Source organism: Lathyrus oleraceus, chromosome 2, assembly GCF_024323335.1.
Source record: "Lathyrus oleraceus cultivar Zhongwan6 chromosome 2, CAAS_Psat_ZW6_1.0, whole genome shotgun sequence".
NCBI lineage: Eukaryota > Viridiplantae > Streptophyta > Magnoliopsida > Fabales > Fabaceae > Lathyrus > Lathyrus oleraceus.
The window spans coordinates 29,156,627-29,215,133 of record NC_066580.1 but is presented as its reverse complement, the minus strand read 5'-3'; the positions used below and the strand labels follow the sequence as shown (position 1 = coordinate 29,215,133).

At 37.5% G+C, this 58,507-nt stretch overlaps 1 pseudogene; it reads right to left on the bottom strand.

Annotated features, from left to right (window-relative positions):
• Positions 1–45,136: 45,136 nt before the first annotated feature.
• On the bottom strand, positions 45,137–46,253 carry LOC127117846 (albumin-2-like; annotated as a pseudogene).
• Positions 46,254–58,507: the final 12,254 nt, after the last annotated feature.

The following is a 58,507-nucleotide window of genomic DNA, read 5'->3' as shown; positions in this document are numbered from 1 at the left end:
GGTGCTCAGATCTTTGGAATGTTCTATTGCTACCACAATGTAATCAAATTGAGAGGTAAGGGATCTCAATACCTTCTCCATGATTGTTTCTTCAGAAAGAGTTTCTCCACACGCTTTCATCTCATTAGTGATCAGAATCACTCTGGAGATGTATTCAGAAACTTTCTCATTATTCTTCATGTTGAGATTCTCATATTGCTTTCTCAAGGACTGAAGCTTCACCTTCTTCACTGATGCGTCACCACCATAACATCTAACCAGTGTGTCCCACGCAGTCTTTGCTGTCGTTGAATCTGCAATCTTCTCAAACACATTTACATCAACACATTGATGAATGAAGAACAATCACTACGCCAAATAAGGGAAAAGAGGGCGCTTATTTTGGCCTATAACAGTGCTTTTAAGCGCCCTCTAAAGTGGCGCTGGCATAGGTAAAGACAGCGCTTTGTTTTCCTGGAGAAAGCGCTGTCTAAAGTGGCCACATTATAGTGCGCTTTCAGAAAAAAGCGCCCTCTGGAGTGGTCCATAAAGGGACACCTTAGAGGGCGCTTTCTGGAAAAAGCGCCCTCTAAAGTTGTCAATGTAAAGTGTTTGGAGGGCGCTTTCAGGAAAAAGCGCCCTCTAAAGTTGTCAATGTAAAGTGTTTAGAGGGTGCTTTCAGGAAAAAGCGCCCTCTAAAGTTGTCAATGTAAAGTGTTTAGAGGGCACTTTCTGGACAAAGCGCCCTCTAAAAGTGTTAGTTATTTTAAAAAAATTTGTTTGAAAAACAGTGGATATTTAATTGGTAACCTGTTCGCATGCTGTAAAAGTGTAAAATTCATATTGATTTCATCCTTTAATCCAATGTTATACACCATTAATCCATTGATATATACAACATGAATCCATTTATATACAACATTAATCCTCCATATATACAACATTAATATATGATTCTTTGATCAACAATATACAACAACATATTCATGATTTAGTAAAAGTACAACAACAATATACAACATATATACAACAACAGCATACAACAACAACATTCCATACATATATGTACAACAATATACAACCTAGCTATATGATTCTTTGATCAACAATGAATTGACACAATTCATCCTTTATTTCATCCAAATGAGCTCTTGAGTAAGATTTGTATTCCTCAAAGTACTACAATTAAGAGAATAAAACATATTCATGATTTAGTAACAAATTAGATGAAATATCCGATAATATTAAAATAAATCCTAAGTTATTATTCCATACCATTTTTGGGATGTCTATACGATTCAACGCAATGATATCTCTCATAAATCTCAATACAAAAAATCCGCAATCGACCGAATTATTTTGCTGAGGACACTACACAGAAAAACAAACAATATATATATAGTTAATTTCTTACAAACACTATTATAAGCAAAAAAACAAACACTATTATAAGCAAAAATAAGATACTTAATATATACCTGAACTCTGACCCAGGTAATGTCCTTCCTATTACGATAATTCTTTTTCGATCTAAATTTTATTATTGCCCTAACAAAATAAAAACGTATATTGAGATCAATCTGACAGACATAATTAAATATACAAATACACACGAATATTTAGGGGAATTTCACTTACGCGTCAACCGTCTTCTTCATACTCGGATATTTACTCCAATCACCCGATAACGAATCGAGATAATACACTATTAGTCTCGAAAGATCCATAGCAACCAATACCCAGTGACCACTATAAAATAAAACAAAAATTTAGATGAATGAAAATTTTCTACGTAAAAGATATACATAGATTAGAATGAAATTATTAGAAATTAAGAAAATCTAACCCGTTGCCAGAATTAAACGGTAAAAAATACAAACTGGGTGTAGTATTATCGCCGGCCGCCATGAATCTATCGACTAGATCATTCTTTACGGATGTTGGATTTTTCGTTATTAACGTTGCGTTGATAAGGGAAGCAGCAATAAAATTGAAACGGTTACACAATTCAGTTCCCCGCATCAATGTTACATACATATACCTTAAATAGAAACATAATAAACATTAGACTACTCATTGAAATGTGTAAATAAATTGTTCAACTAAGTAAATTATAGATTGATCGGAGTACCATATGTATGTATGAATGACAGCGATGCCCAATTCGCCGTGTTCAAAAAGTTGTTGCATGTCCTCCTTTGCAATTATTTCGAAATGAGCAGCTCCGAAAACACCTTCATCAAAATCTATACTACGAATGGCCACGTGCATAATATCGGACTCATCCACCATTTTCTCAAGACGCATCATAATTTGAGATTTTGTCCCGGACGTCGTTGGAATATCCTTAGCAGCGCTTTTCAACTTTCGACCGGGAACCTAAAAATTCATATAAAATAAATCATGACTTTTTGTGATGCAACAGAATCGTTGCGTATATAATTCAATGGGTATATATATTTGTACCTCTTTTTGAGATGCAACCGACTCGATGCGTCTTGAAATCCCTTTACCAACTTTATGTGTGGGTCTTGTAGGAGTCTAACATTACCATGTAATAAGGATTGATTAAATATCATAATTGTAGCTGAATTGAAATGTGAATACTAAATATTCATAATCATTTAGAACATATATACCTCGGCATCAGGGAAAATTAGATCTGACGGCCAACCAACAAAGGATCTGACTGCATCTCGCATCAACGTTGTCTCTGAAACAACGTCAGGTAATGGTAGAAGGGCGTTCGTATCTAATACAAGGTCAACCGAAACTTTCATATATCCCACCGAGAGGGGATTATGGTGAAGTAATTCACCCGAAGTATTGTGCACTTTTCCCTTGCCAACTATGCGATAAGTTGGTGATGATAGATACAGCTGACAAGGTGAAATGCCCTAAACCAATAATAAATGTTATTGTTAACGTGTATATGTGTCAAGTAAAAAAGTGCTATTTTAATTTCATAATAACATATATAATTACCTCGGGAAATTTCGGTTGACAATTGATACTAGCTCGGTCACTAGTATCTTTTGCCTCGGGAGCGCACCTTTCCTCTCTATACCTTGCATTCTCGTTTTGCAGTTGGAGTACTTGTGCCCTTAACTCCGCCAAGGTCTCCATCACCTCTTTGTTGGTAGGATTTTTTGTTTTTGGTTTTTTATAAAATGACGACGGAGTCACACCAAAACCCTTACCCCTCACACGACCGGAATACTCAGGAACATTTAGTACTCGACTAAGTACGCTCCTGCAATCCTGGACCTCGGTTGAAGGTAAGGTTTGGGATAAAGTCTCCTGAAATATTATTAGAGGAGATTAAAAATTAATTATATGTCTAACAAAATTTTCGATATAATTAAAGAAATAATGTTACATATACTTACACATTCGTCATAAACATTTTGGACCGCTTCAACGACAACCCCATCCTTCCCAACCCGAGCAGCCTTCCATAATACGTGCTCCGGAAGAGATGTTGCGTCACTTTTCTCCTCGGTTAGCTACACATTGAATTAGATTATAAGATCATCAATTATAACATATTGTGATAATGTATAAGCTCATAGCATTTGAATATACTCAAAATTCTTTGTTGTAACCGTGCATATCCCGTACGCCCTTTTTTGTGCGGATACGCGGGTTTTGATGCCCTTTTCCGATTTTTGTCGCTTACTTCCTGGATAAAAAAGTTTAAGGCATATTAGAACCAAGTAACTTAACAATTGTATAATACCATAATTAATAGACATTACATGGAATTTTTCGTTTCTTCGTTTGGCGACAAAGTTATCCCATTCATCGGCTGAAATAATCTCGGCATACTTCATTGGCCGTTCTGCTTCAACAAATTTTCCTTCCTCATCCTTGAGAAATTTGTTGGACAAAAAGGATCGAAATCCTCGGAGTCTTTTTCCGGCCAATTGAATACAATATTTTTGCCGGCTTTCATCGATGTGAAAGGATCTCTAAAAAACATACACATGGAGTGTGTTATTATAAAGTAATATTATAACAATATATGGTCAACAAATAGTAAAAAAAAACATATAACAATATATGGTAAGTACCTGTATCTCCGACCATATTTTTTCTTTGCCAACCTTCAAGTCCGGACTTCTCCAATTATCACATGTAATCGGAATATGTTGTCGAACAAGGAAACCAATGTAACTTGCCAACATTGAACCGTTAGGCTCAATTAGTTGGTCTTCAGCACTCCAATGTACTTCAAATTTTACACCCTTGTCTCTTGCACGAATGATTGACTTCATAACAGTCAATCCTCGTTTGATTTCTTTTTCAACATTGTTACGTGATCCATTCGCGTCATGGGTATCGTCTTGGTTAGCCATTTTATCTGTAATATAGAAATGATTCAATAAGACCCAAGTAAGACAATGATTCAATACGTGAACACATTCATATACCTTCCATTTCTCTCATGTTACAACAATCTAAACTTTTTTTTTTAATCATTATTGAATACAAACTCACACACACCTACTGCATGCAAAAGACCAATGCAAACTTATGGTGTTTGGAACATGAATAAACTTGCATCCATAATCATCAAACTTCCAAGCAAAGCTCAAACACACTTCAAATGATATCAGTTTTCAATCAGAAATAAAAAACTCAGTTTGCCCTAAACAACATTAATCAACATAATGCACAAAATGTAAAACTAAGTTTAGAAAATGCCCTAATCAAACACATGAAGAAAGTGAACGGTAACGATGGAGAAGAGAAATACCTTCAAGGTGACGGTAACGATGGAGAAGAAAGTGAACACTGACGGTGGACGTGAACGTGAACGCAGCAGCAGAAAAAGGCGACGACGACGATGACGGTGAGGGAGGGAGAACGAACGGAGGATGAGAGTAATCGGAGTAGAGAGTAATCGCAGTAGAGAGAAAACCCAGTTACGTAAACAAAATAGCTTATAGAGAGGGAAAATAAAGAGACATGCAGTATATGTTATAATTTTAATGTTTACTAAAGGGGACCTTAGAGGGCGCTTTTGTAAAAAAAGCGCCCTCTAAAGGGGGCCTAAGAGGGCGCTTCTGAAAGCGCTCTCTAAGGCTTTCCAAAAGCGCCTTCTAAACTGGAAATGTACATGGACTTAGAGAGCGCTTTTTTAAAAGCGCCCTCTAAGGGTAACCTTAGAGGGCGCTTTCACTAAAGCGCCCTCTATTGTTGTCCCTCCATTTCCTCATTATTTTTTTTTGGCTTCACTTTAGAGGGCGCTTTGTTACAAAAGCGCCCTCTAAAGGGGGCCTAAGAGGGCGCTTCTAAAAGCACTCTCTAAGGCTTTCCAAAAGCGCCTTATAAACTGGAAATGTACATGTACATAGAGAGCGCTTTTTAAAAAGCGCCCTCTAAGGTTACCCTTAGAGGGCGCTTTCAATAAAGCGTCCTCTATTGGTGTCCCTCCATTTCCTCATTATTTTTTCGCTTCACTTTAGAGTGCGCTTTGTTACAAAAACGCCCTCTAAAGTGCGCTGTCTATTCCAATAGTATGCTCCTTATTTTTTCTCTTCACTTTAGAGTGCGCTTTTGTAATAAAGTGCCCTCTAAGGGGCGCTGTCTATTCCAGTTTTTGGCGTAGTGAATGCTTTCTGATCCTTCTTCCTTACTTCCTTCTGCGCGTTTTTCTGCTCATCTGTCGCATCTGCTGCTACCGGAACATAACCATCAGTGACAAGATCTAGAACATCTTGAGCACCGAACAGTACACGCATTTGGATCATCTAACGATTCCAGTTTTTACCGTCAAATACTGGAAGTTTGGTGTTCATGTTGCCGTTTCCGTTCATCTTTCTACCTTGCACAGTACACTTAGATTTCTCACACAGTGTTTCCTAACCCACAGAATTAAAATTCTGATCAGATTTTGTTCAAGATTCAACACGAATCTAAGAATCAAAATCAAACACACAAGACCTCACGTTCACTCGTGTTTCCCGTGTTTCCTAATGAATCCAAACCGGAGCTCTAGATACCAATTGTTGGTGCAAAGGTAGAATGAATGATAAACGGAAATATTCTATTAAGAGAATGACGGCTACAAAACATGATAAAAGTTACAATGATTGCCACCCTATTTATAACCTAAAACTAGGGTTACTAGAATAGGATAAAATACTAAAATACCCTCTAACAAACTTAGGGGATAAGAAAATAGTATAATTAATAAATATGAATTACTTCTAATAAAAATAATATTTGTTTTTCTTGGTAATCAAAAAGTCTAAAGTCTAAAGATAATATAGCATAACTTTTTTTTTCAAAATTTCTCTTTCTTTGCAACCATTTTTTTAGGATATTTTTTGGATTCATTTTTATTTTATATGCTCGGCTATTAATTTGTAATTAATTTTTCATCAATGTTTTTCTTTTTTTTTATTACGCCGTTATTACTTGAATTTTTGTTCTCAAAACATTTCCTTTTGTTTTCAACTTCTATTTTGACATCCCTTAATTTTAAGTATAAAAAGATAAGAGGGTGAACATTATTTTTTATGAAATATGGTGCTTTTTATAATAAAGTAATTCAAATATAAAACTATACAATATTTAATAAAAAAAGACAAATAAATACTACAAATTTCATAAAGTGATTTAATCTATATTTTTCGTTGCACATGGCAGTAGTGCTAAATATTAAATTTCCGTGCTATATCCCTTACTTTTATATTGAATCTCCATTCTATATCCCATAATTTTAACTGCACATGGAAGTAATGCTAAATATTTAATTTCCGCTAAAGGATTGACATGAAAAATTAAGTAAAATAATTAACAAAATTCAATATCCCACATTTTAAACTAGGTCTGTTGCAGTGGTTATATTAAACTAGGTCTCCTACAGATAAAGGATAGACATCAAGAAATAGGGATTTAATAATTCTATTTGAAACCATGGCACTGATAGAACTAATAAACCAAAAGATTTGTTTTAAAATTAGGTGAAAAAATTGAATACGGTATGATATAAATATAATTTAGAATAAAAGTTTTTTATCATGGAAATTTTTATTTTTTAAATTTAATTAGTATACACTGATAATGTAAAATAATTTTACACTGTCATTCAATAGAAATTCATCGATCTATCTAATTATATTATTAACTCAAAAATAAATCTACTGTAACAAGATACATAATGATTATTAATTTTCTATCAACATTTAATCCAATTACTCTTTTGTTTTAGAGATCACTTTAAATGTTTCTTCACATGCAGTTGAATGATTATGCAAATATTTAATAGTTGTCGATGTCTTATCACATGTACATATCATATAGTTAGTTATCTAGCATTTAAATTCTCCAATATGTCCGATTTCCAAATTATGAGAGGATGATACTAAAAGCTGAATACGCACAAGATGAAAAAAATTCGAACATAATCATTACTTGTCACTGCATCATATAAGATATAAAATTACACGTATAATGTGTCATCACTACTAAATAAAATTACACGTATAATGTGTCATCACATGGGGTAACATAGGATAGAGTGTTATCGTAAATATGTCACTTTTTCTATCGGTTAATTGGTTGAGTTGAAAAATTAGTAAGTACGTCATGTTTCCCTTCATTTGAGAGATTAAACAAGTGAAAATCGCACACATTTCACATCGATTGAAACTTTAAATCGAGATGAAGTTTCTCACTTTTCCTTCCGTTAGGACTGTTAATCGATGGGATAGAGATTAAGGAACAACTTTTCATATTGTTTGAAATTGTTAACTGATGTGAAATCTCTTGTATTTTTAAAATATATTTATTTTAATTTTTTTAATTATAACCTGTATTTTTATGAAACAGAAACTAATTGAGAATTTCCGTAGCTTATATTTAATGATTATAAGGCCAAAACAAAAATTAAAAATATTTATATCAAGCCTAAAATGATACTTAATAAATGGTTCGATCAACAAGGAAATAACCAATGGATCAAATCAGTGTGACTCATAAAACTTAAGTAAACAAATTGTCCAACGTGAGCTAGCATCATATATGTCTTCTTCTATGAATGGATTTTGATCGTTTAACACTTATAAGTTGAATGAAATATAAAAACACTTAGAATAGTAAAAACTTGTTACTCAGAAAAAATGATGTATATCTAATTATAAATATATATTATCCGCTTCCTTGAATCAACAATGTCGTCGTAGACAATATTTAACATGTGTTTCATCACATAATATCCACACTAGTTATTTCCTCCTCTACAATTTTTTTTTATACAGAGAGTGATAATACAAAAAAAGTACAAGGTATTATAAATATAAATGAATGTCACAATTAATACCACTCATTTTAGGATTAATTAGGTTTTGTATTTCTAAAATGTTGCAACATATGATATCCTTCCACAACTTTATATGTTGATTTTTTTTTACCTATATTAATGCTAAGAGCAAGCATATTTGTAATTTTGTTTCATGATACTTGAAATTATGTTTTTGTAATCCATAAAAATTATATATATATATCTTCAGCCATGAAAATTTTATTTTTTTTGGAATCCAAAAATCAAAAGATAAAAGAACACAAAAATTTTCTTTTTGTCATACCCCGATTTTGACCCTGAATTTTTTTTCCATCTATCACTCGTTTGCATTATTTCTTCATTCACATTCATATCCTTCATTCATGTTCATATTTACTATTTCATATTTTTAAGTTTTTCACATTTTCAAAATTTGCATTCATATTTTCTCCACTTCACATTGGAAATTTTTTCATTTATATTCAAGAATTTCCACATACTCATTCATAGTTCGATTACTTCATTCATTCATTCAATCATTATCATCCATGCACATGGCATATGAATAACTTATAATAAAAAAAAATATTTCATCACACACTCAGGCGTGGTCATGGTTCTGCTCAAGTCTTGGTGGTTCATACTAATTTCATTGCAGTTGGAATGACAAAAGGGCTCATTGTTTTAGTTGCCTAGTAAATATTCCATTCATCACGCGGATAATACAGACGGAAAGATGTTGATGCTTGGCATACAAGGTGATCGATCACACGCTCCAGCGACGTCCATGTTTTTCAATCAACAAGGAGATCTTCTTTTAGCCGGTTATGGTGATGGTCATGTTAGACTTTGGGATACATGGAAAGGAGTTATATTTTCCACCCATTAAACTGCTCTGGTTGTGCGGTCCCACATCAGTAGCAGGTGTCAGAGGAACACTCAAAGCCACCGAGACTAGAAATAGAAGAAGTAATTGGGCATGATACCCACACATTTTCTCTCTCTTTCCATTTGAAACTTCAAGCAACAAAAGCTTAGTTTCTGAGGCTCTTGTGTCCAATCCAATTCTCCATACATGGACAACGCCTTTGCTAAATCTATTCCCGAGATCCTTGACTTCTTTCGAGTGGACCCAACAAAGGGTTTATCCGACACTCAGGTTGTACAACATGGCAGACTTTATGGTACAAACGTGCTGCATGAAGATCAAAGAGCTCCGTTTTGGAAATTGGTTTTGAAACAGTTTGATGATTTGCTTGTGAAGATACTAATTGCAGCTGCTCTTATATCATTTATTCTGGCATTAATTAATGGTGAAACAGGATTGATGGCGTTTCTGGAACCTTCTGTTATTCTGATGATATTGGCTGCAAAAGCAGCTGTGGGAATGATCACAGAAACAAATGCCGAAAAAGTTCTTGTGCGTGTAGCATTTAGTGAAGCCCAACAAAAGTCAGACTATGTGCTAATCAGAGTTGGTGCCCATGTATACCCTCGAAATCCAGTTCTTCATATTGGAAGTCCTCTTAACTTGAGCATAAAAGGATTGAATGATAAAGTTTCTGGAAAATGGTCTACAACTAATGGAAGTGTAATATCAGTGGATATGTTGTCTGGAGTGGCCAAGGCTGTTGGAGAAGGTTCAGCCCAAGTATATTTCTATTATGCAAGATCGAAGTTGCAAACGACAATTACAGTGTTGAAAGGCCACAGTATTTCTGTGGATGCTCCAAAAGGAATGTTGACTATTGTTCCATACCCTACAAAAGGATACAACTTCTCTGTGAAGTGCAGTACCACATATGGTGAAAGCCTTGATCCACCAGGACGAAACAAGATAATTTCATTTGACTGTAGAGTAGATCCTCCATATGTCAGGTACGTCAAGCCATGGCTGGATATAGGGAACTTAGAAGATGCTGGCAGGATGTTAAGTTGTGATTTAACTTTTGGAATGGAGAGTCTCAATAATGAAGAGAAGTTCTGCTGGTTTTCTTCTTCGCATGGCGCTGAAGGTTTCAATGACGCATTAATGTCTGACTTAAAGCTTCATTGTGCATACGTGAGTCCATTAAAAAAAATACATATCAGGATACTCCAAGGAAAATATTGAAGTTCTTCCGATCAATGGTTCGAATAGAAAGTCATCCCACGATGATAAGAAGATAAGATCTCAAATGGATGTGGATGTCAACGGTGCCGCTGCTTCATTATCAATGTTCAGTGAATCAGACACAAAATCCGGTCATAAAGATGCATTGGTGCCCGAAGAAAAGAAGAAGCTTCCAAAGTCGCCATCAGCAGGAAAGCGAAAAATTGGAAATTTTGTTCATCTTTATACTCCTCATGAGCAGTATGGAGATATAAATCAGCAACTTGGAGCCTCTTCTAGTGGAGTTACTTCTCTTGATAGTAATCAGAAGCAAAAGCAGAACATAGATTATGATTCTTTAGGCTGCATACGGCACTACCGAGCTCGTTTGTGACAGCAGAGTTTGATGACTGCAGGATATTTCAATATTTAATATCAAGTTTCCAGTTCTGTTATAGGGTGTTAACGCATGACCTGCTTGTTGGATGGAAATGGATTGTGTTGGCTAGGCTGCAGACTAAGATTGGCTTTTGCAGGTGGATGTTATCTTGTCACGTATATTGCAGGCTGAATGTTTTGGTCCTGTCGTAACCGCTATGATGACCTTAAGACTGCACAGGACAATATTGATTTACATAAGACTATAGCTATCATATCATAAAAGTCCATGCATTAGCGAGTGCAACGAGGGATGAGAATAAGACTATCACTTCCAAAGAAGAAAATTGGCTGAAGAGGTACTTAAAGTATTGTCGAACTGAGTGCCACCCCCGTCTGTCGGAAACTGCAGCAAAGTTACTGCAAAATAATTATGTGAAAATCAGACAGGATATGAGGCAACAAGCAAATGAAACTAGAGCAGCTGCTGCAATACCAGTTACTGTAAGGCAGCATGCAACAGCTTGTCCCGACAATGAAGTTGCAGCATAAAAAGAAAAGAAAATACAAAAGATGAAAATAATGTGAATTCCAATAAGTGTAATTGTACCTTCAGTATTGAACAAGCATCACATTGGGGGATATGTTTGGTAGATTACCTGGTAGTGTGAGCAATAAAATTGAAAGAACGATGAGTAAGAAGATTACAAGTGATCCTTGTGTTTCGATTTCAGTTTCAAATGTTGTGACTGGAAGGTTCTTTGTCATTAGCAACGGTGCAAATCCAGCTTGGACTCAACATTTCTATGTTCCGGTCGCGCATAATGCTGCTGAAGTGCACTTCGTGGTTACAGAAAATAATGTAGCTATTAGTGGAATTCACACGCATGCTGGTCCCGGGGGTTACCTCCAGTATATTGTGTATATCGTAACATCTCTTGGATTCGTTCGCCAGTCATTTGATGTTCTTGTCTATAGCATTGAGAAAAGCGGCCCTTTCTTCTAGGTGTTAATGTCCTAGCTCTGCATCGGAGTTCATCGTGATCTCACAATCCTCTTCTCTATCAATTCCATTACAGATTTTGTTGTTGTTTGCAGCGTTTAAAATTCATCCAAGATCTGAATTCTGCTCCACCTGTTTGTGATTTCGTGATGCACTGAAGTTGTAGGTTGAGTTTGATTCACGCGATTCAATGGAGTGGAGTACGTTGCAGCATCTAGATCTACACCATAACGGGCGTGGCGTTAGGCCTTTGCAGCCTCACACTGCTACCTTTTACATCCTTCAAGATCATTTTATCCTTTGGTAAGAATTGGTCAAAATAGTTCATAGAAAGATAAAGAGTAAATGTATCAGGATCAATACTCTTTGAGTGCTCGGCGATTATTAAAACGGATATCATGCGGAGAAGAATGTTCAGATTGTTCGTAAAGAAGTTTCACCTAGTCAAAATTGATTTCTCCATTTTCACATAGCTATGCTCATTACACTTGCAAAAACAGGCATTCAAGGTGTCGTAACTGTCCCGAATGAAGAACTCTTGGCAATTGGTCAATCGAATGTTTCGGCTGCCATTTGAGTTTCTTGTAACGTGGTAGCACATTATCCGGCCGCCAATATCACTGCCATAGTGGTAACAGAATCAGGATGGCCTTCAAAAGGTGCCTCGGACGAGTCCGACACAACAATAGACAACGCCAATAATTACAACAGCAATTATGGTCAAGATTCAGCCGCAGTTGATGCTTTTATACAACGTTGTAATTTGGATCCTGATTCACTCATCACCGTGAGTCCAAGAGAAATGGATGATTGCAATGGACATGGCTCTAGAATGCCTGTAAAATTAAGAGCTTTTGTGGAATTGACTATGGATGTAGCTTCTGCTTCCTCTCGGCGGTATTTCTTCGAGGTTATGAGTTTTTTTGCAACAACTGAACATGAGAAAGAAAGACTTAAGGATTTTGCTTCGCCACAAGGAAGAAGTCAGGGTGCTCGCAGTGTACAACAAGTTAGATCTACTTCGCCTCCATCCAGTGAATCGGACTCTGTAAAATATGCTTGTGTGGTTGATGATTTTCGAAATCATGTTGCACACTCACCGCCTCTTGATAGTGATCAGTTTTATCGGGCTGGTATTGCGGTTGTCAATTTCATTTCTGATTTAGTTCATAGTAAGCTTCCTTTATCAGATGGGATGGGGATACTAAGCTACTATAAAAGGATGAATAAAAAAATTGAAAGCCTTTTGAGCAGCTTAGAAGTTAGATATCAGCAAGTACCTATGCCTACTCCAGTTCCTTCTTTTAATAATGGTGGGGGGACTTTAGACAAACTATGCCAACTCATGCTAGAAGATGAACCTATTGTCTATCCAACAACAGATAAAAGTTCTTCAAAAATGGGATTTGATAATTTGGACTCAGATGAGTCAAGTACAGAAGATGAGTTCTCTTTGCTAGAAGATATGTATGGTTCGTCTGAAACTTCATCCTTAAACAGCACTGAGGAGCAATTGGAGTCCGATCAGCTTAGTCTTTGGCCTTACCCAATAGCAGGGCAATAAAGTCATCTATCTGCTTTAAAATTCTTGAAGATTAGTACCTTAAGTAGTTCAATACAAAATTCCCGTCATCATGAAAAGTCAGGCAGTGATTCACATGGAATATGTGATAAAATGGATGCCAGCGATCATTTGGTGAAGTCCTCGAATGAGGGAATAATATCAAGTGTGTTTGATACTCTAAATCCTGAGAATTCAAGGTGCTCAAGTAAGTTCAGTATTCTACAGAGAGATAGCTGCATTGATAGTTATTCATCAATGGTTCACTTGCTGAAAAAAATCATTTGACGATGATAGAACTGTGTAGCACCTCAAATTTGCACCCTACCATTTTGTACATTCATTTCACATTAGGTCATAGCATTAACAATGTCCACTGCATAACATTGCATGGTCCATTTGCCCAAGTGCAAGCTCAGTTGATGAATCAGGTCTAACTGACCAGGAGAATCAGTCAGTCAAGCAAGCAAGTGCTATTTTCATTGAGACAAAGCCCTAGGGTTGATTTTTCAAGCTCATATGGTCCAAGGATCATTTTGAAGTGGTTTGGCCAAAGATTGGATGCTCAGAAGTCACCAGTCATTGTTCAGTCAACCAAAAACCCTAGAAAGTCAACTGTGGTCAACTGTGGTCAACTGTGCCCGAGTTTATGGATTGGAAGGTGGGAAATGGTTTGAAAGGCCTCATTCATGTCCATATAAGTCTCGTTTGACATATCAAAGACCAAGGTTGAAGATTTGGAGGTCAGACAGAAAGTTTCCCAAAATAGCAGGTGACCTGTAATTTCAGCTGCCCAAAATGGAAACTTTTTCTCCTCAAAATAACTTCATCATACAAGCTTCAAATGGAATTTTGTCCAACATGAAAGTTGAAGATCTTGTTCTCACCATTCCAAAAAGTCCAAGAACTTGAAATTATCATGTGTGGTTTGCAAGATATGGTCAGATGAAATTCGAAAAAGACCCGTAATCAGGAGGCCATAACTACCACATGGATTGTCCAAATTGCAAGTTCTTTATATGCACAAACTCCATTTAATGTGTACTTCAATGTTGCATAATTGGATTTCTTTGAAAAGGCTCAATGCAAAAGGCCATTTTTGAAGTGAAACAATTTAGAGGGAGGGGCAAAATGGTCCAAAATGAGAAATATGAGGAATTGGGAAATGGGACCTATGCAATCAGCTTCCAAATGGTATTTACAACTTGTTGAAAGCGAAAAATTCCTGCTGTCATGCTTCTAAGCTTCAAAGGCAAAAAAGAGCCAAATGCACATAAGCTTCATTCACTAATCACCTTTTTTGCTTAATTATGATTATAGTTGGATTAGTGCTTCCATATATAAACTTAAACCATAACAGAAAAAGGGGTTAATCATTTTCACAATCTAACAGAAAAATTCACAAAGAAAATTCTCTCATCTCTCTCATCTTGCTCAAAAACTTCCATAACACTCTTTGGCTTGAATTCACCAATTTCATGGATCTTCGAGTAAAATCTTGTTGAATTCATCTCCTATATTGGTTTTGGAATTTCTGTTTTCAGGTGTGAGATCAAGAATCATTCACGAACCGCAACTGTTGAAGCAACCTTCTTCCATAACAGTCTGCAAATTCCCGTCGATCCAAGCACCGTCGAGCTGCAAGAACATCATCATTCGCCTTCTGAAGCAACATCCTCTATCTGTTTCAACATTACACGCCTCAAATCCGCGCGATTCCGCATTGCACGTCAAGAAAGGTCGGATTTCAAAACTCGCGTTTGCTTCGATTGAGTTAGGGATTTTGTAGAGTACTGCTTGTAGATTGCGTAGCACCTTGTGGATTGTAAATTCGTTAAGAGATGATTGAGAAATCCGCGATTTGAGTTTCGTCCTCATTCTTTCTTTCCATCGATTCATGCTGTACGTTAATTTATAGACGAAACCGCTTGCATATTTGTATTCCTGTTGAAATGCCGGTTCGATCGGTGTGTGGATCGTTGATTTCTGTTACGATTTGTCCAAAACCTAATTTGGAGATGATGAAGCTGAAGAACAGACGATGAATCTCAAGAAATTCTGGAAAAAAAACCTCGTGTAGATCCTATTTCGTCCGCTTCCAATGTCAATTTGTGTTTACACTTGCCAGAGCCAATCAAGCGGTGCCACGTCTGATTAGTTGTGCGCAGCGTTTTGGGCTTCAGGCTCATTATTACGTTTGTGCCATTGTGGTTACCAATTAATTAAATTAAATCCAATAAATCCTAAATAATTATGAAATAATTATTTAAATCTTCTAAAAATCATAAACTCACCAATAATAATCCAAATAAATTCAGACTTTTTTTGTTAATCTTATTTTTTTCTCTATTATTTTATAAAAATCAAAAATAAGATTGTGCTTGGTAGAAAAATAAATTGCCATAGAGATATTCATGATATGTACAAAATTCACATGTCTCACCTTTTTAATTATATAATCACCATACTTAATCCAAATTAATTGAAATTTTAGATGTAGATTCTTGACACTTCCCTGGAATTTTTGGCATAGGTTTTGTAATTTTTAGCCTTCTGGTTTTTGATATGTGATTTATTGAACTTGTGAGTAATAAAAGGTGACACCTTGTGATATGCTGAATTCCCCAAATTTTTTGCCATGCTTCCCCTTGGCCTATGGCCTTAATTTTTTGCATGTAGCACCATTAACATGTTAACATTCACTGTGAATTTTTGTGGATTTTAATAATCCATTTTCAATTTGATTAAGATTTTTTCCTTGCTGCCTAGCATTTTAGAGCTTCAATTGCGTAACCTTTTGTATATATGTTGCCATATCCACATACTTAATCCAGTGACCACGAAATTTGATAGGGTAGTCCTTAACATGTGTAACTTTCATTTAGCTTTGGTCCCATGTATCTCCCATGTACCATTACTGTTTACCATTGGATTGAAGTTAGCATACATTTGTAGACTTCATTTGATGTTGTTTTTGCATGCCTTGACATGTCTAATTAACTCCTATAGCTCCTTTTATCCAAATTGCTTGAAAATTGACATGTAGTATGTTGAATGTCCTCTGTTTAGGATATAATTTTTGTGAATTTTTGGATCCATTTTGGCATTTATTTGGATGTGATCTTGCTGGTTGCTTTTATATGATCCATGTTTGCCTCTTTTGCCTTGCATAGTGTATGGAATAAAATGTGTACATAGTTTGGATATGGGACCAATTGGGATCCCTTTGTTATTGAAATAGCTTGACTTTGATCATGAATTGGTTGCTGTTTTAGGATTTTTCCTTCTTTTTGACCCTAGGCTAGTCCTAGTGGTCTTGTCACTTACATTTGAACTTGTTTTTGGCTTTTCAGGTTAAGAAGTTAAGGCTTAAGGATATTGTTTCACATTTGGGATGTTTTGCTTGATACTTGTAAACTAATGTAGCTGTTTTGTAGGATGTCGGTCCACATGGACTTGTGCTATGCACATCATTGGTTGATTGTTAATTGATCATTATATTGTTGTCTGATTATGAATGGGATGCTGATTCTGTTTGACTGTTTCCAGGTACCCCTAGTTGCTCAGTTCTCTTAAGAACTTGCATTGCTTTGCTTATAAGCAATTAGCATTGAGGTATTGCACTTTCTTCTTCATGTAGTCTGGAGACCCGGCTGTTACCGGGCCGGGCAAAACTGTCTGAAGTCCTCCTTAAGAGGCAATGCTTGTGTATGTTTATATTTGTCCCAAGCAGGAAAAGTCCTCATTTGAGGCAATTGGTGGAAGGTAGGGATAAGCAATCTATCCCCCACTATTCTGTGAGTCTTCTCCTTGCTCCCATTACATGGTTGTAGCATTGAGATCCAAACCCAAGATCTATCGAGTCCAATTGGGGAAAGAGTTCCATCTTTCTGAACTCCCCCACATTCTTATATTTACATGCTCTCTCGGACATGAGATAGAAGCAATGAGGCACACCCCTCATCACCTTTCATCTGGCTTCACCTTAGCCCCTCAATGGCAAGGTTAAGAGCTAACCTGACCCCGATACAGAGGCTTGTTTGTTGAGGTTGATATGACCCCTCGACTAAAGCCTAGCCCTGATGTTTGAGCCCCTTGTTGGTGTGTTTATTTCATGCTGTATTTGTTTGTGTGGTGTGATTGTATCCCCTAGGTTTGCTAGACTCCGCGTAGTCTCGTTTGCATGTCAATTAAGGTAGCACGGTTCCTTCGTATAGGACTTCCTTTCTTGCTTGAGCTTTCCTAAAACACAAACAAACATTGTCCCCTCTTAAGGATACGTCAACTCCTTCTACTACAGGTGAGTAAGTCTCCAAAGGTCGAGCGTCCGGTAGATTGCGTAGTGACGTCGTCCACTTAAAAAACACAAACCAACAGGAATAGTTTAGCCGAACTACGGCAACTCTGATTCTCATGTCCAGATGAGATACGTAGGCACGAGATGCGATGTCTTGTCGAGTTTGACTAACAACTAACACTAATTCTTTTCTCTCGCCCTCGTTGCGATTGAGACCTCCCCTTTCTCTTGCCCTAGTTGCAATCGAGACCCTTCTTCTTGTTGCATGCTGTTGTGTGTTTTGGGTTCGGATGCTGACATAATTCCATCAATTGGTTGTCGGGCTCCATGTTTGCCCTTTTGAGTGTGTTTTGGGTTCGGATGCTGACATAATTCCATCAATTGGTTGTCGGGCTCCATGTTTGCCCTTTTGAGTGTGTTTTGGGTTCGGATGCTGACATAATTCCATCAATTGGTGGTCAGGCTCCACGTTTGCCTCCTTGTGTGTGTTTTGGTTCGGATGCTGATGTAAGCCCAGTGATTGGCATTCAGGCTCCATGTTTGCCTTTGCCTGTGGTTGTTTGTGTGCGTGTTAGCCGAGCTACGAATGCTCTGATTCTCCTTCGTCCAAAGGAGATACGTATGCATAGGATGCGACATCCTAGCGAGCATGTGCCGTTTCCCCAGTCGAACTACTTAGACTCTGATGTCTATGCTTGATAGACTAAGTAGGCCCAGGATGCGATATCCTGCCGAGTCAGTTTCAGTCTGTTTCTTGTGTCTCTCTCAGCCAGTGTGAGTGTGTGTGAGCAGTGTTTTAGCAACCATTTTCCTTCCTATTGTGCGTGGATCCCGTCGAGTACGACGGATGCGTAGGGGTGCTAATACCTTCCCTCCGCATAACCGACTCCCGATCCCATTCTCTTTGGTCGCGAGACCACGTCTTTTCCAGGTTTACTCTGAGCGTTTCCTTTCCCTCTTTTGGGATAAATAACGCACGGTGGCGGCTCTGTTGTTCTTGTTTTCCCGCCGGTTTTTCGCGTAACGCGATAGCTGGCGACTCTACTGGGGACAACCAGAGAAGTTGACCTGTGCTGGTCCTTCTTCCCTAAGCGAGTCTCTCCTAGCACTCTCTAGGTTAGGGCTTTGGTTGTTATATGCTGCTTTATTTATTGCATTCATGTCGTTTACTGTTTGCTTTCAATGTGTGCATTAATGTTTGCATTCATTCATTTTATCTGCTGTGCTGGCTGTGTTTCTCTGTTTGGGGTGGGAGTTACTCGAGGTAAAAGGCCCAATACCCAGGCTATGAGTGCAATCTAGGAAACTTAGGAATAGAGTGATTCATGGGAAGCGGGTGGTATGGCGCCACTTAGCGGAACATTGATATCACGAGCAGTTCAGACCCTGGTGGGATACTGTCGTTACATACTTCGGGTGTGTATATGATAGTATTTCTGCGAAAGGTTATTTATGCTGCGTTTCTCTCAGCTTTACCCTGGCCTAGACTACACCCGTGAGTGGGGAAGGGTTATTTCATTACAGGTACCGTTGGTGACTCGGTTCTGTTGGTGACTCTTGGTACTGATGGTGACTTTGGTTCAGCCGAATTTATGGACATTTATTTCTGGGACGCCGGAGTTCTGTCCGGGGTTTATCAGCGGGTTCCGTTTATTTCGGATCCCCGGGTTGAATTTGAGAGTACGTGTTCAGAGGATCTGATTGTCATCCGTTCAGTGGATGTTCCTGTGATGATAGCGATGTAATCTCCGGTTCCGTTTATTTCGGAACTCCCCAAGTCAGATTTATGGTGACTCAGTTGACTGTGACTGGTTCAGAGAATGGGTCTTCAGATGACTAGATGGCATAGTAACCTGCATTCATGCATTTGCATTGGTCTCATTTCGCATCCATCTGCATTCAACCCATGTCTATCCGTACTCAGGGTCCATTTTTGATTAAGATTCTGGTTGAGAGACATCCAGATGTCAGATTGTTATTGATGAAAAATCCTCTGTCTCTGTGAAACCAAAATCAAACGACAGATATGCCTAGTACGGACAGACATTGCATGTGTGAGTCATACTAACCGATTTGCTGTTTTGTAGGTGTCAACCGGTGCGCATAGCTCATCTGTTCAGATAACCTGCTAAGGGTCTACCAAGTCCAAACTGATGGATCTTCCCAACGCCGACGTCCTCGAACTGAAAGAGATGGTGAGGGATTTGCTCAGTGTTGTGCAAGGGCTTGCCTTGGGGCAGAAAGCCATGTCCGAGAGATTGGAAAAGATTGAGAAGTGTCTGATGGTGGAGAAAGTTCAAGGAAAGGATCCATCACCCGAAGTAGCAAATCCCTCTGGCTCTGTAGCAAAGAAACTCTCTGCCAGTGGTCCGCTCAAGAAGGAAGTTGAGCCAGTTGGTGTGCCAGCACAGAAAGAACGCAGTAAGGATCGTTATCATCCTTATGCTGCTGCTGTAACCACCCCTGTTGATAATCCACCTGTACCACAGCAACAACCACCACCTCAACAGAAGGCACCGAGAGCTAGGAGCCAGGTGAAGAAGAAAAAGGAGGAGCGTCAGTTCGAGGAACCACCTGTGACCTACACCCTTTTGTTCAGGAGATTGAGGGATTTGGGGTTAGTCCGGCCAAGGATTTTGATTCCCATAGCACAACAGAACAGGCCTCCAAACTATGATGAGAATGCTAGTTGTGTGTTTCATTCTGAGATGCCCGGACATAGCATTGAGGGCTGTAGAGCTTTTAAGCATGCCGTCCAAGACATGGTGGACTCCAAGACCATTAACTTGGCCCGGATCATGAAGGGGGATGTCAACCCCGTACCCAGGCAGGGTCCTGTAAAAGTGAAGATGGTGAAGAAAGCCAGAAAGGGGATGGAGGTGACTGAGAAGGATCAGCTAAAAGCTCCAATGGATGTGGTCCCAAAACTTCTGATGCAGGATAGAGCCGTCCCTGCTGTTGATAATACTTGTGCAACCGTCGCCACAGAGGGATGTATGCTGACAGGGGATACCACCCAGAGGATCGAGGAAGAGGAAATGGACAAGGAAAAAGTTGAAGCACCCAGTCAAGCAACCGAAACCGTCAAGGTGGAGAGCGCTCCTGTTGTTGAGAAAGAAAAGAAGCTGTCCATTTCTTCTTATAAACAAGCTCTGGAAGTGGTGAAAAACCAAGAGGCCCAAGGCTGGGGAAGAATCATCGACATAGTGGTAAAGGCAGACATGTTCGGGATTGGTTATCCAGATCAAGAGTCGTCTAGACCAAACAGAGGACGTCGTCCACCGTACATCTTCGTCAGTGCAGGAATGCTGAATTCTGATCAGGCTTGTTCAGTGAGTGAAGAGATCGACCGCGACCGCGAGCTAGAGCTGTGGATAAAGTCGTGCGTACCAGGCAATTGGAAGGCCTCCGAAGGCATCCCTGTCGCTCATCCGGAAGTGTAGTATTTCTGTGTTTTGATTTTGTTTGCATGAAAGCCATACGTTTTGCCCGAAACGTAATGGTCCATTGTAAGGGTCATCTCATGTGTTTCATTGTGCAACATTTTGCATCAGTAATAAATGGATGTTTTTGTGATAAAAAGCGGTACTCCCTGTTTTTCATTTTTTGCAGTTTTAAAAAATAAAAATGGCAATGTTTTTCGTTTTTCTTTTGAACTTGTCTTATTCCAACCACAAAAGTGATTACCCTCCTGATCTCATCGATAACAATTTGGTTACACCTCTGTATGACTTCGACAATCCGCTCTATCATGCCGAAGAAAAAGGCGAAGAAGATTGTGATCTGCTGGAATTAGCCAGATTGTTAAAACAAGAGGAGAGGGTGATTCAACCGCACGAGGAGCGATTCAAGATTGATACTCCAGACACCGCCGAGGTCAGAAAGTGAAAATTGAGGCCGCTTCAGAGGCGAGTTGAGGGCAGAATGGTAGGAGCATGTGGACACCTGGTCGTATCAGGATATGCCAGGGGTGGGTACCAATGCCACTATGCGTGAGCTACCATCGAGAGAAGACTATCCTCTAGTGAAGAAGAAGGCCGGTGCCACGGATCAAAGGGCTACGGTGACTTTGTTTCATGATATGACTCACCGTGAAAGCGAATGCCATGTTGATGACATGATGACCAAGTCCCAAGTAGAAGAGGGGCATCCGGTGGACTTGATCAAGTTGTTTGACCGGTCGGGATAACTCACACTGTTGAGTCAGAATCAGTGCACTTGTGGAATGCTGTCCGGTAAGCTGTCGAGGCTTATTGTGAGCGGATAAGAGGAATCGAGGTCGATCCTGCGAAAAGAAAAAAGAAAAGAAAAAAAAACAATACTAGAAACGCCTGAACCGAAAAAAAAAAAAGAGAAATCAAATGGTCAGGTGGAATGATGACTGCCAAGGGGCATGGAAAGAAAAAATGAGTAGCAGGAACCTCTGATTCTGATGCCTTCCTTGGAAGAAACAACTGTTAATCTAGTACTTGACAGCCTTTAAGGGGTCTATGAGGCGTATTGGGTCGGCATGACTAGTCTTGTCGAAAAGAGCATGCAATTTACCTAAGCAAAAAGTTTATCGACTGTGAAACAATACACTCACTGCTCGAGAAAACTTGATGTACTTTGGCATAGGCTGCTCGCCGACTGAGACAGTATGCTGGTTCATACCACCTTGTGGATGTCCAAAATGGATCCGATCAAGTATGTGCTTGAGGAGCTAGCATCGAACGGACGGGTTGTGAGAGGGCAAATGATGTCGACTGAATACGACATTCAGTATACCTCCCAGAAAACAACCAAGAGGAGGTTATTGTATGGTTATCTCGCCCAACAACCCACTGATGATTGTCAACCAAGGAAGTCTGAAGTCCCTGATGAGGACATCTCGAGGTACTCAAATCGAAAGATTGAGAGTGACCGATCCCGGAGGAGGGGCCTGACCCTAAATCCGAACGGATTCCGATGTCTGATGGGGAGAGTTTAAAGTGAATGAGCTAGTGCTTCCCCGATAACAGTTGAAAGCACCAACGATGGTGGCTGAGTACGAAGTTGGTATCCTGAGTGTCGTACTTCGATACGTACATCTACTGGGGCAACACCTTCCTCATTCAGTATGGGATGGAAGTGATATTGCCTGCTGAAGGCTAGATCTCATTGTGGAGAGTCCATATGGATGAGAAGTTAGAAAAGGGCGAGTGGATAAGGACCCGGTATAACGTGTTGAGCCTGATTGAGAAAAGAGTTCGACAGTTACTTGTCATGGGGCAATTGTACCCAGTGAATGAAGCGTGTTGTTAACTAAGAAGTGAGACCTCGTGGGTAGCATGGAAGAGATGTGGTGTTGAAAAGGATCCTTCCTCCTCAAGACGATCGTGGGGCAAGTGGATAAACAGTTATGAATGTCCGTTCGGGGTCGAAAAGGTCTCCTCTGACAGAGCCTTGTGATCGATGACCACGAATGATGAAGATTTTCCACTCCCTGTGAATGCGGACGCAGTTAAAAGATACTTCGTGAAAAATTGACCCGCTGGACAAAAATAAAAGAGTCCAGGCAAAAAAGGGCATCCCGGCGAACCAAGAAAAAGGAGAAAAGGTTCGGGCAAAAGTTAGGGATAATGAAAAAACTGTACACCCGGCAAGTCGAAAACCCCACAAGGGCGGCTTGGGCAAAAAAGGGTATCCCGGTGGACTGAAACCTGAAAGGGCGGTCCAGCCAAAAGAGGGAAGGAAACGAACAATTGCGTCTAGCATGATCGTTGGTGCTTTGTTTAAGACATCATAGCTAGTCCCCGACAGAGATCGATCGGAAGCGTCTGGTTCAGAAGGCCGAAAGTGCGGAAAGTCTTGAGGACATATGGGGCGTAACCGAGTTGGAACCCGATGAGATCACGATTTCACATTGCCATTAGGATAGATTTTTTCCTTTTATGCGCAATCACCTCTTTCCAGGGTTTGCCTCCTGTGTGTTGCTCAATTCTGAGCCATCCTTTTTGTTTCAGTCAATAAAGTGCGTGTTCAGTCAAATAGTTTTGTTTTTGTTTTCATTACCGCTTTGATTACGAAAACATCCGTTCGTTTTGATAAGAATATTTGCATTTTGAAACATAGAGGTCCCTTCCGATGCATGCTTATAAGATTGAAATCTGGAAATCTTATTCGGAAGTTTTAGTGACCAAGATGTTGAAGTGTTGGCACGCCGGGGGCACGCTTTTATCTAACAATCTCTTGTGCAGGTGCTTTTAGATATCTTCATTCGCTGGCCTGTAGTGATATGAAACCTTTTGACAAAAGATCCCCACAGAGTCCAACCAGGGGCAAGGGATAGACGAACAATGAAAGGACGGTAAAGGATTACGACGACGATCCTGGAAGGTTTAATCAAGGAGACTCTTCAAAGTCTGAGGACCGGGAAGTTTGTATGAATCCCAGGAATTCGATCCTCGTGGGATGAATCAGAAGAGTCCAGGCGAGTCTGGGAGTTCTCAAAAGTGGAAAGTCAACACTATGGTATGATGGTGAACACCAGTGTTCGACGAATCGAAGGGCGGCCCGTGTCCGATAGGTCGTATTTCCCCAATGGGTTTGAGAGTGTCATCTCCCTAGCAGATTCGAGATCGGTGCCTCCTCAGCAAGCCTGAAGGTTACCGTATCCCCAGCGGAGTTGTGATTGTTTTCCAAGTCTGAAGCTGTCTTCCCAGCAGAGTTTGTGTTGATGGTTTTCCCTCAGCAAGGTCCCAAGGGGATCGGGTTCGGCGGAGGATCATCCCCAGTAGAGACAAGCATGGGTTGCCTCCCCTAGCAGGGTAATCGCCAAGCAAGTCCGGGTTCGATGGAGATCATCCCCAGCAAGGTTTGTCTTTCCCCAGCAGGGTGGAAGTTGACGTGGTAATGAGATCATCAGTGCAGTTCCTGGAGTTCCTCAGTGTTGTCTCTGGAGGAGACGCGTGTTTATGCATTCATCATGTAGATAAGCATAACATATTGCATCATTAGTGCGTGGCATTTCCATAATCATGGGGCATTACGCTAAAAAAAAACTCATGCATCTGCATTGCAAGCATATCCATTAGCCCGAGGCCGTGGTGAATTGACCAAGAATGGGTTGTTGGAAAGAGTTTAGCATCGCTTGGATCGATTTCAGAGTTGGGTTCCCCAGCAGGGTTGAGAGAGGTGTTTCCCCAACAAGCGACTCTTTAGTGAGTGGGTATCCCCAGCATTGTTACTCCCCAATTGGCAGCATCTTGCCAGCTCAGATCTTTTCCCCTAGCAGATGTGGGTGTGTCTGATCTCTCCATGTAGAGTTGACACCTTAAGCAGAAAAGTGTCTACCATTCCTTCTGCGCTCCCCACTGAGTTATACCCTCGTGGATGACGGTTGTTTCCGTTCCCTCCCTCACGGGACGGGTTTCCCTATTGAGTTCTTTCCTCATTAGGATGAGTCTTGTTTCAGTCTGCCTTTTGGGATTGATCCTAAATTGGCTCCCTGTCGACTGTTTCTTGTACTTCCCTGGGGCATAAATGGATAGTTGCTCACTAACCGGCACTCATTCATCCTATCCTCAGCGGAATTTTTTGGGCCTCTACCTACAACCCGGTAGTTGTAAGTCCTATCGTCGTGGTTTTCTACCTAATCCTGGTAGTTGTAAAATCCCACTTTCACCCCCTAGCAGAGGTAACCTTTGTGGTTCATTCTGATTGTGGGCGGATTTTCCGGTCTTCTACCTACTACCCGGTAGTTGTAAATCCTTTTTTCTCACTCTGTCTCTCAGCGGAATTTTGGGCCTCTACCTGCAAGCCGGTAGTTGTAAGTCCTATCTTTGTGGTTTTCTACCCACTAGCCGGTAGTTGTAAAATCCCACTTTCATCCCATGGCGGAGTTTGTTTGTTGGCCTCTACCTACAAACCGGTAGTTGTAAGTCCTATCTTTGTGGTTTTCTACCTACAAACTGGTAGTTGTAAAATCCCACTTTCATCCCCTTGTTGTGGAGTTAACCCTTTGTGCTCATCCTATTGATGACTGGTTACTTTTCCGTGGTTTTCTACCTACTAACCGGTAGATGTAATCCCCTCTTTGCAGTTATCAGTACCCAGTTTGCGGTATTGATAGTCTTGTCCCCTCTGGATACTGGCCTTGATCAAGCAGTATTGTCCCCAGTGGGTCTTCCCCTTCCTTTTGGATACTTGCTCCGAGTAAGCAACTTTATCCCCTTTTGATTGGTCATCTTTTGCATACCTATTCCTGGTACCCCGATGCCTTTCTTTTCGGTCGTTTATCCATTTAACAACCTGCAACCCGGTTATGGATAATCTTCCATGCGAGTGTATTATCTACGTTTTGACGGCTATAGATAATATGTCTCATGCACTCTCTGGTCAGTCTTTTGATTGTTTCCTCCAGCAGAGTAAGATTCGTATTCCTCGTGGAATCGAATTTCCATCCTTTAACGAGTTTGCTTTCGCTCTCTTCAGGATGATGTCGGTCGCTTATCCATTTTACAACCAACCCGGTTATGGATAATCTTCCATGCGAGTGTATTATCTACGTTTTGACGGCTATAGATGATATATCTCATGCGCTCTTGGGTCGAAGTCGTCCTCCCCAGTTGAGTAAGATTCGTATTCCTCGTGGAATCGAATTTCCATCCTTTAACGAGTTTGCCTTTGCTCTCTTCAGGATGATGTCGGTTGATTTATCCATCTAACAACCTCAACCCGGTTATGGATAATCTTCCCTGCGAGTCTATTATCTACGTTTTGACGGCTATAGATAATACGTCTCATGCGCTCTTGGGTCGAAGTCGTCCTCCCCAGTCGAGTAAGATTCGTATTCCTTGTGGAATCGAATGTCCATCCTTTAACAAGACTGCTTTTCTAGCCCTCTTCAGGATGTTGAGTGTTTTGGAACACAAACCAATTCACGTTTGGTCGGTCACCCGTTCTACCTACAACCCGGTATCCTTGGTGTTCCTTCCTGTGTGCTCGCTGTTGTGACCTTGATCCCCAGTGCGACCCCTGCAAGTGATCAACCTTGCCCTTGTCATCTTGTAGATGTCAGTATCCCGTTAGCACCTGCGTAATGTCTGGTCTTCTTTGGTGTCGGTAAACACCATCTTTCGGTGCTTTCCCAGTCATGCGTAGTGTCTGGTATTCTTTGGTGTCTGTAAACATCATCTTTCGATGTTCATAACGTCGTCCCTTCCCTAGTAAAGTTCCTCCTCTCCGTTGGTGTCGATAAACGTCGAGTTTTTCCCAATTATCCGTTGATGATTTGGTTGTGTTCGCTCTCCCTAGAAGAGTCCTCCTCTCCGTTGGTGTCGATAAACGTCGAGTTTTTCCTAGTCGTCCTATGATGTCTAGTTGTACCTTTCCCCAAGTGGATTTACCTCCCCGTTGGTTTCGATAAACGTTGTGTTTTTCGCATTCGTCCGATGACGTCTGATTGTATACCCCATTCCCAGTCATTCATTAATGTCTGGTTGATTTCCCAGCCAGAATTCCCAGTAGACGTCCTATTCGGTTTCCGGTTGTGGTGCCTTTCCCTCGTGAAGTGGCTTTCTCCTTCTCCCTTTCGTCCTATGACGTCTGGTTGAGTCTCCCTTTCGTCCTATGACGTCTTGGCTGAGTTTTCTCCTTCTCCGTTGGTGTCGATAAACGTTGAGCCTCCCTTTCGTCCTATGACGTCTGGTTGAGTTTCCTCCTTCTCCGTTGGTGTCGATAAACGTCGAGCTTCTCCCTTTCGTCCTATGACGTCTGGTCGAGTCTTCCCATTCATTCATTAATGATTGGTTACCTCTCCGTTGGTCTTGGTAAACGTTGAGTTTTTCCCATTTCGTCCGCTGACGTTTGGTTGTATATCTCTTTCCATTCATCCGATGATGATTGGTTACCTCTCCGTTGGTTTCGGTAAACGTTGAGTTTTTCCCATTACGTCCGCTGACGTATGGTTGTATCCTTTCCTGGTTATCCCCAGTAGAGTTGATTTACCTCTCCGTTGGTCTTGGTAAACGTTGAGTTTTTCCTAGTTGTCCGCTGGCATCTAGTTGAGATTTCTGATCCCAGTCATCTTGTGTCGATGTCTGGATGTGGTTGTGCTTTTGAAGAGAAGATAGAAAAGGAAAAAACAACAGAAAAAGTCCCAGCAGTGTGCAAATTTCTACGGTTCTTGGTATTCAATCCCTGTTTACCCTGAAAGTCTGACAGCCGTTGCTCTCATCCATTCGGGTTCCCAGTTGATTGAATAGGGGCAGCTGTAGCACCTCAAATTTGCACCCTACCATTTTGTACATTCATTTCACATTAGGTCATAGCATTAACAATGTCCACTGCATAACATTGCATTGTCCATTTGCCCAAGTGCAAGCTCAGTTGATGAATCAGGTCTAACTGACCAGGAGAATCAGTCAGTCAAGCAAGCAAGTGCTATTTTCATTGAGACAAAGCCCTAGGGTTGATTTTTCAAGCTCATATGGTCCAAGGATCATTTTGAAGTGGTTTGGCCAAAGATTGGATGCTCAGAAGTCACCAGTCATTGTTCAGTCAACCAAAAACCCTAGAAAGTCAACTGTGGTCAACTGTGGTCAACTGTGCCCGAGTTTATGGATTGGAAGGTGGGAAATGGTTTGAAAGGCCTCATTCATGTCCATATAAGTCTCGTTTGACATATCAAAGACCAAGGTTGAAGATTTGGAGGTCAGACAGAAAGTTTCCCAAAATAGCAGGTGACCTGTAATTTCAGCTGCCCAAAATGGAAACTTTTTCTCCTCAAAATAACTTCATCATAAAAGCTTCAAATGGAATTTTGTCCAACATGAAAGTTGAAGATCTTGTTCTCACCATTCCAAAAAGTCCAAGAACTTGAAATTATCATGTGTGGTTTGCAAGATATGGTCAGATGAAATTCGAAAAAGACCCGTAATCAGGAGGCCATAACTACCACATGGATTGTCCAAATTGCAAGTTCTTTATATGCACAAACTCCATTTAATGTGTACTTCAATGTTGCATAATTGGATTTCTTTGAAAAGGCTCAATGCAAAAGGCCATTTTTGAAGTGAAACAATTTAGAGGGAGGGGCAAAATGGTCCAAAATGAGAAATATGAGGAATTGGGAAATGGGACCTATGCAATCAGCTTCCAAATGGTATTTACAACTTGTTGAAAGCGAAAAATTCCTGCTGTCATGCTTCTAAGCTTCAAAGGCAAAAAAGAGCCAAATGCACATAAGCTTCATTCACTAATCACCTTTTTTGCTTAATTATGATTATAGTTGGATTAGTGCTTCCATATATAAACTTAAACCATAACAGAAAAAGGGGTTACTCATTTTCACAATCTAACAGAAAAATTCACAAAGAAAATTCTCTCATCTCTCTCATCTTGCTCAAAAACTTCCATAACACTCTTTGGCTTGAATTCACCAATTTCATGGATCTTCGAGTAAAATCTTGTTGAATTCATCTCCTATATTGGTTTTGGAATTTCTGTTTTCAGGTGTGAGATCAAGAATCATTCACGAACCGCAACTGTTGAAGCAACCTTCTTCCATAACAGTCTGCAAATTCCCGTCGATCCAAGCACCGTCGAGCTGCAAGAACATCATCATTCGCCTTCTGAAGCAACATCCTCTATCTGTTTCAACATTACACGCCTCAAATCCGCGCGATTCCGCATTGCACGTCAAGAAAGGTCGGATTTCAAAACTCGCGTTTGCTTCGATTGAGTTAGGGATTTTGTAGAGTACTGCTTGTAGATTGCGTAGCACCTTGTGGATTGTAAATTCGTTAAGAGATGATTGAGAAATCCGCGATTTGAGTTTCGTCCTCATTCTTTCTTTCCATCGATTCATGCTGTACGTTAATTTATAGACGAAACCGCTTGCATATTTGTATTCCTGTTGAAATGCCGGTTCGATCGGTGTGTGGATCGTTGATTTCTGTTACGATTTGTCCAAAACCTAATTTGGAGATGATGAAGCTGAAGAACAGACGATGAATCTCAAGAAATTCTGGAAAAAAACCTCGTGTAGATCCTATTTCGTCCGCTTCCAATGTCAATTTGTGTTTACACTTGCCAGAGCCAATCAAGCGGTGCCACGTCTGATTAGTTGTGCGCAGCGTTTTGGGCTTCAGGCTCATTATTACGTTTGTGCCATTGTGGTTACCAATTAATTAAATTAAATCCAATAAATCCTAAATAATTATGAAATAATTATTTAAATCTTCTAAAAATCATAAACTCACCAATAATAATCCAAATAAATTCAGACTTTTTTTGTTAATCTTATTTTTTTCTCTATTATTTTATAAAAATCAAAAATAAGATTGTGCTTGGTAGAAAAATAAATTGCCATAGAGATATTCATGATATGTACAAAATTCACATGTCTCACCTTTTTAATTATATAATCACCATACTTAATCCAAATTAATTGAAATTTTAGATGTAGATTCTTGACACTTCCCTGGAATTTTTGGCATAGGTTTTGTAATTTTTAGCCTTCTGGTTTTTGATATGTGATTTATTGAACTTGTGAGTAATAAAAGGTGACACCTTGTGATATGCTGAATTCCCCAAATTTTTTGCCATGCTTCCCCTTGGCCTATGGCCTTAATTTTTTGCATGTAGCACCATTAACATGTTAACATTCACTGTGAATTTTTGTGGATTTTAATAATCCATTTTCAATTTGATTAAGATTTTTTCCTTGCTGCCTAGCATTTTAGAGCTTCAATTGCGTAACCTTTTGTATATATGTTGCCATATCCACATACTTAATCCAGTGACCACGAAATTTGATAGGGTAGTCCTTAACATGTGTAACTTTCATTTAGCTTTGGTCCCATGTATCTCCCATGTACCATTACTGTTTACCATTGGATTGAAGTTAGCATACATTTGTAGACTTCATTTGATGTTGTTTTTGCATGCCTTGACATGTCTAATTAACTCCTATAGCTCCTTTTATCCAAATTGCTTGAAAATTGACATGTAGTATGTTGAATGTCCTCTGTTTAGGATATAATTTTTGTGAATTTTTTGGATCCATTTTGGCATTTATTTGGATGTGATCTTGCTGGTTGCTTTTATATGATCCATGTTTGCCTCTTTTGCCTTGCATAGTGTATGGAATAAAATGTGTACATAGTTTGGATATGGGACCAATTGGGATCCCTTTGTTATTGAAATAGCTTGACTTTGATCATGAATTGGTTGCTGTTTTAGGATTTTTCCTTCTTTTTGACCCTAGGCTAGTCCTAGTGGTCTTGTCACTTACATTTGAACTTGTTTTTGGCTTTTCAGGTTAAGAAGTTAAGGCTTAAGGATATTGTTTCACATTTGGGATGTTTTGCTTGATACTTGTAAACTAATGTAGCTGTTTTGTAGGATGTCGGTCCACATGGACTTGTGCTATGCACATCATTGTTGATTGTTAATTGATCATTATATTGTTGTCTGATTATGAATGGGATGCTGATTCTGTTTGACTGTTTCCAGGTACCCCTAGTTGCTCAGTTCTCTTAAGAACTTGCATTGCTTTGCTTATAAGCAATTAGCATTGAGGTATTGCACTTTCTTCTTCATGTAGTCTGGAGACCCGGCTGTTACCGGGCCGGGCAAAACTGTCTGAAGTCCTCCTTAAGAGGCAATGCTTGTGTATGTTTATATTTGTCCCAAGCAGGAAAAGTCCTCATTTGAGGCAATTGGTGGAAGGTAGGGATAAGCAATCTATCCCCCACTATTCTGTGAGTCTTCTCCTTGCTCCCATTACATGGTTGTAGCATTGAGATCCAAACCCAAGATCTATCGAGTCCAATTGGGGAAAGAGTTCCATCTTTCTGAACTCCCCCACATTCTTATATTTACATGCTCTCTCGGACATGAGATAGAAGCAATGAGGCACACCCCTCATCACCTTTCATCTGGCTTCACCTTAGCCCCTCAATGGCAAGGTTAAGAGCTAACCTGACCCCGATACAGAGGCTTGTTTGTTGAGGTTGATATGACCCCTCGACTAAAGCCTAGCCCTGATGTTTGAGCCCCTTGTTGGTGTGTTTATTTCATGCTGTATTTGTTTGTGTGGTGTGATTGTATCCCCTAGGTTTGCTAGACTCCGCGTAGTCTCGTTTGCATGTCAATTAAGGTAGCACGGTTCCTTCGTATAGGACTTCCTTTCTTGCTTGAGCTTTCCTAAAACACAAACAAACATTGTCCCCTCTTAAGGATACGTCAACTCCTTCTACTACAGGTGAGTAAGTCTCCAAAGGTCGAGCGTCCGGTAGATTGCGTAGTGACGTCGTCCACTTAAAAAAACACAAACCAACAGGAATAGTTTAGCCGAACTACGGCAACTCTGATTCTCATGTCCAGATGAGATACGTAGGCACGAGATGCGATGTCTTGTCGAGTTTGACTAACAACTAACACTAATTCTTTTCTCTCGCCCTCGTTGCGATTGAGACCTCCCCTTTCTCTTGCCCTAGTTGCAATTGAGACCCTTCTTCTTGTTGCATGCTGTTGTGTGTTTTGGGTTCGGATGCTGACATAATTCCATCAATTGGTTGTCGGGCTCCATGTTTGCCCTTTTGAGTGTGTTTTGGGTTCGGATGCTGACATAATTCCATCAATTGGTTGTCGGGCTCCATGTTTGCCCTTTTGAGTGTGTTTTGGGTTCGGATGCTGACATAATTCCATCAATTGGTGGTCAGGCTCCACGTTTGCCTCCTTGTGTGTGTTTTGGTTCGGATGCTGATGTAAGCCCAGTGATTGGCATTCAGGCTCCATGTTTGCCTTTGCCTGTGGTTGTTTGTGTGCGTGTTAGCCGAGCTACGAATGCTCTGATTCTCCTTCGTCCAAAGGAGATACGTATGCATAGGATGCGACATCCTAGCGAGCATGTGCCGTTTCCCCAGTCGAACTACTTAGACTCTGATGTCTATGCTTGATAGACTAAGTAGGCCCAGGATGCGATATCCTGCCGAGTCAGTTTCAGTCTGTTTCTTGTGTCTCTCTCAGCCAGTGTGAGTGTGTGTGAGCAGTGTTTTAGCAACCATTTTCCTTCCTATTGTGCGTGGATCCCGTCGAGTACGACGGATGCGTAGGGGTGCTAATACCTTCCCTCCGCATAACCGACTCCCGATCCCATTCTCTTTGGTCGCGAGACCACGTCTTTTCCAGGTTTACTCTGAGCGTTTCCTTTCCCTCTTTTGGGATAAATAACGCACGGTGGCGGCTCTGTTGTTCTTGTTTTCCCGCCGGTTTTTCGCGTAACGCGACAGCTGGCGACTCTGCTGGGGACAACCAGAGAAGTTGACCTGTGCTGGTCCTTCTTCCCTAAGCGAGTCTCTCCTAGCGCTCTCTAGGTTAGGGCTTTGGTTGTTATATGCTGCTTTATTTATTGCATTCATGTCGTTTACTGTTTGCTTTCAATGTGTGCATTAATGTTTGCATTCATTCATTTTATCTGCTGTGCTGGCTGTGTTTCTCTGTTTGGGGTGGGAGTTACTCGAGGTAAAAGGCCCAATACCCAGGCTATGAGTGCAATCTAGGAAACTTAGGAATAGAGTGATTCATGGGAAGCGGGTGGTATGGCGCCACTTAGCGGAACATTGATATCACGAGCAGTTCAGACCCTGGTGGGATACTGTCGTTACATACTTCGGGTGTGTATATGATAGTATTTCTGCGAAAGGTTATTTATGCTGCGTTTCTCTCAGCTTTACCCTGGCCTAGACTACACCCGTGAGTGGGGAAGGGTTATTTCATTACAGGTACCGTTGGTGACTCGGTTCTGTTGGTGACTCTTGGTACTGATGGTGACTTTGGTTCAGCCGAATTTATGGACATTTATTTCTGGGACGCCGGAGTTCTGTCCGGGGTTTATCAGCGGGTTCCGTTTATTTCGGATCCCCGGGTTGAATTTGAGAGTACGTGTTCAGAGGATCTGATTGTCATCCGTTCAGTGGATGTTCCTGTGATGATAGCGATGTAATCTCCGGTTCCGTTTATTTCGGAACTCCCCAAGTCAGATTTATGGTGACTCAGTTGACTGTGACTGGTTCAGAGAATGGGTCTTCAGATGACTAGATGGCATAGTAACCTGCATTCATGCATTTGCATTGGTCTCATTTCGCATCCATCTGCATTCAACCCATGTCTATCCGTACTCAGGGTCCATTTTTGATTAAGATTCTGGTTGAGAGACATCCAGATGTCAGATTGTTATTGATGAAAAATCCTCTGTCTCTGTGAAACCAAAATCAAACGACAGATATGCCTAGTACGGACAGACATTGCATGTGTGAGTCATACTAACCGATTTGCTGTTTTGTAGGTGTCAACCGGTGCGCATAGCTCATCTGTTCAGATAACCTGCTAAGGGTCTACCAAGTCCAAACTGATGGATCTTCCCAACGCCGACGTCCTCGAACTGAAAGAGATGGTGAGGGATTTGCTCAGTGTTGTGCAAGGGCTTGCCTTGGGGCAGAAAGCCATGTCCGAGAGATTGGAAAAGATTGAGAAGTGTCTGATGGTGGAGAAAGTTCAAGGAAAGGATCCATCACCCGAAGTAGCAAATCCCTCTGGCTCTGTAGCAAAGAAACTCTCTGCCAGTGGTCCGCTCAAGAAGGAAGTTGAGCCAGTTGGTGTGCCAGCACAGAAAGAACGCAGTAAGGATCGTTATCATCCTTATGCTGCTGCTGTAACCACCCCTGTTGATAATCCACCTGTACCACAGCAACAACCACCACCTCAACAGAAGGCACCGAGAGCTAGGAGCCAGGTGAAGAAGAAAAAGGAGGAGCGTCAGTTCGAGGAACCACCTGTGACCTACACCCTTTTGTTCAGGAGATTGAGGGATTTGGGGTTAGTCCGGCCAAGGATTTTGATTCCCATAGCACAACAGAACAGGCCTCCAAACTATGATGAGAATGCTAGTTGTGTGTTTCATTCTGAGATGCCCGGACATAGCATTGAGGGCTGTAGAGCTTTTAAGCATGCCGTCCAAGACATGGTGGACTCCAAGACCATTAACTTGGCCCGGATCATGAAGGGGGATGTCAACCCCGTACCCAGGCAGGGTCCTGTAAAAGTGAAGATGGTGAAGAAAGCCAGAAAGGGGATGGAGGTGACTGAGAAGGATCAGCTAAAAGCTCCAATGGATGTGGTCCCAAAACTTCTGATGCAGGATAGAGCCGTCCCTGCTGTTGATAATACTTGTGCAACCGTCGCCACAGAGGGATGTATGCTGACAGGGGATACCACCCAGAGGATCGAGGAAGAGGAAATGGACAAGGAAAAAGTTGAAGCACCCAGTCAAGCAACCGAAACCGTCAAGGTGGAGAGCGCTCCTGTTGTTGAGAAAGAAAAGAAGCTGTCCATTTCTTCTTATAAACAAGCTCTGGAAGTGGTGAAAAACCAAGAGGCCCAAGGCTGGGGAAGAATCATCGACATAGTGGTAAAGGCAGACATGTTCGGGATTGGTTATCCAGATCAAGAGTCGTCTAGACCAAACAGAGGACGTCGTCCACCGTACATCTTCGTCAGTGCAGGAATGCTGAATTCTGATCAGGCTTGTTCAGTGAGTGAAGAGATCGACCGCGACCGCGAGCTAGAGGTGTGGATAAAGTCGTGCGTACCAGGCAATTGGAAGGCCTCCGAAGGCATCCCTGTCGCTCATCCGGAAGTGTAGTATTTCTGTGTTTTGATTTTGTTTGCATGAAAGCCATACGTTTTGTGTGTCCCTCAATTTCCATCCGTGCAAATCCCGATTTTAATTTTTTTTCGATTCAATTTTTAAGTGTGTTGTAAATATAATTTGTTGTGTTATTTTCTTCACATGGCTTACTCTTGGGCCTCCTTACAATGAACCAGTTCTCTTGCACTTACACTCATACATTGCATTATTTGTTGTTTGGGCCCGATTTAATTGTTCCAGTATTTTGAATCCCCATTTGACAAAATGTACCCCACTCCCCCGATGTGTAATAATTTTACTGTTTTATTCCTTTATTGCTTGGTTGTTTAGTTAGCTACTAACACAAGAATAAAATCAACCGTTTCTAAAAATATCAAAAAAATAAGACTCGATCCAACGTCGAGTATTTTCTCAATAAAACAAATCAATCAATTTCTCCCTCCCATTTCTATTTCATTGCTTTCAAACCTTCATCAAATGCTTGATCCAACGTCAAGCTATTTTTCATAATCAAAAACTCAAAAAATATTAATTCCTATGTAAACACTTTTCAATAAAGATGGAAATGGAACGTGGTGTATACCGCGCACTCCTGAGACTAGGATTCGAGATGGATATCTCGCCGATCCTAGCTCTCGCCATCATCCAAATTTATCTACTTTGTTTTCTCTCAAACACTCATTCAAGTCTTTCTCAATCACTCATCAAATGCTTGATCTAGTGTCAAGTCATTTTCACAACAAAAACTCAAAATACTTAATTCTTATCTAAACACCTTTCAATAAAGATGGAAATGGAACGTGGTGTATACCACGCACTCCTGAGATTAAGATTCGAGGCGGATGCCTCGCCTATCTTAGCTCTCGCCATCATTTAAAATTGTCAATGTGGTTTAAACCCTTTCTCAATCAAACCTCAAAAAACACTTAATGCTTATTAAACATTTTTGCAAATAAGATGGAAATGGAACGTGGTGTATACCACGCACTCTTGAGACTAGGATTCGAGATGGATATCTCGCTCATCTAAGTTCTCGCCATTATTCAAAACACATCAAACCAATCAACTTCTTTTCCTCGCCGCCGTGCGATTAACCCTTCAAACCTTTTCTCAAACGAAAGGTACTTTGTTTCAAAACAATGCAAGACAATGTTTTTCCACCTGTTTTGGGTAGTCCAACAATGTTTTCGTCGATTTGACACAAAGTAGCTTTCGCTAAAATCGACCAACAAACAAACATTTTTCTACCCAGAACTACGTAAGCCTTGATTTCTCTATTGAGATACGTAGGAGCAGGATTTGTAAATCTTGTCAGACCCACTAATAAAAAACTTAGGTTTAGTCCTTCGTCAAAAATCCAAAAACATTTATCCTCTCTTCTATTCTTTCTTTCCCACCTAATAACTTGAAAAGCCTAACATTTCAAACTAACAATAACGCGCACAACTGACCTAATGGTTCCCGTTGAGTACGACGGACGTGAGGGGTGCTAATACCTTCCCCTTGCGTAATCGACTCCCGAACCCTGATTTGGTTGCGACGACCATAATCATTGTCGTTTTGTTTCTTGGGTTTTATCGATATTTCCCCTTTCCTTTTTAGGAATAAATAAAGTTCGGTGGCGACTCTGTTCAGTCCATCATTGCAAGCGTGCGATCGCGCTTCGCTTAAAAGTCGTATGCCCATTTTTTCTATGAGGTACGACACTTTTAAATTTCCCTTTCTTTGCGACCACTTTCTTATGACCATTTCTTTTTTTTTAATGCTTTTTTTTATACGTTTTACTTTGATTTTTGATTAATTTTTCGTCAAAACATTTCTTTTCATTTATTACACGTTATTACTTGAGTTTTATTTTTTTAAATATTTTTTCCCAACTTTTAATTTTGATACTCTTACTTTTACGTACTTTTGTATCTTTTAAGATGATGAACATTATTTTTTACAAGATGATATATATATATATTTTTTAAATTCAAATAATTAAAATATACAAGAGTCAATAAAATCCGATACTTTTAGCAGCACATGGCTGTAATGCTAAATATTAAATTTCCGCTAGATGATTTACATGTAAAAATAAGTAAAATAATTAACAAAGTTCAATATCCCACATTTTTAGATAAATCTTATGGGATCAATTCTTTGCTGGAACTTGGCAGCAATGCTTAATATTAAACTAGGTCTGCTGCAGATAATGGATAGACATGAAGAAATAAGGGTTTAACAATTCTATTTGAAAGCATGGCATTGAAAGAATTAATAAACATAAATGCCACATGATTGTAATATAAAATTCACATTGCCTCACATGAAAACATGTGCATTGTAATATAATCGTGGAGGTAATGTATCAGACGTATTTTGAACATAAACTTTTTAATGGTAGTATATTTAAGAAAACATGGAGATAGGAACTATATAAATTTAAACTCTATAGGCAATTAAAATATTAGAGTGTGTTGGGTATTATCCATAGTAAAGAAGATGGTGGAAAATAGATCTAAGGTGTTTAGGTATGTAGAGAGAAGATTTATAAATTTTTTGTCAAGAAAGTAAATTAAATGGAACGAAAACAAATAATTAGAAGTAAGGAAAGACCTATAAAGACTATTCTTGAGATATATGTTCCAACCTTAATTAAGATTACTATCAATACATAAATCAAGAACAGAACTATAAACAAGTTCTAACCTTAAGATAACTATAAATACAAAAAATTTAAATATAATTATAAATTAATACTTGTGGGTCAGATATGCGATCGACTCATATCTACTGAACTCATACCCGAATACCATTATGAGAACAAATACAGAAGTTTATCTGAGTCAATAGTTAAAGGTTACCAGGTGTGCGATCGACTCATAATAGTCTTAATGCTTTAATGTTATCCCACTTCACAATAAAGCTCGAATACGGATACTTTAAGAATAGTGTCCTTATGTTTAATGTGATATCATGATTAAGTTATACTTGATACATTAAACGGACTAGCTATTCTAGGGACTTTATTAATCAAACATAATAAATAAAAAGCCTTTTATTAATTAATAAATAATTCGATACAAGTACCAAAAGTATTGGCCTCTAGGGCTTACACCAACAATATGCTACACATCCGAAAACTCTAAGATGTTAGAGTTTTACCTCTTTTTCGCTCCATACCTCTTCTGGTATTCTATGCTCCAATGGTACCGATGGACCTCGGTTGATTAAATAAGTTGATGTGTTGGCTGCCTCTGCCCAGAACTGCTTCGGTAGGCTTGACTACACACGTAAGCTTCTGGCTCTTTCAGTCAAAGTTCGATTCATACGCTCAGCTACACCATTCTGTTGAGGCGTACCTGGCACAGTCCTCTCCATTCTGATTCCGTGCTCATAACATAGATTCTTGAACTTGGTGTCTATATATTCACCACCATTGTCAGTTCGGAGCTTTTTGATCTTCAATCTGGTCTCGTTTTCTACCATCGCTTTCCACACCTTGAAAGCCTCAAATACGTCAGACTTATATTTCAGAAAGTATACCCATACCTTTCTGGAATGGTCATCAATAAAAGTCACGAAGTATTTCTTCCCGCCAATAGATGAGACGGTAGTTGGACCCCAAACATCAGAGTGAATAAGCTCAAGCCTTTCCTTCTTTGGGGTTCTCCCATTTGTCTGAAAGCTGACTCGCTTTTGTTTTCCAAGTATACAGTCTTCACGCATGTCAATTTCTATTGACCTAAGACCTTGTAGTTTTCCGTTTGAGTGCATGATCTTCATCCCTTTCTCACTCATATGGCCTAATCTTTGGTGCCATAGATTGGGACTTTCATTTTTCGCAACGGCAATCAAGTGACAAGTTCCCGCTGTCTTGTAAAGAGTACCACTCTTTTTACCGCGAGGAACTGTCATTGCACCCTTTGAAATCTTCCATTGCTCACCATGAAAGACTGTTGTGTAGCCTTCACTAGCCAACTGACCTACTGAGATTAAGTTCTTTGTCAGGTCGGGAATATGTCTTACATTTTTCAATTCCCATTCAAACCCACCTAACTTAATCTTCACTACACCTTTACCTGCAATCTCACATGATTGCTCATTACCGAGGTAAAATTTACCGAGGTTTCCAGAGACATAATTATTAAGGAATTCTTTCTAGGAAGTGGCATGGAAGGATGCTCCAGAGTCTAACACCCAAGACTCTTTCTTATTCTCCAAAGAGCATATCAACGCGTCTTCTCCTCTTGAAGTGGAAGCAACATTTGCTTCATCCTTTACCTCTTGATTCTTTGGTGGGAGTCTACATTGATTTTTGTAATGCCCTTTCTTTCCACTATTCCAACATTCGATAGTCTTCGAATTATTGAAACTACGATGATTTCTGGATTTGGATCGTCGGTCCTTTGATTTACCATGTCCATATCCCCTGGTTGAATTTCATCCTCTTTCCTCTGTATGTAATACTGAAGAGGATGATGATTCACTCAACTCTCTTCGCCTGATCTCTTCACTGAGAACTAGATCACGAACATCATCAAATTTCATCTTTGTACTTCCTGACGAGCTACTCACTGCCGTGACAGTAGCACTCCAACTATCTGGTAAGGAAGACAAAAGTATCAAGGCTCGTACTTCATCGTCAAAGGATAGACATCAAGAAATAGGGATTTAATAATTCTATTTGAAAGCATGGCACTGATAGAATTAATAAACATAAAGATTTGTTTTAAAATTAGGTGAAAAAATAGAATACGGTATGATATAAATATAATTTAGAATAAAAGTTTTTTATCATGTAAATTTCTATTTTTTGAAGTTAATTAGTATGCACGATTAATATAAAATAATTTTACATTGTCATCAATAGAAATTCATCAATCTGTCATATCGTATCATTAACTTAAAAATAAATCTACTGTAACGAGATACATAATGATTATTAATTCACAATGTAAAATCATTATCAATACTTAATCCAATTACTCTTTTGTTTTAGAGATCATTTTAAATGGGAGAGGGTTTTTATTTCACATGGGGTTGCCGGGGTAACATAGGATAAAGTGTTATCGGTCAACTGGTTGAGTTGAAAAACTGGTAAGTACGTCATATTTACCCTCAACTGAGAGGTTAAACAAGTGAAAATCGCACCCATTTCACATCGGTTAAAACTTTGAATCGAGATGAAGTTCCTCACTTTTCCTTCAGTTGGGACTGTTAATCGAGGGGATAGGGATTAAGGAACAACTTTTCATATTGTTTGAAATTGTTAACCGGTGTGAAATCACTTATATTTTTAAAATATATTTATTTTAATTTTTTTTATTATAACCTGTATTTTTATGAAACAGAAACTAACTGAAAATTTCCGTAGTTTATATTTAAAGATTATAAGGCCAAAACAAAAATTAAAAATATTTATATCAAACCTAAAATGATACTTATTAAATGGTTCAACCAACAAGGAAATAACCAACGAATCAAATTAGTGTGACTCATAAAACTTAAATAAACAAGTTGTCCAACGTGAGCTAGCGTCATATATGTCTTCTTTTATGAATGGTTTTTGATCTTTAACACTTATAAGTTGAATGAAATATAAAAACACTTAGAATAACAAAAACTTGTTACTCAGAAAAAATGATGTATATCTAATTATAAATATATATTATCCGCTTCCTTAAATCAACAATGTCGTCGTAGACAATATTTGACATGTGTTTCATCACATAATATCCACACTATTTATTTCCTCCTCTACAATTTTTTTGTACAGAGAGTGATAATACAAAAAAAAAATACAAGCTATTATAAATATAAATGAATGTCACAATTAATACCACTCATTTTAGGATTAATTAGGTTTTGTATTTCTAAAATGTTGCAACATATGATATCCTTCCACAACTTTATATGTTGAAATTTTTTTACCCATATTAAAGCTACGAGCAAGCATATTTGTAATTTTGTTTCATGATACTTGAAATTATGTTTTTGTGATATATATATATATATATATATATATATATATATATATATATATATATATATATATATATATATATATATATATATTAGATGTGATTTATTTTTGTTTAATGGATAGTTGTTGTTAGACGAAACTAAGTTTAAATTTATCGCATCCACAGAAACTGGTAGTTTCAAAGACCTTTCAACAGTTTTTAAAATTCTAAGTAGAGAATGGTTTTAAATTTATCGTATCCACAAAAACTGGTTGTTTCATCATTATGTATTTATCATGCACATTCTTAGGTTAGTAATATTCTCTTCTACTAAACTATTATTATATGTGCTCTCATTTGTATAATTATCATGCACATCCTAAGATCAGTATACTTATGTGTGCTCTCATTTGTATCCTTTTTCAGTTCAACACTGTGAGATTAGTGCATTACCTAATAGTCAATATCTCAGTCTATAAACCAACACTGATCATTAGGTTCCAACAGTTATAAAGTCGCAAGACCCCACATCGGTCCTACTATGATAGGTGCAGATATTGAACTTAACCTGATTTCTAGGATTTAGTATTTAATAAATGATTATCTTGAAGTCAGTAATGAGAAATACCTTTTGAATATCAAGTCACACCATGAAAATAAGTTTTAGGTAGAAAATCTAGTACAAGCATTAAGATTAAAGAGTCATCAATATTAATATATGAGTAGAATTACATAGAACACAGTGAATTATTCAATACATGAATATAGTGACTATATATAACCCTCAAAAACGAGATTTTAACTATGATTACTCATCGTAAACGCTGGTATTCCCGCGAAGTTAAGCTTGAAAGTTTATCATCCCTGTTAACTAAGCAGGACTTTCGCCTTCTGACTCTCTTTATTATTCTCTTGTTGTAGGCAAAGGTTAACTTACTCCAGTTTTGTATTTCCTCATTCCGCCGAAACTCCCTTTGCAAAAAAGTGGAAGCCTTTATTTATATGAAATATTTTGGACCTGTCGCTAGGTGCACCACCCTTGCGCTTAACAACTCTGTTTTCTTTTCCATTAAACAATGACAGTTGTCAAAGAGGTGTCCCTAACCGCCTTGCCTTACTAAGTGCATTTCCTCTGTGCTTAGCGCATAAATCTATGCTTCACCGTGAAGTACTTAAAACTGATCATGCCATTTGGCATTCTAACGACACTTAGCACGCCTATGGATGGGCCTACCGAGCCTAAATTTTCAAGGTTTTGCTCTGACTTTATCTTTGCGTGCTGAATCGTGGTTTTCCAATCTTTTTTACATATTTTTAGTAATTAGATGCTAAAAAAGTCCAGAGAGGTGTTTATCATCTTTCATAGATGAATTGGAGGTTTTTATTTTGTTTGCTTTTTAAAACAAGTTAACAAGTCCTTATGTATTTCACATAAATCAAACAATTATCAACGCTCCGCAACTTAAATTTGTGTTTGTTCTCAAACAAAATTAATCAAATGGTCCAAAAATATTTTGACTTCATGTTTCACTAACAAGATGGATTACAAGTCAAGAATTTTTTAATTGATTTGATGACAAGGTATTCTTTTGAATCTCAGTTCATAATCAATATCATGACTATCCTAAAACCGTAGCATAAAGATGAATCATTTGCTTGATCGAAATAAGATTTTAAAACATATCTAGATCAACGGTTAATCATTCTCCAGGATCATGATCTCACTGAGTTTCTGACAGTTAATAGTGTTTTCCTAAAAATTCAGACAATGCAGGAACTATAGAAACACTTTGCATTTCATCTAAACAGTATTACTAGATATTTCTTCAGCCATGACTCACTAAATGCTCTGTCTTGATTGTAACGTGGTTGAGCTTACAAAAAATATTACTTTTTTTTGGAATCCAAAAATCAAAAAATAAAAGAACATAAAATTTTTCTTTTAAATTTCCCTTTCTTTGCGACCACTTTCTTACGACCATTTCTTTTTTTTAATGCTTTTTCTTTCTACGTTTTACTTTGATTTTTGATTAATTTTTCGTCAAAACATTTCTTTTCATTTATTACACGTTATTACTTGAGTTTTAGTTTTTTAAATATTTTTTCCCAAGTTTTAATTTTGATACTCTTACTTTTACGTACTTTGTATCTTTTAAGATGATGAACATTATTTTTTACAAGATGATATATATTATTTTTTAAAATTCAAATAATTAAAATATACAAGAGTCAATAAAATCCGATACTTTAAGCAGCGCATGGCTGTAATGCTAAATATTAAATTTCCGCTAGATGATTTAGATGTAAAAATAAGTAAAATAATTAACAAAGTTCAGTGTCCCACATTTTTAGATAAATCTTATGGGATCAATTCTTTGCTGGAACTTGGCAGCAATGCTTAATATTAAACTAGGTCTGCTGCAGATAATGGATAGACATGAAGAAATAAGGGTTTTACAATTCTATTTGAAAGCATGGCATTGAAAGAATTAATAAACATAAATGCCACATGATTGTAATATAAAATTCACATTGCCTCACATGAAAACATGTGCATTGTAATATAATCGTGGAGGTAATGCATCAGACGTATTTTGAACATAAACTTTTTAATGGTAGTATATTTAAGAAAACATGGAGATATGAACTATATAAATTTAAACTTTATAGGCAATTAAAATATTAACGTGTGTTGGGTATAATCCATACTAAAGAAGATGGTGGGAAATAGATCTAAGGTGTTTAGTTATGTAGAGAGAAGATTTATAATTTTTTTTGACAAAAAAGTAAATTAAATGGAACAATACTATCAATACATAAATCAAGAACAGAACTATAAACAAGTTCTAACCTTAAGATAACTATAAATACAAAAATTTAAAATATAATTATAAATTAATACTTGTGGGTTAGATATGCGATCGACTCGTATCTATTGAACTCATACCCGAATACCATTACGAGAATAAATACAGAAGTTTATCCGAGTCTGCCATTGGAAATAGTTAAAGGTTATCAGGTGTGTGATCTTTCAAATATAGAATTCCTTATGGTTTATTGAATCTCCTCTGATGGAGATGAAGAGAGAATATTTCTGATGAACCGTATTTTCGACCACTCTACAAATGTGAATCGTAACCCCTATAAATAACCTAAGGGTTATTTCTTATTTTTAAATAATCTAATTTGACTCCTAATCAAATTAGATATTGACTTATGGTATCTACACAATAATTTCATATTTCATGACATTTATGCTTTTAACCACATACTTAATATTAATTCAAACACTGCAGTTTTAACTAATTAAATAATGGTCTTAAAACATACAATATTACATTTGTGACTTAAAAATTCTAACAATCTTTCACTGATCACATATGTAAATTTACAAAACTAAGATTTCTAAGAGTATCCGGGAATGAAGAGTCTTTGTTCAATGTATTTTTAAAAAATTTCAAAGTCTACTCTAAAGATAGTGAAAATCTAATCTTGATGCCAAATTTGGACCAAATATTAATACTGGAATCCACATAAATATTTATATGCTTTTCAAAATAAGCACTCAATAAGAGACTTGAAAAATTGACTTTTATCAATTATATAATTCTATGCTATTTATGGTCGCATGAATATGAGCTGACTATGTTTCTACGTATAGTCATCACATTAACAAGACAACAAATAAAGTTATCTCCATTTCTGATAGTGAAAACTCAGAAACATAAGGCAAGCACCATAAGGGTTAAATTTAAAACAATCTTATTACTATTGAAGAAAAAAAATACTAATTAGCTTAGTAAGGTTTAATAAATTATATCCCTTTAAAGCTTAAGATGTAGACATTCTCTTGATTATCACTCTGAAAAAAGTGCATTGCTAACATTTTAGTGGATACAACTCAACTTATTTTATGTAATTCTTCTATATCATAATACATAGAAACTATAAACTATGACAATAATCACACTTCCATGCTGCTACATTAATACCTGCATTATGATAATGTAGCTTACACTAAATTGAAAAGCAAACAACAAGTAAATTTGTGGAAAAGAAGGAAAAGCATGACTTAGTTTATTACTAGAAGAAACATTAGAAAACAATAAGTAAATGTGTGGAAATTAAAGAAGGAAAATCCACACTTTTATTACAACAAGAAACATAAGAAAACAACAAGTAAATGTGTGGAAAACATAAAAAGCCACACTTTTATTACAACTGAAAAAGAAAACACAGATGTTATTGTTAATTTTTAAGAGGTATGACGCCACGAAGAGATGGCCAGTAGTCAAGAGTTTTCCTAACACCATCCATAATAACATCATTTGATGCGCCTGGGGTAACGGCTACACGTGCATAGTAGTCATCTTTGAAGAAATAAACTTCATTGGTCTTGTGAGAAGCAAAAGCTGCATCCATTCCATTTTCAAAGATTGTTCCCTTGAAGCAAGTGAATCCTCCAGTAATGCTCCTGATATTTTGAACGAGCTTGTTACTGCCATAGTCTATACGAGCATATTGATTTCCTTTGAATAAGTAAACTTCTTTGCCTTGATGATCTATAGGCAGCATCTACTCCGTTTTCAAACACGGTTCCTTTGAAAAAAGGAAACGTGTCAGCGATTTTCTTAGGACCTGAGACGATTTTATCTTTGTCAGAGTGTGGAGCATAGTCTATGAGAGCCAAAAATTTTCATAAAAGATGAATGCCTGATTGTTATCAGTGTCAAAGCTGCAATCTATCCCGTAGCTTCCAAATATGGTGTGGTTAAGTGATTTAAACCCATCACGAAGAGGAATAGGCCCGTACAAAAGCTTGTCGTTGGTTGTTCCTGGAGCATAATCCAACAAAATGTAGTTATCATTGATGAAAAAGTAAGCTTCGTTGGTGTTAGATGAACGAATAGCAGCATTGATGTAACCACTTTTTGTCATCTTCTTAACAAGTGAGGGTGAGGTATGTTTTGAGCAAATACAAGGAAGGTTATGTTGTGAGCAAATACAATGAAAGCAGCAAGGATATATATACAAACACAATGCCTTTGCACGTGTTTATTTTATTTTATTTTTTTAATGCTCTAGCTATCAATCTATTCAAATATAAAATTCAGATTGGTCACATGCAAACAATTTTATTTCATTTTTGGTGCATTAATTTCTCCTCTAACTATATCCTTCATTCAACGGTGTAGTAAATATTTTACTATTTATTCAATAAACATGTGCTGCAATAAAATAAGGCCAAATTTATGCGCTGGCAGATGAAATTGGTTTGGAGTATTGAGTCTCTCATTCATTCATTGATTAAATATTATATATCACTGATAAGTGGCAAGTAGGTTGTGCCTATACCCTTGATAATATATAATCAAAATTTGATAAAATAATTCGGAATTAAAATTGAGTTTAAATTAGAAAGGTTACTAAATTTCTTTAAAAAATTAAATTTAGCAATTAAAAATCCAGATTTTAAAGAGCGCATATCAATACTAAACAAAATGAAATTTTATTTGTCAATAAAGTTGCAATTAAGATAAAAGTTTATTTGATATAATGAAAAATATATTTGTATTAAATTTGACAGTGTCTTATTTATTTTGATTATGTAAATAATTTCAATAAAATAAAATGTGATAGTTATAATTTTAAATTAGTGATTTTTTTGTAAGTAATGATATATGCAATCATAATTTTACTCTTTTCATTTATGTATTTGATAATTTGATTATTATAAATTTTGTTGTTGTTGTTTGACATTATATCTTATTTTCTTGACTTTAAAAATATATAATTTCAAATAAAAATAGTTGTGAGTGAATAACCTTAGAAAATTATAACTTATAATAAATTATAGATGAAGAATATAAAATACTTGTTCTTTTTTTCAGATTCTTTCTTAATGTTCTTCATATGAAGTAGGCACTTGTGTTGCTTAAGAACACGGATGTATACAAAAAAGATTTAAAAAAAACAGAGAGAGAGAGAGAATATGAGTAAAAATAGAAATAAAATATTCACGAAATTTCAATGGTTAGAGAAAAAGGTAAGCAATTATCCATAATATCCAAGATAGCCAAAGTCAGATTCTGAAAGGCAAAGTTTCCCAAGATGCATCGCAATTAAGGAAGATTGTACGTTATTCAAGATCTCTTCTTATAAAAATAGACGTTTGTATAACCATTCAGATCACATTACTCTTCAGCTTAAATGGGTAAATCAAAGCAGTATAAGGCTCAAAAGAGGGATTTTAAGAGAGAGATTAGGAAGCTGGTGAAGAAAAAAGCAAAGAAAGAGAAGTAAAAGTCCGAGGAAGCTTCAAAGATTCAGAAGTATGGGGAAGTCTCAAAAGGAGTAAGCAAAACTGTTGGGTCCGAAAGTGGGAAGAACAATGACAACAATGATAAAGCCCAAGAGGAAGGAGGATCCAATGATAGAAGAGTGGGATGAAGAATAAAATTATCTAATATCTTTAGGATCCAAAATGTAATGCCTTGTTAATGAATAAAAGAATTTCCTTCTCTTAGTGTCTGTTGTCATTTACTTCTTTTAATAACACCAAAATCTAACGCAAATTCATAACCATGACTACAATCAACAACTAAATAATGAGTTTGTAACTACACAAAGTTATAGTCACAAAACATGAACAGAAAACACATGAACAATACACATCACAATGTCACTATGTTAAAAAAGAAACCAAACAAATGAAATGTAACCCTGGTAAGTATTTTATTATTTATTCAACGGTGGATCTCATGATTGATTTGGGAGAAATTTAGTATGTGTTGCATTTTAAAATGGTGGATAAAAGCAATGGTGAAAAGTGTGCAGATATTGGTGATGCATGGTGAATGCAGTTTTTTCTTCTGAGATGTTGTGTGTTTGCTGCAATAAAATAAGGTCAAATATTATGCGCTGATAGTTGAAATCAGTTTGGAGTATTGAGTTTTTCATTCATTAATTTAAATAATATTTTGGTCTCTTTAAATTGATGTGTTTCTTATTTTGGTCTTTATATCTTTTTATGAATTAAATCATTATATGTTAAATTCTTTTCTTCATTATGTATCTAATTTTTTTTTGTCATTATAAGCTATTTTTTTCATAATCTGCTTATTATAGTTTGTCACTATAAGTTCTTTTATTTCATAATATATTTATTATTCTCTGTCATTATAATTTCATTTCTTCGTAGTATGTTTATTATTGTCATTATAAGTTTTTTTCTTCATAATCTATTTATTATTGTTTGTCACCATCAATTATCTTTTTACATAATGTGTTTTACAAGAATGTTTCACTAAATATAATTTTTTGTTTAAATCTACTATCTTCTCTTTTTTACTAAATGATATTTCTTGTATTAATTTCTTTTTGTAATTTGTCAATAAAAATTGTTCTTGAATTAAATATTTTATGCAGTCTATCACTAAAAGTAATATTATTTTCGGTCGTCATTAGCTTTTATATATTAAATTTGGTATTTATGTGTTACAAATTATCTATCCTTTTAGTGATGTTAAAACTAAATAAGTATGTACAAAAATAAATTAAATAATATTTGTAGAATTAAGATAATTAGATTAAACTTGTTTTTATACTAAATAAATTTTTGTATGAATTGATCCGGAAAAACTAAATGTATAATGGTATGATTTAATTGAATACTATGAATTGATATTATTTATGCGAGTTTAAAGAAAATAGCGAAAAATATGGAATGAGATATGAATGCGGATATTATGCATTGTGCGCATCTTGCTTGTTGGTTGATTATTTGTTGCATTTACTTTCCTACTTAATGTTTATAATATACAATTATTATAGGTCAAATTTTACTTTTAGAGCACCCAAAGTTGAGACTAGGTAATATAAAACTTTTATGATTCGACAAGTTTGTAGGAGATATTCATCCTCGAGAGATGTATTGTCATTTAGAAACGAATAAGTTAAATTACATTAGATATGATATGTCGTGTTGTTCCTAGGAGAGCATGACGCAAATGTGTTGAAGGATAATGGAAAATTCAGTAGACTTTGAGTGTAAGTTGTAGGAAACATTATAATTCTTGGGTTAAGATTGTCTATTTCATTATTATGATTGTTGAATGACTATTGACAACTTCAGGGTTGATCCACCTCAATCTCTTATTGATATTACGCGAAATCATAATGGACCTCATCAACTATTGGAGTGTGTGAAGATCATTGGACATATAAAGCAAAGTAGCGATGTAACTTTCATTTTCTAGCTTTTAATTTTAAAGCTCTCGTGATTTATTATATACCAAAAATATTAAAAAACAATTTCGGATTTGAATGTTCTAAAATATATTTCCCCCATCTTTTATAATGAGTATATTTTACTATGTTTTTATTTGAAGAAATTTTTTATATTTATTTTCCTCTTAATAATTTATTTTACTATATTATTTTATTTTAGGATTAAATATGTTTGTGGTAAATAACCCAAAATTCGGTTGTAGTCTCTATAAAAATTTCCTTGAAAGAATTTTTCTCCTAAAAATTCTCGTCCACAAAATTCACATGCAACAACTGATAATGTGGGATGTGCTGGAGAAAGAACTAATCTTATTGGAAAGGAGCAACAGATATGTCAAATAATTTTCAACAACAGTCCATTATTGAGTTCTCTATTTGTACAGTGGAACAAATAAATTTTTTCATTTTGTCTTTTAAAATACATGATCCCGATATGTTAGGAAGTAGTATTGTCAGTCTGCAACCTTTGGGTTTATCTGTTGTAATACTTGCAACAACAAATGAGAAAAATGATTATTTATATACACACACAAAATCTATCTTCTGTATTTATTTAACTAATCTTAGATTTAGGGACTTACTCAACTCCACAAAAACAACATGTAAGATATGAGATCTCCTTTTCTATAAGCTTTTTTCCAGGCGTTATCTCTAGTTTGTATGTGACTTGGTTTTTTTACCAATGTTTGTCTTCTTAAATTGAGCTGCTAACTTTTCTTTCAAAATTTTTTTCTTAACATCCTCATCGCTGTATATAATCATGCCATCCCTATAAACATTATCTTAAACGTCCCTCATGCATTCAACAGCTGCTCCTCGGGCATGAGATTAAACTGAATAGCACTGGAAAAAAACTAGAACCAGAATTTTAGGTACTGCATATTTTGAATCTCGCTGAGCTGTGCAAACAACTCCACAGTCTTCCCAACAAAAGACGAATATATTGAATCCCAAATATGTATATCCATAATATTCCATAAGGAAAAACGGTTGTTATGAAAAAATTCAAACCATTCATATTATACATTCTTGAGTTCAAACATTGTTTTTGTCGGAGCAAGCATGACTATAACACATTATCATGGTGCTGCACTAAACTTCATTCCTTTGAGGCATTTTGTCAAACAGTTCACATTCATATGTACTCCAAGACAAACAAAAAAAGAAATTCATGGTGAGAATGAAAAGAACATTTCTATTCACATTAAAAGACTTCTAAAAAGGTATGCAAGAAGAGAAAGAGAAACAAAGTAAGTAGAGGAACAAGTTCTTGAAAGTAATACTTGTTCTTTTTTTTCAGATTCTTTCTTAATGTTCTTCCCATGAAATAGGCACTTGTGTTGCTTAAGAACACGGATGTACACACAAAAGATAAAAATAAAAATTGGAGGTTTTTAATTTGTTTGCTTTTTAAAATAAGTTAACAAGTCCTTATGTATTTCACATAAGCCAGACACTTATCAACTCTCCGCAACTTATATTTTTGTTTGTTCTCAAACAAAATTAATCAAATGGTTCAAAAATATTTTGAATTCATGTTTCACTAACAAGGTGGATTACTCAAGTTAAAAAATTTAAATTGTTTTTATGACAAGGTATTCTTTTAAATCTCAATTCATAATCAATATCATGACTATCCAAAAACCATAGCATAAAGATGAATCATTTGTTTGACCAAAGTAAGATTTTAAAACATATCTAGAACAATAGATAATCATTCTCCAGGATCATGATCTCACTGTGTTTATCAAACTTTTCCTAAAAATTAAGACAATACATGAATTATAAAAACACTTTGATTTCATCTAAACAGTATCATTGGATATATCATCAATATAACTCACTAAATGTTTTATCTTGATTATAACGTAGTTGAGCTTATAAAAAATATAAATTTTCTTTTGAAATAAAAAAATCTAAAGATAAAAGACCATAAAAAAATTTCTTTTTAAAATTTCTATGCTATATCCCATACTTTTAGCAACACATGGCTGTAAGGCTAAATATTAAATTTCCTCTAGAGTTTTGACATCTAAAAATGAGTAAAATAATTAACAAAATACAATGTTCCACATTTTTAGATAAATCTCATGGGACCAATTCTTAGCTGGAACTTGGCAGGAATGCTTAATATTAAACTAGGTCTGCTGCAGATAATGGATAGACATGAAGAAATAAGAATTTAACAGTTCTATTTGAGAGCATGGCACTCAAGGAGTTAATAAACATAAATGCTACATGATTGTAATATAAAATTTACATTGCCTCACATGAAAACATGTGCATTGTAATATAATCGTGGAGTTAATGTAACGTATTTTGAATATAATTTTTTTAATGGTAGTATATTTAAGAAAACAAGTAGATAGGTACTATATAAATTTAAGCTCTATTGGAGGTCATTAAAATATTAGAGAGTAAGGAATGTTGGGGGAATTTTTCACTATGGAGCATTGAATATTGTGAGACTTCCTTTCTAGAGCAATATCTATGTGAGACACACACCACATATTCATCTAAAATCTTAAGATAATAGGTGGGTGGATTCTCTCATTTATAAATACTCAAATCTCCATATTTCCAACCATTGTGTGACTATTATCCACGCTACTCACACTTGATACATTCTCAACAAAGAAAGACATAGAAAGACTATTGTTGGAATATATATTTTAACCTTAATTAAGATTACTATCAATACATAAATCAAGAGCAGGACTATAAACCTGTTCTAACCTTAAGATTACTATCAATATAGAAATTAAAAACAAAATTCTAAACTAATTCGAGTGAACCGGATATGGGATCGACTCATATTCCATAGACCCATACCCAAATATAATTATGAGAATGAATAAGGAAGCTTACTTGAGGCTGCCATTGTAAATAGTTAAATGTTATCAACTGTGTGATATTCCAATTGTAGAGTTCCTTATGGATCATTGAATCTCCTCTGATGGAGATGAAGAGAGAATATTTTCGATGAGCCGTATTTTCGACCGCTCTAAAAATATGAATCATATCCCTTATGAATAACCTTAGGGTTATTTCTTAATTTTCAATAATCTAATTTGACTCCTCATCAAATTAGATATTGACTTATAGTATATACACAATAATTTCATATTTCATGACATTTATACTTTTAGTCACATACTTAATATTAATTCAACCACTACAGTTTTAACTAATTAAATAATGGCTCTAAAACATGTAATATTACATTTGTGACCCAAAAATTCTTCCAATCTTCCACGGGTCACATATGTAACTTTAGACATGTGTTAGACTTTATTAGCTCAAAATTTTCCATTATATTCTTTAAGCATATCCAAAATATCTTGTCCATTAGTCGTGCTAGTATACAAAGTCAAAGTGTTTTTTGTTATAACAATCATAACTAAACCCTTCAATGATCATTAATAGTGACACAAATAAATGATATAGATCCATCATGAAATGTGCATCATGAAAATAACATGAAGTTGATCTCTATATGTCGATTTTCAACTAGTCCTACTTGACTTTAGTGAGATCATTCAATAATTTTAATGTACAAAATTTAAACTGTTGAATATGAAACTTTATTAATTGGAAAATATTCATAGTATGCATACATAATACCAATAACAACATATAAAATTCATAATCTACTAACTCTCACTAAACTAAAGACTCCTCTAATGGTAAAACATCCATGCGAGCAGTGTGGTCATGAAAGATCTTGAGTTGAAGACCTTTTATAAGAGGACCTGCTATCATGGAGTTTGCCCCCCAAACGTTCTATGGAAATATGTCCATGTTGTACCATTTCCTTAACAACTAGGAACTTGATATCAATATGTTTTGACTTGATCGAGCTCCTATTATTGTTGGAATATAGGACGATTGATTTGTTATCATAGTATAACTTAATTGGCCTTTCAATTTCTTCCATAATTCGCATCCCAGTGACAAGATTCCTTAGCTAAATCCCACACCCATCTTCGAAACATCACAATATACTACATAGGACTCACTTGGATTCAGTAAAATCAAAATTGGAGCAAACGTCAACTTCTTCTTGAGTTCTTGGAAACTCTCTTCACAATGAACATCTCAAACATAGGTTTGACCCTTTCGAGTCAACCGAGTCAATGGCTATGCTAACTTTGAAAAACATTCAATGGACTTCTTGTAGTAACTAGCCAATCCAAGAAAACTTCCAATCTGAGTGGCATACTTTGGAATCTCCCATTGCAAAATAGCATCTACCTTTGATGGATCCATATATATACTGTAACACCCCGATAATAATAAAATAATTATTTAAATTGAGTTAATAATTTATTTATTAATTTAATTAAATAATTGGAAATTTTATTATTATTATTTTTGGATTATTATTAATATTCGGAAAATATATAAGTTGGAATTTAGAAAAATCCCATTTTTGGTAAAAAGGTTAATTTCACGTGAAAAGGGAAAAGAGGCAGAAAGGGCAAAAAGCAAAAGAACGAAGGTTGAAGGAAGGGAAAGCTTGGAGCTCAGAGACTGCCGGATTAACTCAGGTAAGGGGGGTTTATCATCGTTTGATGGGTCTTATGGGATAGCATGTAATGGGTAGTGATGAACCTCTGAATTTGACTCTGATTGAAATGATATGTGATGAATTTGTGAAATATTGATGAACGAAATTGGATGATAATTGATGAAATTGTAGGAATTAGATGTAGTAAGGTTAGCGATTTGAGAAGTTGAATGTATCTGAGTTGTAATTGATAACACAAACGAATGTGTATGAAAAATTGGACTGTGAGAGGTTGGATCCGAAGGGTCTCGTAGCAGAGAAAACCCATAGCAGATCTGGAAAACTGGATTCTGGTCATACGCGTATGGCACTAGGCAATACGCGTATGGGATGGCTTGAAAATGGGGGTTTTGGCGCTGGTACGCGCCATACGCGTGTGATACGCGTATCCCTGGAGTGGTACGCGTATGGTGTATGCTATACGCGTATGAGTGAAAAAGATGATATTTTGAACGTAGATTCGTCTCTGTTGGTACGCGTATGAGAATGTGGTACGCGTAGCATACGCGTATGGGCGTGGGCGATACGCGTATGGGATGGGCGAGCAAATGCGCCATACGCGTATAGGCATAGGCGATACGCGTATGGGCAGACTTGTGGTTTTCTGCACTGTAGTTGTGCAGTTTTTGGTTGTTTAGGCTGAGTAGTGTAACTTAGCTGATGTAGGACGTAGTAGGGATCATTTCCCGTTGTTTTGAATAGTATAGGTATTAGTAGAGTGTGCTAATACTATGATTGATTATGTGGCATGATATGATATGCTTTTGTTGATGATATGTGATGGTATACATGATGATGTGAATGTATGCATTTGTGAATAGACTGTTTTATGGGTTAGAGTGTGAGCATATGTCTATTCTTGAGTTGTTGTTGTTGTTGCATTGCTAGGTGATTAGCATGCATATTGTGGCCCATTTGGGGTGGTAGCTAATTCCCATGGTGAGGAATTAGTGAGTAAATCATTTTGATTGTTGTTGATGTTTGCATGCTAGGTGATTAGCGTGCATAGCATGGCCCATTTGGGGTGGTAGCTAATTCCCATGGTGAGGAATTAGTGAGTGAGTCACTATGTCTCAAATGAGTGGGACTAGTGAGCTTGGTAGCCGTGCCGGGATTGGACGGTGAGGTTGAACTATATGTTCACAAAATAGTCGGTACCGCATGCATGGAGTCTCATTGCATAATATATGTATGGCGTGTAATATGAATGGATGTATTCCAATATTACACGTGTACTTGTGTTGGTATTGTTGTGTGGTTATTGAGTATGATGTTGAATTAATATGCTGTTCCTGAATGTGTGTTTTGATTAGGGTGATGAAGTGTGTTGAATCACTTAACATAACATGATATTTTATAATACTCATTATATTGATTGAGGAACTCACCCTTACAACTATTTTTCAGGTAACGATAAATGAGTTGAGTAGAAGCTAATCATTGGAGTCTAGTGTAGTCTCCGTAGTGGGTCGTGCTCTGATAGATGTAACATCGGGATGGGTTGTCTTAACTTGTTTTGAATGTTCTACTGTTGGTTGAGAACCATTTTCCATGTAATGTTTTATATGATTGATGAAATTATATCCGCTGTGTTTTATGCAACTGGCTTGATTTAATAAAAGAGCATGACCGTTATATTGTTGAATGGTGTGAATATTATGTGTGACACCCTTGAAGGGCATAATAACTCTGAATTGATATATGTTTATTTTTTTTAATTAAATAATTTGGGGTATTTCAGAAGGGTGTTACATTAGTGGCATCAGAGCATAGTCGGTCGAGTCGAGTCGTAATTATTCTGTTTCCCCTGTACGGTATAGGTGTTGTGTAACCTATCAGTACTTATTGTTTTAGTTGTTTGGGTTTCAGAATAGAGATGGCTGGAAGAGGTAGAGATGATGCTGCGATTGCTGAGGCTCTGGGTATGCTAGCTGGAGTACTTGGAGGAAATCAGAATGTTATGGGAATGGGAGCTGCTCGTCAACTGAGTGAGTTCCAGAAGAACAATCCTCCAATGTTCAAGGGAGCATACGATCCAGATGGTGCTCAGAAGTGGTTAAAGGAGATTGAGAGGATCTTCCGAGTGACTGAGTGTGCCGAAAACCAGAAGGTCAGGTTCGGTACGCATATGCTGTCAGAGGAAGCAGATGATTGGTGGGTTGCTACCCGCACTGAGTTGGAATCTGCTGGGAATGCTGAGATTACTTGGGCTGTGTTCAGAGAGAGATTCCTGAGGAAGTATTTTCCAGAGGATGTTAGAGGGAAGAAAGAGATAGAGTTCTTGGAATTGAAGCAGGGCAATCGGTCTGTTACTGAGTATGCTGCTAAGTTCACAGAGCTGTCAAAGTATTACACTCCTTATAGTGAGGCTGCTGGAGAATTTTCTAAGTGTGTGAAGTTTGAGAACGGGTTACGTCCCGAGATCAAGCAGGCTATTGGATATCAGCGGATCAGAGTGTTTTCTGACTTGGTTGACTGTTGCAGGATTTTCGAACAGGATTCCAAAGCCAGAGCAGAGAGCTATCAGCAAAGGGTTGATAGGAAAGGTAAGGGTCCGAATGATCGTGGAAAACCGTATGCAGCTGGCAAAGGTTTTCAGAGACAGAGTGGGATGAAGAGGCCTAGTGGGGGAGACTCTAGTGCTCCTGCTAAGTGTTATAGATGTGGTCAGGCTGGGCATCGTATCCATGAGTGTACCAGTAATGAGAAGAAATGTTTCAAGTGTGGAAAAGGTGGTCACTTGGCTGCAGACTGCCGGTTGAAGACTGTGACTTGTTTCAACTGTGGAGAGTTGGGTCATATCAGTCCACAGTGTCCTAAGCCGAAGAAAGAGAATCAGTCGGGAGGCAAGGTCTTTGCTTTATCAGGTTCTGAGACTTCTGCAGATGATCGTTTGATCCGAGGTACGTGTTATATTAATGGCTTTCCTCTTGTAGCTATTGTTGACACCGGTGCTACTCATTCCTTTATATCTTTGGATTGTGCTGTGAAACTTAAGTTAGAGATATCTGAGATGCGTGGTAGTATGGTGATTGATACTCCTGCGAAGGGTTCAGTGACTACTACTTCGGTTTGTTTGAATTGTCCTTTGAGTATTTTTGGTAGAGACTTTGGGATGGACCTTGTGTGTCTTCCACTAGTACAGGTTGATGTTATCCTGGGTATGAACTGGTTGGTATTTAACCGAGTCTATATCAACTGTTTTGATAAGACTGTGATTTTTCCTGAGATTGAGGAAGGAAAGAATTTGTTCCTATCTGCAAGGCAGGTGAATGAGGCAGTAGTAGATGGGGCAGAGTTGTTTATGCTGTTAGCGACTATGGAAGCTAAAGATAAACTGGTGATTGGTGATATAGCTGTGGTGTGTGATTTTCCTGATGTATTTCCGGAAGAGGTGAATGAATTGCCACCAGAGCGTGAAGTTGAGTTCTCGATTGATTTGGTACCTGGTACTAGACCGATATCGATGGCTCCATATCGTATGTCTGCTGTTGAGTTAGCTGAATTGAAGAGTCAGCTGGAAGATCTGTTGGATAAGAAATTTATTCGTCCGAGTGTGTCACCGTGGGGTGCACCAGTGTTATTGGTTAAGAAGAAAGAAGGTACTATGAGGTTGTGTGTGGACTACAGGCAACTGAATAAAGTGACGATCAAGAATCGGTATCCTTTGCCGAGGATTGATGATTTGATGGATCAGTTGGTTGGTGCGAGTGTGTTCAGCAAGATAGATTTGAGATCTGGGTATCATCAGATACGTGTGAAAACTGAGGATATTCAGAAGACTGCTTTCAGAACAAGGTATGGACATTATGAGTATTCTGTAATGCCTTTTGGTGTGACTAATGCGCCTGGAGTATTTATGGAGTATATGAATAGGATCTTCCATCCGTATCTAGACCAGTTTGTTGTGGTGTTTATTGATGACATTTTGGTGTATTCGAAATCTGAAGAAGAGCATGCTGAGCATTTGAGAGTGGTTTTAGAAGTTCTCCGAGAAAAGAAGTTATTTGCTAAACTGTCTAAGTGTGAATTTTGGTTAGAGGAGGTTAGTTTTCTTGGTCATGTGATTTCAAGAGGTGGTGTTGCTGTTGATCCTTCTAAGATAGAAGCGGTGTCTAAGTGGGAAGCTCCGAAGTCTGTTGTCGAGATTCGAAGTTTTCTTGGTTTGGCTGGTTATTATAGGAAGTTCATTGAAGGATTTTCTAAGTTGGCGTTACCGTTGACGATGTTGACCAGAAAGGGGCAAGCGTTTGTTTGGGATTCGAAATGTGAAGAAGGTTTTCGAGAATTAAAGAGAAGATTGACTACCGCTCCTATTCTGATATTACCGAGTTCGTCGGAATCATTTGAGGTTTACTGTGATGCTTCATTGTTGGGTTTGGGTGGTGTGTTGATGCAGAACAAGCAGGTTATAGCT